The 72089-nt window shown below is 42.3% G+C and overlaps 1 protein-coding gene across 1 annotated transcript; it reads left to right on the forward strand.

The window, feature by feature from the left end:
* The first annotated feature begins 431 nt into the window (after positions 1–431).
* ATP5IF1 (ATP synthase inhibitory factor subunit 1) lies at positions 432–52642 on the forward strand. The gene is made up of 3 exons (XM_069225121.1): positions 432–589; positions 46726–46838; positions 52402–52642. Exons 1-3 carry the CDS (start codon positions 512–514, stop codon positions 52544–52546), a joined length of 336 nt encoding a protein of 111 aa, XP_069081222.1. The 5' UTR covers positions 432–511; the 3' UTR covers positions 52547–52642.
* Positions 52643–72089: the final 19447 nt, after the last annotated feature.

The raw sequence follows: 72089 nt of genomic DNA on the forward strand, positions 1-72089 counted from the left end.
CTGCACTTCAAAAGCCTTCCTTGACTGCCATTTTACGTTTCGCCATTAACCTGGATAATTTTTAATTCCTCCAAAAGCGTGACTTGTGTCCAAAGCTCAACATAAACTAGCAACTACCACTTTAATGTGGGTGTAGATCAGCACTTTGCATTTTGGAAGCTGCATATTAAAACAACTTCGCCATTGGCGGTGAATGCTCGTCCGCAAGACTATTTCAAACTTTAAATCCACGATGACCATGCCCTCTTTTTTTAGCACCCTACTTTCCACTAAGATTGGTCATACCACATTACGCAGCCATTACTTTTTTGCACGTCTATGAATCCACGGTCCCACCCCTAAGAGCTCAACCCCATCCCTCCGCACCCTAGAGCCGCTCCCACAAATGTAATCACTTCCTGGACGCCTGTGCAGCACCGCCCCTTATTTCACTTCCAGGAGTCCAGCCCTTCCCGGAAACCCGCCCCCCCTGCTGAAGGTCACCGACATTCACGGCAGCAGCGATCGCAGCATGGCGGCGGCAGGGAGGCTGACGAGGACAGCGCTGCGCTCAGTCATGGCCATGCAGAGTCGAGCCTACTCAGACCAGGTGCGGACCCACGAGGATGTCAGTTTCTTAGCGCTGCGGCGACGTCAGTGTGAGAGGAGTGATGTGAGGGGGGAAGGGTCAGTGTTAGCGTTTTTGGGATCCGAATAGCAATCAAATAGCCTCAGGATTAATCCGTTACCCTTGAACTCTGGGGTACCTTGTTGCCCGGCGTAAAACGCGTCGACGCCTCGCGAAGTGTAATAAGCGCGATATAAATGCAATTTGCATTTAATTTTGCGCTATATAAATGTATATTACATTTACTTTTCTGATGTACGTAAGAATGTGAATGAGGAGTGCAGAAATCGTACACGTCAACGTTTTAAAGCAGAAAAGGCGAGGTTTAGAAAATTATCTGGGAATATTTTCTCAACTAGAAAGTAGTGTAACTATTCTATAAAAAGAAAATTGAATGTCTTTCCCAATAAACCACTGTGTGAGACAATCACAGATGTGTGATGGAGAAAAGCAAGGATTCGTACTTTTTTTTGCTGTTGTGTGTCCTTTATAGGACTGATGCAAGGTTCCCTAGATTCATATTGTGCCCTTGAACCAATAGATGGCTAGCCATTTAAAACTGGTCCCCTCGGGCTGATCAGTTAAGATTGCATAATCGAAAGGATAGCGCTGCTGTCTAGGCCCAAACATGTAATCTTTATGTGAGACTTGAGGTCTCTAAGGTAGGTATACCGTTTCATGACATTGACGGCCCTGCAAAGTAATGCCTGTAAAGTGGCCGTTCTCTTTTTAATATTTCAGTTATTATACAACATTCTACAACAAATAAACCACAATCAGTTCTAAAGCACAGCAATAAAATATGAATACCTTTTTTTTTCAACAAAATCTAAAGAATTGTTAATTGCCTTTTGCAACACCTTTTACATGAATAAAATGTAATTAGATTCATGATATCATATCATAAACGGGGCAGTGGGTCTTTTTAGTCACTGTCTGCGATCACAGGGTTTACCTCAAACCACATCGCCCTTTTTCACTCTTGGTGGTCCCATGCGTTTTCTCTGTTTTAACTGTTCTAACGCACACTCTAGGATAGGTCTCCTGGAAATGAGGGTGTTAATTTCTGCTCTGTGTAATCCACCAGGTAGCTAAATGATCAAAATATTAGAAACACGGCCCATTCTGTGAGGCAGTGTCTGCATCAGAGTAGTCTGGCTTTGTTGACCATGCCCAGACACCCATTGGAATGAAGGGAGGAACCTGGGGTGGTTGACACACGCCACAAGCCAGACCCTCAAAGAGATGCACACAGATGAAGATAGGTAATCAGCTTGAAAGTGTGATGTGCAGAATAGATAGGCAGGTTTCTTGGTATGAAAAGAAAATTGATATATGGAGACATACTTGTATGTGAGCGACAGAGAAATGCTGCAGCTTATGGACCCATTGACACAGACACACACTGATAAACACATAGCAGAACATAAAAGTAGAAGCTAAGGCGCACAGGCAGATATTGATAAACAAATGGGCAGAGACACTGAAACAAGCATCAGAAAACAGAGAAGTGCTCGATAAGGCAACACGAACAGCACCAATACTACCTAAATCACAGCTTGAACAGTGAAAGGACATTAACCAAAATAAATCAATCAGTACTTGATCCATGAGAAAGAAGTGTCATTGGCAAGCGCTGGCCAATTATGAGGTAGCAAACATGAGTGGCAATGAAGCCAGCGAATAGTAAGCAATGGGCAGACTGCAAGCCCCTTAATGTAAACAGTACCCCTCGCTGCCCATTCGCTGTCGGCAGGGGAGCTCTAAAAAGTAGTCGGTAATCTCCTGATAAGGCTCAGTGGGCCGTGACCAAAGACTGCTGCTGACATACATTCCTTATAGTAGTGAAGATATTTCAAATTAATTCTTAAGGAGGTCTTGACTTTGTTAAAGACTCATAGGTGGATGTTAGGCTTTCTTTACGTATTTATTAATATAGCATCAAGAAACTACACTTCCTGGTCTCATCTGGGAAGAAAGGAAACAAAACTAAGGAAATGCAGCATTTAGTGTTAATTTACATTCACTATAACTAGTCAGTGCCTCTTCTGCTTTTTTTCTTTGGTACTATATATATATATATATATATATATATATACATACACACACACTGATCTCTAAAAATAACGTTGGCTCTGGCCATCCTAATTAGGGAGAGGGGGGAAATCACCATGCTCCCCTGTCTGGCAGCAGGCCAAAGGTGCTGTTGAGTTCTCTTGTCTACTTTCTGAAGTTGTTGATGGATGAACACTACATTAAAGGAACAGTCGCATAAATAGGTAGTTGGGGCGTACAAAACTGAGTAGAAATATGATATTTGGATTTGCACTTTCTTTTAATAAAATCGTCTCTTTCCTTCGGAAAGGCAAACTATCTAATGATACACACACACTTATTTGACTGAATAAAATACTCTTTTGAATTAAAATACGGACTAATGCTGGAGTAACTTTATTAATGAAGCCACCCAGGATAGTATAACTTGATCTGTAATATTTCAGCTGGATCTGATGCCAAGAAAGCCCAAACCTTATGCCATTGGTTATAGGGACATCAGAAACGGTGTCCTAAGTTGACCCGCCTGGGAGGCTAAATATAATACTAGACTGCAGTGATACATGTTCCTACGTACCAAACTAGGGAAACCTACACATGAAAACACACAGAATAACATCCAAATGTAAGAAAGTGCAGAATATTGAAACATAAGGCCGACACTCCATGTCTGTTGAAGGACTTCACTTGCCACTGAATTTCTTACCATAACCGCACCAGTTATAGCTTCTACATTACAAGGAAAATAACTACTACTGAAAGAATATACAGGCAACACATACCACATCCTTCTTAAAAAGTATTGCCCGCAGAATTGGCACCGCAAGAGAACTGTTTACTAGAGATTTTGAAAGCTTATGTAGAAATACAAAAACAAATAGGCATCAGTGTTCCTGAACCCAAACCATAGTCTGAAGTAGCAATCCACAGTGGCTGAAAAAACACTTTCTCCGTCAAGATGATGTGCTCCATTACGTACATTGGAAACCAATGTTGTTCCAGGTTAGTAACAGAAAGGAGTACATTATTCTGAGGCAGTTGGTAATGACGTGAGAACCAAGGAGAGATTCACTATAGAAATTGGGATTATTAAGGCCAAAATTGTTTTGCTAGTCTTCAGGGCAAAATATGCAACTGGAGGAAGATAAACAAATCGAAAACCCAGGCTCACAAGGAATAATCTTGGGTAATGTTCAGTCAGGAAAGGAGGAAGTCAGTGTTTAAAGTATTTTAACTCTTGAAAATTGGAGACAAGGCATCCCAAACTGACAAGCACCAGTAGCCCTCTTTTGATGCACCCTGCCCAAGGTCCAAAACTTATTAAAGAATAGGGATATTTGTGGTGATCCTGTAAAAATATATTATTATAATTGTAATTAGGATTGGATCAGCCTCATTGAATTTAATAAAAACCTCTGTCCTTGAGGAAAGCTAGGGTTAAGATTAACAAACATATTTTTAGTAGTGGAAAAACAAGACTGTTCAGTGGTGCTTTAAGGCAGTTGCCCACCAGTCACATCCCAGTGTCCATGATAAACCCATTTTCAAATTCCTCTTTCTTAGTGTGAGGCCATCACATCCCTCACTAGTGTCACTGTTCATTTTTCCTCTGTGAACCGTAGAGAGGGGTAAAACCGTTGCGTCTTATATCAACCAATAAGTTAGTCTAATTCAAAACCATGAAAATCAACGACCCCCTGCCCCACCCCCACCCCAAAACCGGGTTGACGACCTATGTATTAACTAACCCAAAACTTGTCTGTAAAGCTAGGTTGTCCTATCTTCAGCTTTGCAGGCTCTTGGGTCTCATCGCAGAAAACTTGAGAATGCATAGGTGTTTAGGGCATATAACCTCTCATTGGGGCTCGTTGGCAGAGAGGAAGAGCTTTCAATTAAACCTTCTCCTTCCCTAACTTTTCCCAATCACAGTATAGACAGTTTCTGTAAGTAGGTCGGTATTCTTTACTCCAATGGGTTAGGTTAGCCAGCTTGGCTGCACCCAACAAAAGGGAGAAGTTATATATAGAATTTATACCATTGACTATATCACAAGTGGCAAAATGCCGCATGAAATCTAAATGCAGCTTTCCCTTAGATTCATGGCCACCAACATGTTTGAAATTAGCAACAGAAATGATAGCAGCCTTCACAGAGTTTTGAAATATATCTTTTAGAAATGATTATGCCTTCTAAATGGAAAAGGCAATCATGAAACCTTTGTTAAAATATAATAATAAAACCAAACACCTAAAGAGACATAGCAGCACACTAGAATGCACCTGAACACCCTGCGATGTCGAGGTGGAGGCAAGGGGTCGATTGGTGCACCCAGATGGAATGGCCAGTGTACAGGGCACGAGGATGCCCCTGAAAACATACTTAGATCTGATCCGGATGTTTAGATGACGCGGGATTGGACAGTGAAATGTGATATTACAGGAATTACTTATCTGACTATGGAGGTACTACCTAGGCTTTGCACAAGATATATGTATTATATAGGGGTCTGTTAGAACTGGGATGGGCAGGGTTACCCCGTTAAGTGTGGGCATCGGCCACTGGCCGACGCCCGCACTACCTCCCTGGTGCGGATCACGACCAGTGGCTGACACCAGGGAGGGGATTACACACGCAAGGTTTTTTTTTGTTTTCCTTCTTTTTTTTTTTATTTTTATATTTTTTCTTTTTTTTAATTTCCTGGGAGACCCGGACGTCACATTGTTGTTTTTCCCCATCTGAGCAGGAAGCGGCCCCAAACGGCCTTCCCCATGTTCGGGAAGACCTTGTATGAAAGGGGAGACTCTCATACGAGGCCTTCCTGAACGCTTTTCCTGGGCCTGGACCAGGGTTTTCACTGGGGTTGGGGGACGGAGAGAGAGAGAGATCAGCCCCCTTGGAACTCCCCCCCCCCCCCCCCCCCCCCGGGCATATTTCTTTTATATTGAGATAGGTGTCCCTAGGGAGGGGCGCGATAGCCGCAATTATGTTTCTGCTACAAAAGGATCAGCCTTCTGTCTAGTGGCAGTTTTAGTGCCATAAGGAAGCGCCAAAGGTTTATATGCCTACTGCAAAGTGCAAATCTGTATTTTAAGTAAATAGCTGAGTGCATTAGTAAAGTCAGCCATTACCTGCGCTATAATACAAATGAAATGTATGTGCGGGATGGGGGGGGTGTGTGGCTATGGAGAGATGAAAGGCACTTTTGCTGGATGGTAATGAGGGAATCCGAGGAGGAGGACCTGGGAGTGGGAGCACCAATAATGATTGTTGGACTTGGCGCAGGAGGTGCTAAAGACTGTGACGAATGGTATGTGACAAGGTGTTTTCTGAGTGTCTTGAAAGAACATGCTGATTGAGGGAAGAAGCTCAGGTAAGGTGGCCTGTTGCACATATCACACACACACACACACCAGCAATTTTGTGACTGTCTACATAGGCTAGTGTTCTAGAGCAACAGTTTAGCTAATAGCAGAGATGGCATCTTGATGGATTACTGCTGCTGACGCCGTCACTCGGGTTCTAGAAGACAGCTCTGACATAGGATCAGAGACTGAGACAGCATCTGAGGGATAGGACAATGGCACAGACTCTGGGAGTGATTTTTCAGTTGGAGAAGTCCCATTGGATAACTCCTCTTCCAGTAAATTATGAGGGAGGTGATGAGGACAGTTCTGCTGTCCCTTTGCAAGCAGTCTGTGCAACGGGGCAATAGTGGGTTAGTCCAACCCAGAGAGCAGGTAAATGCGGCGCAGAAGAAAGTGCTCTCTTGGGAGCTCCCCAATTTAGTTCAGCCCCAAATTCCACCGCCCAAATCGTATTATGGAGTCATCAGAATTATCTATCACAAAACAAACTGGTTTTGTAAGGGGGGCACCTGTGTTTTTGGTCCTGGGTTCGGTGGCCATATAGGGAAACATACTAAACGCAAACATTTATGGAAACTAGACATCTGGGGGAGTCCACAGAGGTGTGACTAGTTCAGATTCCCCAAAGGTTTCATACCCAGAATACCTTGCAAAGCTGAAATGATGAATAAAAACTCAATTTTTCTTGCACTTCTGTCACACAAACTACAGGAATGTGCTGGGATCCACAAAATTCCTACCACCCAGTGATTCTTCACCTGTCGTGATAAAAACACTACCCCACTTGAGTGCCTATACCTAGTGCCTGCGTCAGGAATGGATCACCCCAGGGTCAACAGTTGCCTCATGTAAGGACCAACATTGACCGTTGTGTGATCTATTCCTGTTGCAGGCACTAGGCCTATCCACACAAGTGAGGTACCATTTTTTTATCGGGAGACTTGGGGGAATGCTGGGTGGAAGGAAATTTGTGGCTCCTCTCAGATTCCAGAACTTTCTGTCACCGAAATGTGAGGGGAAAAGTGTTTCTTTGGCCACATTTTGAGGTTTGCAAAGGATTCTGGGTAACAGACCCTGGTGAGAGCCCCACAAGTCAGCCCATACTGGATTCCCCTAGGTGTCTAGTTTTCAAAAATGCGCAGGTTTGGTAGGGTTTCCTAAGTGCTGGCTGAGCTAGAGGCCAAATCTACAGCTAGGCACTTTGCAAAAAAACACGTCGGATTTCAGTGTAAAATTGCGATGTGTCCATATTGCCTTTCCTGTAACAAGCATTAGGCCTACCCACGCAAGTGAGGTACCATTTTTATCGGGAGACTTGGGGGAACACCGAATAGCACAAGAAGTGTTCTTGCCCCTTGTCTTTCTCTACATTTTTTCCATCCAATTGTAAGACAGATTTTTTTTTTTTTTACACACTATTTGAGAAATGGCCTGTAATTCACATGCTACTATGGGCACCCCGAAATTCAGAGATGTGCAAATAACCACTGCTTCTCAACACCTTATCTTGTGGCCATTTTGGAAATACAAAGGTTTTCTTGATACCTATTTTTCACTATTTATATTTCAGCAAATGAATTGCTGTATACCCGGAATAGAATTAAAACCCATTGCAAGGTGGGGAAGGCCCAGCAGCGAAGAGGTTAATTTATACCAGATCTTTAATATGTTATCATTAATACAAAACAATAACAAATTTGTTATATGAAAAAAAAACACCCACCCTCTTGTACTATCTAACTGTAGGCCAGTCTCCAGATTCCCATTACCGGCAAAAAGCCTAGGAAGAAATGTGAAAGTTCAGCTCTTCAAATGTTTGGAAGGCAGCTTCTCATTAAATGATTATCAACCTATCGATATAGCCAATTATAGCTCAGAAACATACTTAGAGGAAGTAATTGAACTTTGAGGAATCCTGGAGTAGGTAGGTGCTGCCGCCCTGGTCTTTTGAGGTTTCTCTGCTGCCTTTGACACTGATTTCCCATTTCACACCCCTCAAAAGCTTCAGGCAATTGTCATGACAGGTACAGTGTTAAAATGGTGTTTTCTGGAGAACATTATTCTAATTTTGGAATGTTGGCCAATACACCATCGACTCTTCTTCTGTTCTCTCCCCCCCCCCCCTCTCCCTACCCCCTCCCAGGGGTGTTGAATTCCTAAAGCCCGACAACCAGGACATATTGTTTGGGCACTTTAATGTTTATTTTGTCCTTGGGACAAGTTGTCCCAGTCCCCTGCAGAACAAACCCTTCGCCGGCCAGTTTGCAGGGAAGGGAATTGTCTGCAGTTGAGGTATTATCTGCATTCATGTGATAATGCTGTTTGAACTTGTATTTATGGTTCATTAATGCAAAGCATTTATTATTATGGTGAGTGCTCTAGATAAATGTTGCAAACTCGACCTGCATTAATGACAGTGGTTCCAGTAAAAAAAACATGAGTGCACAATAAAGTTTAACAATATGAGGCTAGGTATAATGGTCTCAGAAAGCTCTTTGATTAGACTTGTAGGGTGAGCTCCGGCGAACCCACAGGAACTTAGGGTTCTGTGAGGACCTAGACCAAGATTCAACAGTCAGACTTTTGTTACCTTGCCCAGGGAGTCCGGTTGCAGAGGTGACTTGGCTGTCCTTGGTGCTGAACAGTCTGCAGCGGCTGGTGCGTTTTGCACTCTATTGCAAAACTGGACTTGAGGGTGGGCTCGCACACTACCCTTCGGCTGTAGAGGTCTCTTGGGGGGGGGGGGGGGGGGGGTTCAGGACTTGACACTTGGATCTTCACCACCCCATCCAGTGGCTTCGGTTGCAGAGGTAGCTCCTAAGTCAGTCATTTTCTTCAGGCTGCAAACCCACAGGAGGGAGGGGGCACTGGTGATGTCTGCCCCTATGCTGGGGGGGGGGGGGTGCTCTGTAGTCTGTGAACGCCGTGTGGCCGTTGGTTTCGTGCAGGTGTCAGACAAGCCTTGGTAGCTGCAAGCGTGGCCCACGGGTTTTCTGGTGACTGAAGGTTGTTTGGTGTGGAGTTGAGGCTTGAAACTTGGCATGGGGCTTTCTCCCACTCCTTAAGATACTGGACGCCGAGTTTCTTTGGGCTCAGGCAGTCAGAGCCCAAAGTCTGGTCAGTTGGGTCGTAGTTATTCGACTTGAGCTCTTTACTCCTACAATTTACAGGGGACTGGTGCCACCACTCAGGGAATTCTTCCTTGGGGTTCCGTTGTCTACGGGGGTCCCTCTGGTCGGGACCAACGAGTTTTCACCTCTAGCACACATCTGGCACTCAGTTCCAGTACTGGTATCCAGAGAGTCACTCTGTGCCCTCTTCTTTGCACTGGAGCTGGAGTCCAGGTCCCGTTGTTGGTGCAGACGTCTTTCTGCTGTTTTTTCTTCTTGTCCAGGTAATATCTAAGTTCTGGGGGTGAGGGACAGTGGCCAATGGGCTACTGTCCCTGCGACTACTCCGCCCCTGCAGTGACGACTTCCTGTGTGGAGTACGTCACTTTATACCCAGAGCCCACTATTCTTGGGGTCTTCCAAGGTGGCAGAACCCTTCTTGGCCAGGCAGACCTCCTAGCATACCCTCAAAGGTGTGTCCAATTTGAGGGAGGTGCACAACTTCTGCATAGCTAATTTTCCACGTGCAGGGCAGGAAGGTATTTGTTCTCTGCTGGGAGGACAGCTGTTGGCACATCAAAGGCTGGGGACCCTTTGAGACTCACCACCATGATGCTAATCGCACTAGCCAACGTGTGAGGGCGGAGGTGTGTCCTCCTTCCTGCCCAGGTCCCTTTTGTCTTATGTCCTGCCAAAGTGCTGGCACCACTGTCAGGAGGTCAGACTCTTGTCTGTGGTGGCAGCGGCTCAGGAGAGCCCGCCAAAACAGTACAGGACTGGGTAACTTGGTGGGCACCCTCTGAGGGTGCCACTTGGGCATCTGATTTTTATTCCTAAGCATGGACATCATGTTCAGGGTCAAAAACCTGTGTTTGATACCTAACACAACGGGATTCAGCTGGGCCATTGCAGAGCTGGGCATCTGAGCAGTGGTCGGATGCCAGCCCATGTTATCCAATGGACCGCTGGTTACTTGTGGGGGCTGGCATCGCATTTAAGATACCAGCACAGGGCCATATGTGATCCTGCATATATGCCACCACTTATAGAACAGTGTACCTTGCCTCCTGGGCTAGAGGGAGTCTGCTTTAGGGGTAACTGACCTGTCCATGGGCAGTAACAGGGATTCTGCTAGCACCTGGTGTCGGCAGAGTCTGTCGAGTCGCAGCTGCTCGTGCAGGCTGACATGGCAGCTTTGCAGTCTCTCTTTTACATGGGGCACTCTGAGTGGCACAATCAGTGCTGCAACCCTGGTACCCCCTTTACCACCCTTGCCCTAGGTATCATTTACTGGGGACTTAGAGGGGTGGTAATGTGCTTGCAATTGGCCTATGCAATTTGACATATACTTTAAGGGAAAGAGCATTTGTACTGGGGCCTGGTTAGCAGGCCTCGGTACACTAACAGGTCAAAAACCACAGAATCTGACAGCAAAAAGTGGGGGTGGGGGGGGGGGGGGGACATCCAAAAAGTGATACTTTACACCACAAAAATATTCATAATGGAAAATCAGTGTAACGAGTTTCAACAAGATTATGGGAAACATGAAAATAAACAAGCATTGGCAAAGCTAATAGGTCTGACATTTGTGGTCAGTCTTTTGGTACTGTCAGTGCATGTCTTGTTTTGATACAGCTTTTATAAACCTTTATTGTTGTGGGAGCTGCCAGGCCCTCACCAGTGTAACAAACCATGGCAAAAATCTCTATACAGCAGACATCTCTTAGGCATTAAGACACGCTAACTTGATTCCACCGAAAATCAGAAACATTACAATTACCTTCCTACAATACGCGGATGCTACTTTGTTGCTTGACCACTCAAGAACTGGGCTTCAGAAAGCACTAACCGCCCTTCATGGTTACAACATGGAAAATAATCTTATAGAAAGTCCTAAAGCAAGGCTGATCCTTCAAGTACTCAGAGCCTCTCTTCTTCCAGCCTGAGATTATGGTCATGCCGCTTTCCAGGTCAACTCACCACACTGGTGGAAAAGCTCCAAGTCAAAGCATACAAAAGAGTGTTTAAACTACCGAAACACACAAGGAGCTGCTTGATAAGGCTAGAATTTGGCCTGGAAAGCCAGAACTGGGCCCACATGGGTGCCTACCTAAAATACTATCACAGGTCTGTTATGACCCCACCAAACACCCTGAAATCAGCTCTTCCGCTCTCTCTCTGATGCAAAAATGAGCCCCTGGTCACAATATTTAACCACAGCTTTAGCCTCTCTTCATATAGACCAAGCTGAACTAATCAAACTGGCACAATCTCGTATCACCATCAAGTCGGTGATGAAGAGACAGATTAAAAAACGCTCTCTCAGGCAACTGACCTGGAAAAACCGAGCAGTTCCCCTGTACAAAAGGCAGTGGCAGCATCATATATGAATAGCTCACAACTCTTGCAACCTCAACCATACTTGGCCTGTACAATTAGGAAAGTCTATGTGACACAGATCCTGGTTGCAAGGCTGCTAGCACTGAAGATGGAGACAAACCCAAAATGGCACTCCCTCTCCAAGATAGTAAATTGCAGCGCTGTGGCTACAAATCTGAGTCTCTTAACCACATGTTATGCTGTTGCCCGGCGCGGACGAATGTACGTTCACTTTATTAAAACCTCTCTTTCTCCGATATGGCACAAGAACTTGCAACAAGGCCAGATCACTCGTGTTTACCTTGAAGAAGCCATCTGAACTGGGCAAATTTAGGACGTTTTTCTTCCAGCTACAAAAGAAGCTGAATGAATGCATCAAGCCCACTTAGACTTCCTTGATCTACAACAGACGAAATTGGGACCCATTTAATCTTGCCAAATCTGGGAAGCCTGTATCTCATGCTCCAAAAGAAGTTGATTAGTGCACTGTGCCTATCCAGACTTCCTTAACCCAAATCAGATAAATGTGGCAAAGGACCTTGACTCTGAGATATGTAGTTTTGCTTGACCAATTCTTACGACTAAAAGGAGCCCAGGCAGGATGGCTCCTGCTTTAGATTAAAAATGAAATATGCTGCAATTGCACTTGATAGCATAAACTGTGTTTTTTTTAACTTTTATTTCTTATACTAAAATTTGCCTATTTTAAAGTTGTAATTGTATATGCTAAGGTTTTAATTAATCGTGCATAATAATAAAACTACTTCTTTCCTTCCTTACTTACAGTGGCATAATATGTTTTGGTCTCAAAATTACACATTTCCACAGTAGTTTGTGGCACTCAACAAAAGTACTTTGTGTGTCAATATGCTCCTTGTGAAAGAACAGAATGCTGTCACTCTCAGTAAAGCCTGCAAATAGAGAGAGAATATTTTAATAAAAACAAAAGGTCTTTGTTAACACTGGACCTAATTATGGGCCAAGTTACTAAAAAAAAAAAGTCACAAAAGTGCACTCAGCTAAATGTCTTGTCATTAGTGCAGGTTTACGTATTTCATGAATCCCTAGAAAATATCTGAACTGTATTTTATCACCAGCAAAAATGCATGTGTAGATTAGCTCATGGGGAAAATCTGTTTAGCGTTTACAAGATAACTTTCCCTCCAACCGCTTATTTTCCAACCCTGGAAGAAATTTGGCCCCTGCCCTTGTTGGGAGTAAATTTCCAACCTTTCTCAGTATGGGAAAAGAATAAAGAAGAGCTGGTGAAACCCTTCAAACATGCAGGTTAGTAGCTTTGCCCCGACTCAAAAGGGCATTCCAACCCTGTACATATTGCTTACTGCTACTTCCAGGCCCTGAATGTAGATCTGGGGAAAGGTGGCAAAATAAAGAAATTGCTAGTATTCAAGCCCTACTATAGTATTAGCCCTGGCATAATCAGAGAGTTTATCAGAACTCTTATATATTGAGATTGCTGCCATAATTTGTCGCCGCACTACATTGCACCAAAGGGACAAGTAGATGTTTTTTTTTTTTTTTTAAAAGAAGTAGGTGTATGAGGCAGTTTGTCATGTGAAAAAGTAGAGGTTTTGTTAAATTCCACACCTCGATCTCACTCCAGTCTTCTCTATACCCTATTGGGTATGGCATCCCAGTGGATTCATTGCTGACCCCTGCACTGTTTAATGTTTTATATGGCCCCTCTAGAAAAAATTGTCAGGGCACGTAGGCTAAGTTTGATGTCCTATGTGGTCGACACCCACATTTTTGTGTCAATTGCACAGAATGCCGAGCCAGCTAGGAGAAACTTCTCTGCCTTCATGATAGAACTCGGAAGCTAGATGCAAGACAGCTGTTTAGAACTGAATGGAGAAAAAAACTGAGGTACTTCTGTTCAGCAGGTATCGTCTCCTTCCAGGTTGCCTGAAGACTTCGTAATCCCACACCTGGGATTAGTGCTAGAAATCTGGAGATCCTCCAGGACAAGTAGTTCCTCTTTTCCACAGATATAAAGAAGGCTACCTCTTTGTTTTGTCATCTTCCACATGTTGTATAAAGTCTTTCCTTTGTTGCATACCACTGTTAAAAAAAAAAAAAAAAAAGGGTTATCCCCGCGTTAATTGGATTGCGATTGAATTATGGAAATGCTCCTTATTTGGGCCTTCTGCAGTATCTACTACAAAGGCTCCAGATTGTCCCGAATGCGTCAGTCCGATTAATTCTTGGATTCCCAAGATCCACATTGGCATCTGTATGTTTGCAGAAATTGCACAGGCTGCCAGTAAAGAAGAGACTCCAGTTCAAAATTCTGTGCCTTGCAGATAAAGCCTACTATTGTTTGGGCCCTCCTACCTGACAAACAGTATGCAGAGATATACCCTTAGTATGTGCCTGTTCAGCAGATAAAGGGCAGGCAGTGGTACAAAAACTAATTTTGCCAGAAAAGGAGGCAGAGAATTATTTTGTTTGGCTCCCACTGTGTAGAATAAATGTTCTTTAGAATTGAGATTAAATAACAATGTTTTATCGTTTTCAAAACTTATGAAGACTTTGTTCTTCTGCAACTTGATTAGTTTTTCCTTTTCCCCTGAAGTAACTGTTGTAATTTGCTATGGCAATTTATGCTTGAGGCCTCTTAGGTAGTGCATTAAACATATATATCAATCATTCTCCTTGATCTCACGGCTGACAATTGGTGGATGTACTTTACTGTGGATTCATTTTCCATCTTCAGGAGCACAGAGCAGTAGCCTCTATCTTTTGTGGGTTTGATTGCAAACTATCCTGCCAGTAACTCCAAACCGTTGGTGTGAGGCTTTAGCTGCCAGGGCCTCCCAGCATCCCACCCAACCCACCCCTCTAATGGAAATATTGTTCACACTGCTGGCACATGTCTATCACTGTGTTTGATGCTAAAGTGAAGATTCTTCTTCCATTCTAACCGTCAATATGAGTCATCCACTACTCAATCACAGGTTTCTGGCTCTTGCAACAGTTGTATCAACTCAAGATACCGAATGCCCCTTCTGAGATGAGCTGCTTTCAACCTCTGAAGGGCCCTATATTGAAGAAGGCCCATAAGGGCCTTGAATGGAAGATGCCAGAAGCCCAGCTATCCTGGGCAATGTCTTAGGGAAACGCTCTCTCTCATGACAACCTGCCTCAACCCCTTAATTCTGGCTAACATCTTCACATGTAATCGGAGGCTGGCTGCTACCACTGAGCCTATTGCAAAACCCAGAAAATGTATGGATTGCCTCAGGGTGAGATCTGACATCTGATTTATTACAAACCTCATGTCTTGAAGTAATGCAGTAGTTGTGTTCAGATTGACCTTCAGTTATTGTAGGAAGCAATCGAGGAAAAGGATGTAATTCAAGTAAATAGTCTACTTGATGCCTCTCTTCCTATGGTATTCCATCTCCGTTCATTGGAGCTTAGTGAGTCACCACAGGGCCAGAAATTTGTTTCTCTGATCGCTGTGCTTGAATTCAAGATAATGTATGTGGGCAGTAAAGCTGGGAGCTAGTAAGAAGATGTCTTGCTTGGCCACCAATGGTCTGAATACTTTGGCCCCAGTTATGAGTAGCATGGCACTAGTGTGGATTTAACAACAGTAAATTTACATGCAAATACGTACTATTGCTGTAAATCTGTACAGTGCAATTAGGAGTTAAACCCCATTGAATATGGAATTGCTTTCCTTGAGCTGTTTTTCCAGTGTTAAAACCACATGCTCTGAGCAGGTGGTAAATGCATGGTGCATGCTCTGTTTAGGGAGGGTGATGAGGGAGGGTTTGGGTCGGGTGTACAGGGGTGAAGCTCAAACATTCTGGACCTTGTCTAGGGCTGAGAAGGTTGTCGTGTTCTCCCCAACCCCTTCTTAAAGGGAGCTTCAATAAGGGTACCTTGTGCTTCTGGTCCAGCCTGTGATGTAGCTGCATTTCCTAAAATTTGGACTGCTGTGATTAGGAGGGGTTATTTTCTCTCTCCCTGAAGAGCCCATTTAGTGATCCCCGGCATGCAAATTGGTGTATGGGCTCATCCTGACATTATGTTCGCATGCATGGGTTCTGCCTTCTCTCTTTAGGTAGTTTTAGGAACTTCTGTGACATGACCAACTACAACCAGGAATTTGATCTAGCAGGCCTTCTTTATCAGTTGGCCTTCTTTGGATGTGTCCCGTTTCTTGTCTGAGAAGTGCACATTTTGGTGGCAATATCTGGTGTCCGTTTCACTTTTTCCTTCAAGGATGGTCTGTGGCCCGAAGTTGTGCTCGGACATCTCTATTAAGTAGTTTTCAAATCTTTTTTTGCCACGTAATCTGTGACTTTTGAAATCTGTATCCTTGCTGAGGATCTTGGGCCATACAGTTGATCTGGTTCAGGCAGAACCAGATTTATTATTATTATTATTATTATTATTATTATTATTATTATTATTATTATTATTATTATTATATTTTATTTTTTACTGTCCCCCAGCCCCTCCATCTGTTTGAGGTCTTGGACAGCAAGGTAAACTGCAACCTGTTCCTAGTCGAACATCACGTCCTCGTGCGTCCCGCTCTGCCCTATTATGAGGGGCAACTTTGCAAAATAGGTGTTTGAACTATTATTCTGGTCATGCTGGGTGTTTTCTTTTGGGGGGTGGGGGGGCAGCATTAGGAGTTTATCATTGATCAGCTTTAGAGCCTCTGAACCTGCTTGTCATAGGGACAATTGTCAGTTTTCTGAGAGGGATTGTCCTAATAGGACTTATCTCGCCTTCCCCCTCCTTTTGTTTTTCCCCCGGCCGGGACTAGAAAATTGGAAATGTAAGTGGTCTCAAAGATGCCTTCTTACCTCAATAGGAAGTTCACTTTGTATGTACTGGTTCTCTAAAGAAGATATGTTGAGGACAAGTTCACCATCTGTTATTAAAATGTTCTTGGCTTTCTAATTCAGTGGACAGCCACTGGTGCACAAATCCAGAAATTACGCATGAGCATTGCTGCTAGGAGTAGAATTGGTTGAATTAAACATTTTTGAAAGCCAGGCTTTTGCTTCTGAAGACCACTTTTCTCCGTGTCTGAGCACACTGCTCCGGTGAGCACGGGTTGTCTGAAGGTATTGGTACTGTCCCTTGTACCGACATGGTCAGCAGTGGTTTGGTGGGCACCAACAGAGTGAGAAAAGTGCCAACCCACTGCCATGCAGCGTTTGTTACCTAGGGATGGGTGGCGAACTCCGCTCCACTTGCGTAGTTTGCAAAGTTTTTCCAACTCCACCCTCCACTTAGAGCACAGAGTTCCATAAAACTCCGCAGAGCAGAGATTTTTTTTCTCATTCGCGCTTGTCAACTTAATGTTGGCGAGCGTGGAAAATCTTACTCAGGCCACCTTCCGGCGAGATTTCTCAACAGGGATGGTTGCTACTGCTCGTGTTGAGAACCCTTCCATTGAGGAAGGTGCTACTTGAGTAGAAAATCTACTTGAGTGGCAGAAAAGAAGCAGCACCCGATGGTGCAGTTATCGCTGTTTTTCAGTGCAGCACAAACACCTGTCGCTTAAAATCAGCACGAATGGCATTACCTAACGCACTCCGCCACTTGCGGAACTCCGTGTAGCACAACAGAGTTTTTTGTTCACTTTGCGGGACTCCGCCCAGACCTACTCCTACCACTTTGCCCTTGCTGTGGGACCCTGACCTAGAGCGTTCACGCTTTCCTGCATCGAGAGCCTGTTGCGCTTGCTGCATGTCTCGATCGGGTGGTTTCACTATTTTTTTTATTGTTAACAATGAACAGTCAATTGAGCAAACAATAGTATATGTAAAAACCAGTAATAAGGCACAGCACATAGAGAGAAAAACAACTGTTATCTTGAACGAGCAGTGATTAAAAAGAAGTTTGAACAGGGGTTTATTATGATCAGTGAACATGATTGGTGGACTTTTTTTTTTTTTTTTTACTTTTCTCTGTTACTTGGGAAATGTAGTACGGTTATATTAGAAGAGTAATTTTGGAAATGAATGTTGTTGAATAAAGTGAAAGAAGAGAATTAATGATCTTCACTTCCAGTTCTGATTTAGGATCATTTTTTTAAGAATAACAAACTGCATAGGTAGTTTTAAGAAAAAGTAGCGCTCATTAGTATCCAGGTGAAGGACTAAAAGAGCTTTAACCTCTTAAGTGCCGCCCACACACCCTCCCTGGTGCGGGTCACGACCAGTGGCCGACACCAGGAAGGGCATTAATAAATCCTCGGGTGCGTCGCACCAGAGGATTTTTTTATTTTTCTTTCCCCCCCCCCCCGGGAGACACGGAAGCTACCGTGTCTCCCCCGCCCCCCTCCCGCCCCTTTGTGACGTCAGCGCGCCGCGAGGCGCGCTGACGTTGCAAAGGTGTTTTCCCCCTGAAAGCAGGAAGCAGCCTTGCGGCCGCTTCCTGCTTTCATGGGGAAAACGGCCTTTTACACGTTCGGGAAAGCCTCGTAAGAAAGGGGAGACACTCCCCTTTCTTACGAGGCCTTCCTGAAAGTGTTTCCTGGCCCCCGGTCGCAGCTGTGCTGCGATCGGGGGCCAGGAAACACTTTCAGGTTTCCTGGCTCCCCCGATCGCAGCACAGCTGCGATCGGGGGGGTCAGGAAACATTTTGAAAAGGCCTCGTAAGAAAGGGGAGACTCTCCCCTTTCTTACGAGGCCTTCTGAAACTGTTTCTGGCCCCCGATCGCAGCACAGCTGCGATCGGGGGCCAGGAAACCCCACTAGACGCCAGGGATTTCACTTTTGGGGGGCGGCCCCCCCCGGAAAACGGGCCCCCCCGGGATTTAAAAAAAAAAATAAAAAAAAAAAAAATAATGAAATGACAGGGGGTCGCCCGTGGGCAGGGTGACCCCCTGTGGGGGCAATTTTTTTTTTAGATGTTGTAGGGTTTCCCTGGGGGCCATTTTGGCCCCCAAGGAAACCATACAACAACAAAAAAAAAAATATATGTATATATATATATTCTATGTAGATAGATATATCTAGGTACATGGATATATCTATAGATATATCTATGTATGTATATATATATGTATATATATATATATATATATATATATATATATATATATATAGATCTGTATCAAAGAGATTTATAAAGCGCGCTACTCACCTGTGACCCAGCACCTCTCAAGGCGCTGGGGGGGACGGGGGGAGGGAAAGGGGCTAGGAGGTTCACTGTTCAAAAAGCCAGGTTTTGAGGCCCTTCCTGAAAAGAAGTAGGTTTTGGGTCTTGCGAATGTGGTTTGTGAGTGCGTTCCATGTTTTGGGTGCAATGTAGGAGAAGGATCTGCCCCCGGTGGTGGTGTGTTTGATGCGGGGGACAGAGGCGAGAGAGAGGTCAGCTGAACGGACGTTTCGTGTGGGGGTGTGGAAGGTGACTCTCGTTGAGGTAGGCAGGGCCTGTGTTGTGGAGTGATTTGTGTGTGAGGATGAGGATCTTGAAGGTGATCCTTTTGTCAATGGGGAGCCAGTGGAGGGATTTGAGGTGTGGAGAGATGTGTTCGTGTCGGTGGAGGTCGAGGATGAGTCGTGCTGTTGAGTTCTGGATGCGTGTAGTTTGCACTTGAGTTTTAGAGTGGTGCCGGCGTAGAGGGCGTTTCTGTAATCAAGCCTGCTGCTGATGAGTGCGTGAGTGACCGTTTTTCTGGTCTCTGTGGGGATCCATTTGAATGTTTTTCAGTATACGGAGTTTGTTGAAGCATGAGGAGGTAAGAGCGTTGATTTGTTGGGTCATAGAGAGGGAGGAGTCTAGGATGATGCTGAGGTTGCGTGCGTAGTTGGCGGGGGTGGGTGCAGGGCCTAGCGTGGTGGGCCACCATGGGGGGTCCCAGGTTTTTTTGGTGAGGGCCAAAGAGGATTATTTCGGTTTTGCTTGAGTTGAGTTTCAGGTGGTTGGCTGTCATATATACATCACTTTTGTCAATATGTGTGTGGTTTCCGTGGGGGGAAAAGGGTCCGACTTGTCTAGTGGCAGTTTTAGTGCCATAAAGAAGCGCAGAAGGTTTATATGCCTACTGCAAAGAGCACATCTGTATTTTATGTAAATAGCTGAGTACATTAGTAAAGTCTATGGAGAGATGAAGGGCACTTTTGCTGGGTGGTAATGAGGGAATCCGAGGAGGAGGGAGTGGGAGCACCAATAATGATTGTTGGACTGGGCGCAGGAGGTGCTAAAGACTGTGACGAATGGTATGTGACAAGGTGTTTTTTGAGTGTCTTGAAAGTACGTGCTGATTGAGGGAAGAAGCGCAGGTAAGGTGGCCTCTACTGTTGCACGTATCTCTCACACACCATCGATTTTGTGACTGTCTACGTACGCTAGTCTTTTAGAGCAACAGTTTAGCCAATAGCAGAGATGGCATCTTGATGGATGACTGCTGCCTGCACTCGGGTTATAGAGGACCGCTCTGACATAGGATCAGAGACTGAGACATCAGATACTGAGACAGCATCTGAGGGATAGGACAATGGCGCAGACTCTGGGAGTGATTTTTCAGTCAGAGGAGTCCCATTCGAAAACTCCTCTTCCAGTACATTATGAGGGAGGTGATGAGGACAGTCCTGCTGTCCCTTCGCAAGCTGTTCGTGCAACTGGGTAATAGTGGGTTAGGCCAACCCAGAGAGCAGGTGAATGCGGCGGCAAGCAGAGAGAGAGTGCTCTCTTGGGAGCTCACCAATTTAGTTCAGCCCCAAATTCCACCACCCAAATCATATTGTGGAGACATCAAAATTGTCTATGGCAAAACAAACTGGTTTTGTAAGGCAGGCACCTGTGTTTTTGGTCCTGGATTCGGCGGCCATATAGAGAAACACACTAAACCCAAACATTTCTGGAAACTAGACATTCGGGGGAGTCCACAGAGGTGTGACTTGTGTGGATTCCCCAAAGTTTTCTTACCCAGAATACCCTGCAAAGCTGAAATGTTGAAAAAAACCTCTATTTTTCTCGCATTTCTGTCACACAAACTACAGGAATATGCTGGGATCCACAACATTCCTACCACCCAGTGACTCCTCACCTGTCCTGATAAAAACACTACCCCACTTGAGTGCCTACACCTAGTGCCTGTGTCAGGAATGGATCACCCCAGGGTCAACAGCTGCCTCACGTAAGGACCAACATTGACCGTTGTGTGATCTATTCCTGTCGCAGGCACCAGGCCTAACCACACAAGTGAGGTATCATATTTATCGGGAGACTTGGGGGAACGCTGGGTGGAAGGAAATTTGTGGCTCCTCTCAGATTCCAGAACTTTCTGTCACCGAAATGTGAGGAAAACGTGGTATTTTAGCCACATTTTGAGGTTTGCAAAGGATTCTGGGTAACAGAACCTGGTCCGAGCCCCACAAGTCACCTCATCTTGGATTCCCCTGGGTTTCTAGTTTTCAAAAATGTGCTGGTTTGCTAGGTTTCCCCAGGTGCCGGCTGAGCTAGAGGCCAAAATCCACAGGTAGGCACTGTTTTCTATGAAAAAATGTGATGTGTCCACGTTCTGTTTTGGGGCATTTCCTGTCGCGGGCGCTAGGCCTACCCACCCAAGTGAGGTATCATTTTTATCGGGAGACTTGGGGGAACGCCGGGTGGAAGGAAATTTGTGGCTCCTCTCAGATTCCAGAACTTTCTGTCACCGAAATGTGAGGAAAACTTGTTTTTTTAGCCACTTTTTGAGGTTTGCAAAGGATTCTGGGTAACAGAACCTGGTCCGAGCCCCGTGAGTCACCCCATCTTGGATTCCCCTAGGTCTCTAGTTTTCAGAAATCCACAGGTTTGGTAGGTTTCCCTAGGTGCCGGCTGAGCTAGAGGCCAAAATCTACAGGTAGGCACTTCTCAAAAAACACCTCTGTTTTCTTCCAAAAACTTGCATGTGTCCACGTTGCGCTTTGGGGTGTTTCCTGTCGCGGGCGCTAGGCCTACCCACACAAGTGAGGTATCATTTTTATCGGGAGACTTGGGGGAACGCCAGGTGGAAGGAAATTTGTGGCTCCTCTCAGATTCCAGAACTTTCTGTCACCGAAATGTGAGGAAAACTTGTTTTTTTAGCCACTTTTTGAGGTTTGCAAAGGATTCTGGGTAACAGAACCTGGTCCGAGCCCCGCAAGTCACCCCTCCTTGGATTCCCCTAGGTCTCTAGTTTTCAGAAATGCACAGGTGTCGTAGGTTTCCCTATGTGCCGGCTGAGCTAGAGGCCAAAATCTACAGGTAGGCACTTTGGAAAAAACAGCTGTGTTTTCTATAAAAAAAAAATAGGATGTGTCCATGTTGTGTTTTGGGGCATTTCCTGTCGCGGGCACTAGGCCTACCCACACAAGTGAGGTATCATTTTTATCGGGAGACTTGGGGGAACACAGAATAGCAAAACAAGTGTTATTGCCCCTTATCTTTCTCTACATTTTTTCCTTCCAAATATAAGAGAGTGTGTAAAAAAGACGTCTATTTGAGAAATGCCCTGCAATTCACATGCTAGTATGGGCACCTCGGAATTCAGCGATGTGCAAATAACCACTGCTCCTCAAAACCTTATCTTGATCCCATTTTGGAAATGCAAAGGTTTTCTTGATACCTCTTTTTCACTCTTCATATTTCAGCAAATGAATTGCTGTATACCCAGTATAGAATGAAAACCAACTGCAGGGTGCAGCTCATTTATTGGCTCTGGGTACCTAGGGTTCTTGATGAACCTACAAGCCCTTTATATCCCCGCAACCAGAAGAGTCCAGCAGACAAAACGGTATATAGCTTTCAGAAATCTGACATCGCAGGAAAAAGTTACAGAGTAAAACATAAAGAAAAATGGCTGTTGTTTTCAGTTCAATTTCAATATTTTTTTATTTCAGCTGTTATTTTCTGTAGGAAAACCTTGTAGGATCTACACAAATGACCCCTTGCTGAATTCAGAATTTTGTCTAGTTTTCAGAAATGTTTAGCATTCCGGGATCCAGCATTGGTTTCACACCCATTCCTGTCACTAACTGGAAGGAGGCTGAAAGCACCAAATATAGTAGAAATGGGGTATGTCCCAGTAAAATGCCAAATTTGTGTTGAAAAATTTGGTTTTCTGATTCAAGTCTGCCCGTTCCTGAAAGGTGGGAAGATAGTGATTTCAGCACCAGAAACCCTTTGTTGATGGCATTTTCAGGGAAAAAACCACAAGCCTTCTTCGGCAGCCCTTTTTTCCCATTTTTTTGGAAAAAACTACATTTTCACTGTATTTTGGCTATTTTCTTGGTCTCCTCCAGGGGAAACCACCAACTCTGGGTACCATTAGAATCCCTAGGATGTTGGAAAAAAAGGACGCAAATTTGGCGTGGTTAGCTTATGTGGACAAAAAGTTATGAAGCCCTAAGCACGAACTACCCCAAATAGCCAAAAAAGGGCTCAGCACTGGGGGGGGGGGGGGAAAGGCCCAGCAGCTAAGGGGTTAATATAATACATTAGCAGTAGAAGGGAGAGCTAGGTTTTCTGCTGAGATTTCTCCAGTGGAATCAATAACACGGGACCAGAGTGGATTGAGCTTCCGTATGACTGGACATAAAGCAGGCCCTCAGTATAGCACCAGAGCTTCCCCAGGTCTGGCTCAGTTATTTTCTCAGTATGATTTAATGTATTATCTCAAGGCCCATTCAGAGGGAGAGAGGGAGAGACAGAGAGAGAGAAAAAAAAAAAGTGTAATCACCGCAATTGATATCTCGACAAACAATGAACAGTGTAATGTGCACATTCGTAGTTCTGCTTTCCCTCTACAGCAGTCTTGAGTCCCAAGCTTTGAGTATCTGTTAGTCTTGGAAAAAATGTCTACTGCAAACAAGCCACTGTAAACTACGGTGATAATATCATGGTCAAAAGGATCTCTTCATACTTATAAATAATTTGGAAATTAGACTGCTCCTTCTGTATATACCTATATAAACATTTTCAGCCTTTGACCTGATCTGTGTATTATCCAGTTCAGAGATTCTTATCATGTCTAATGATCTGAATAGCGAAATGCGTGAATGTACATACTGGAGAATGCCACTCACCTTGAAGATCAATTTTGCAGTCTGTACATAATTGCATTTACATTCACAGAACCTTTTGTTTGATCTGTTTTATGGACTCTACTTGAAATGGCCTTGGAACGTCAACTGCTCCAACCAAGTTGGTTATAGTTCCATCAGAGGTAAAAACTGCAAGTGGTGCTGCACATAGTATGTTTTATGTACTTGCCTACCAAAACTGCATTTTCTGACTATAGGGTGACCTTGAACACTTGTACAAGTTTGTAAAGCATAAACAAGACAACAGAGCAAGCTGTACGAGAGGCGTTTTTGCTTCTCTATGAAACCCTGGAGGTGCTTCTTGCTGTATTACTGATACATGCATGCAGCATCTAATCCCACAGTGGTGATCTTCAAGGGATGGCATAGCACCATCATTAATACTCAAACTAATATTTCCCGTAGTTGCGTTTAGCCGGATGAAAGGATGTCATCCTGACTGGACTTTGAACTCTGCCTACTGGTAATACCCAGTGGCATTGGTGAGTGTTGCTCTCGCTGATTCATTTGTGAGTGCATACTGAGCCTGCCTGTGCAAAAGAACAAGTCCCTCTAGATTAAGTGGGCATATTTGAGAGTTCATTGGAATTAATGCATGTGAGTGTATGCAACAGGAGAGGAAACACTTTCTGGTTGTGATACCGTATCGCAAATGCCACACTTCTAACCATAATGCAGTTTTTGAGGCTTGTGGGTGCCTTATTCCATTTGTTCCATTAAAAGCTTTTGTTACGTATTTATAAATTGTTTCCTTACAGGGGTCCGAATGAGCATTTGAAGTAGGGGTATCTTACAACCGTACTTCTTCAGGAGTAAAAAAAAAGTATTTCAAAACCCTGATCAGAAGTATTTTTGTAAAAGTTATTTTTATTCAGTCTTATTACATTGTCATTAAAAGGCATCCATTTGAAAAGATTGATGTAAGCAATCATCACTTAGCATTTATTGTGAGAAATCAACTGTAAACCTTTTTCTCCCCTTCTCCAGCCAGGTATTTGGGCTAGAGTTTCAAAGTTTTTAACTGAAATATTTTGTCATACATTTTCTGGGATTAGCATGACATTGTAGTGCCATCCCCTGGATGGACTTCTGTGCAGTATTTTCCTTTTGCAACTTATAACTGGGAGCCATCTATAAACCAATTTTATTGTACTTTCCAAATTACAAACAAGATGAACAAAAATGTGCAATGGAGGCCGATCCTTCTCCCAGCCGTAAACCATAGGATCAAATGTAATGGACTGATATATGTGGCGGTATGGAGGCTACATCAGCAAAGGTAAAGTGGTCTGGGCCTAATCTTTTCTAACGATCACTATCAAACAGTGTAGAAACAAGGGGGGGTGGGTGATGTTATCCGTCTATTACAATGATGTTCACTTAGTCCCCTTAGTGCTGGGATGCTCTCTCGAGTAGCCATACGCTTTATAAATCCTTAAACCATAGGGCAGAGAACCAGGTGGTGGAGGGACTGTGGGAGCTGGTAGCCATGTCAATATGAAATCATACCGGTCTATAGTTAGGTGGTTTGACAACTGTTCCAGGGCCATTGTGTCCCATATCTTATGATACCACTATTACAGTGGGTGTTGTGGATTTTAGTTTTTTTCCACCAGACCCACAGTTCCTTGCTGTTATAATCACTGATGCAAAGAGTAATGGAAACGCTTCCATTCCTGTATACCTTCCCATCTTTCTGGTACTGACCTCAGCATTGCAAACCTTGGGTCATCTGGCACGGGAATAACATACTAGTCTTTAATATCTGTCAGTGCTTCCTTCCAAAATGAAGTAACTCTAGTGTATCCCTACTTGGCATTGATAGGAGTGCCTTCCGTTCCACACCCTCTCCAACTATTCAGTGGAATTAGGAAAAATTTTCTTAATTCTTTCCGGTATAAACAGAAAATCATTACTGTAGAGTATGACTGTTTATAGGTTGATTCTTGGTTGAGATGTCCCTCCAAAGAGTTTCTCCCCTGTCTCTCAGACACAGCCCTATCTAGAGTGTCATCGCTTCATATATTTCCATTTTGCCTGATTTATCAGCTTTGACAGCGTTGGCTCTCATTTATATCGTCCAAAGTTTCGGAGGTACTTTGTCTTACTGCAGTCTGAGAACAAGGCTACAGCTGAAACGTTGGGTGAGGAAAATCTGTGTGAAATTGAATCCTGCTCATTCTGCAACCGAGTGTCTGGGGAGTTCTTTGCTAACGATAAGGACCATTAGTGGAGATTAGATAGATATCGAGCTTTTTGCTAAATATTAAGCATTGTGCTTATTTGGCTGCAAAATTGTTTATTTGTTCTTGTCTTCCTGTGGAGCCATATTATATATCCAAAATGCCCATCATGCCACTGTCGTATCCATGTGCTCCCAGTGTTAACTTTACACCCTCTTGGACATTTCACCTATGATATGAATACATGTTAACATCTGTGAAACCTAGTCTTCCCTTACCTTTAGGGCTTGTAATACTTTCTGTGATATACTTGGTATAATTGCGCTCAAGATTGTATTGGGTACGAGACTGGGTGCAAGATTGCAGACTCAATATTTAGTGGGAGCTCTTGGAAAAAAAAATCAGCAACCACAGGAATATAACTATTTTTATTGCAGATATTCTCCTAAACCATTAAACCCACTTGACTTCCATTCAATGGAATTTTGATTTTATGTTGGTTACCCCAGGTATTTCAAGGCATTATTGTTACTTATAATGCATGTTGGGGCTTTAAGTTCTCCTTTCGTGTCTTGAGAGAGGTGCATTGGCTTTTTATTTATTTTATATTATAAAACCCTACCAAATATGTCTAATAATTGTAGTAAGAGCGGTGTCTAGTTATTTTGGTCAATTGGAGCTGTAAAGACATGTGATAAGCCTGCAGAAAGGGATATTGTATGCACATCCATACCTCTGCCTTCCTTGCATTATCGGACTGCCAGAGGTTCAATAGCTTTAGCAAAAACCTTTGCCAATGTTTTTTAATCATGATGTACAGTAGTGCAGCTGTTGTACAGCATAGCTAAAAGTTTGGAAAAAAGAGCTATAGCGTGACCATCTCTGGCCATGTCATACCATATTTTTTTTTTTTTCTTATTGAGGGTGGGTGTGGAAGCACAGTGAGAGGGAGGGTAGAGGGAAACGGGCAACACAGACAACTGGAGCAAGGGAATTGGCAACTGGGACAGGTGAGGGGGCAACACCGACAACAGGGGTAAATTGGGAAGAAGCAACAGACATTTTTAATAGCAACATGGACAATTGTGTTGGAGGGCTAGAAGAAAGAAGGGAAACTGGGACGGGAGAGTTAGTCAACACAGACAACAGGGAGGTGGGATTGAAGAAGCAATATGGATGAGATGAGGGTGGGAGGGAAGAAGCAATACAGACAACAAGAGGGTGAGAGGGAAGAAACAACAAGGGCGTAGCAGGGAAAAGGCAGCATGGATAACTGGTGAGCGGGTGGGAGAAAAGCAGCAACACAGACCAGTTGTTAGGAGGGAAGAAGTAGCATGATGGGAAGAAACAACAAAGAAAAATAGTGCCTCAATCACAGTGCAAGCAGCGAAAGCACACTAATGAAAATGAAGCAGTCCGTTCTTGAGCCATGCTCCTCACAAAATGAGGAAGTGAAAATGGCACATGCCAGCCAATTGGGAGGCAGTAAATCTGGGTGACAACGAAGACAACAAATTGTAAGCAGTAGGTGGGCTACAAACCCCTTGTGGTGAACAGTGTGTCTCACAAGTGACAGCGCAGGCACGCTGTCATAGTTGAGCCCTAAAAAAGGAGTGGTAACATGGAGCATTCCTGTTGCATCAATCGCTGGATCTCACTTGACTTAGAAAATGTTTAATAATTAACCAAGATCCTTACACTTGGACTAACAAAGGGTGCAATACCATTTTTTGCTCATGCATCTTGCTTAACAAATCCTTCTTGGCAACAGTCTGTGCTCAAAAACGTTGGAGGTTTCAGAAATGGTAATTAGCATAATAATGGTATTATTGGAGTATATATGAACTTTTAACTAGTTAATTTAAAGCTTCAGGTAACCACTATGTTACGTGTCTTACTTACTTTCTTACAAGCAGTGACACATGACCAGAATTGGGTTTATGTTCCTACTGCAACAACCTGTGTCAGCCCAATTAGTTCAACTGCCCGAATGCATTGGCTTGGTAAATAAGCCTCCAAGGCTGGACACAGTGTTCCAGTAACACTGAACACTTGGCCATCCTATTTTCTGCTTCTCTTGCTCCTTATCTCCCTTCAGTCATCTCTTGCCATGATCACCAGTCCCTTCTACTGCCTGGTACCGTGCGGCAGGCAAGGATTCTTTTAACCCTTCATTTGTAGTTTGGGAATGAAAAATGCAAACTTCGCAATACGAATATTGGTGCATTAGCATTTAGCAGTAATACATTATCTCAACATACACCGTGCCTTATTCCAAGCCCAGTATCAGATCATGTTTCTCAGCTGTAACTTGAGGATGTTTGCGGAAAACATTTGTGAATACTGAGCATAGATCACATTATGTTATCTAAATATCCTTACACAATTGTTAGTTTAGCAGTGGTTTATCTCCTTAGTTTCCGATTAGTTCATTAATCTGGATCAGCCCAAGTAGCAATGTCTTCTGCTGCTTTCTCACCCTTTCTGCAGTTTGCATTCATAGTTATTCAACCAAGGCCCATCCTATCGTGCCCTTTTCCCACGCCTTTTTTAGAGGGATCTCTATGATGAAGCCAGCATATGACTATACAGCGTTTTCCTAATACTCAGTACCAGTATCTCATTTTTTCTGGTTTTGGCATTATACTTAACAGACCGTAGTGCCGTTATAGGGACAAGTCTCAACACCAAGGATGTGGAATTTAATAACATATCTACTTGTCCATGGGACAAAATGCTTATTAAATCTACTGGTTCTGTAAACAAAACTACTTGTCCCTTTGGTGCCATATAGTGCAGCGAGAAATTATGGCAGCAGTCATATTATGTAAGAGCTCTGATAATAGCTTCTCTGACTATGCCAGGGCTAATGCTATAGTAGGGCTTGAATACTTTCAATTTCAGTCCCTGCTATAGCAGTTTCTTTATTTTGCCACATTTCTGCAGATCTACATACTGGGGCTGGAGGAAGCAGCAAGCAATAGTACCAGGGCTGAAAGCTTTTATGAGTCTGCAAACCTACTAACTTGCATGTTTTAAGGATTTTCCCTAGCTCTTCTCTCATTTTTCCCCATAATGAGAAAGGGTAGAAAATTACTCCTGACAATGGCACAAGTAGAAGTTCTTCCAAGGTTGGGGGGAAAAAAGTGGTTGGAGGGAAAATAAACTTGTATATGGTTAACAGATTTTCACATGAGCAAATCTACAGATGCATATTTGCTCGTGCTAAAATACAGTTCTCAAATATTCTCTAGGAGTACGATTTCCTGGTCTGCTTCTGTAAGTTCTTGTGAATTCATGAAAACCACTAATCCAAAGACCTATACCATGAGTGCACTTTTGTGACTTTTTTTTTAGAAATTGGGTCTTTAATTAATTAAATCTGGCGTTACCAAAGACATTTAGTTTTTAAGAAACTTCTGTTTCTCTATCAGCTAGCTGGTTTTACTGTGAGTGATGGCATTCTGCCCTTCCACAAGGAGCATATTAGCACACAAAGTAGTTTTGTTCAGCACCAGGAATTACCGTAGCAATCATTGGTGTAACAAAACTGGAGGGGGCTCCCCTGCAAAGAACATGGATCCCCCGCCTCCAGATTCACTCATGGCATGTTCTGTGCTGAGGGGCTCCTTGGAGTGAGGCTACGTGGCCTTTGTTACACAACTGGTGGCAGTGTGTTTTATTGAGACCAAAAGCTTATTTTTTGTTGTTGTTTTTTTTGTCCAAGTTTGTTAGAATGGTATGTGCCTGGAAGCTTCTGCAACAATAGTGGTAAAAAGGCCATGTCAAAACAAGACACACATTGACGAAACCAAAGGACTCTCAGAAAATGTTGCATCGGGTGGCTTTACCAGTGCTTGTTCTTTCATAGTCTTGTTGAAAATGTCTACACTGGTTTACCATTAGGAATGTATTTTTGGAAATACTAGCCTGCACCAACACATTTTACTAAATGACGCTTCAAAGAAATAGCACCTACAATTTCATAGTAGTGAAACTTTTTTTTTTTTTCCCCCTCTACTTCTATTTTTTTCTGAACATTTTATTTTGAAAGCAAAGAATCTGGGAGCATTATACTTATCCTCATATTAAACTTTTCAAACGCTTGTACACTTTTTTTGTTTTCTTTTTACTGGAACCACTGACATTAGTGCAGTGTGACCTCAAAATGTTTATTTACAGCGCTCACCCTAATAATGAAAGCTTTTCAATAATGAGCCATATTAACAAGCTCGAACAGCATAAACATACGGACTCCCATATTACCTCAACTGCAGACAGTTGTGTTCTCTGGTGTAAACTGCCAGCCAAAGGGTTTGTGCTGCAGAAGGTTGGGCCTATTTGTCCCAAGGACAAAATAAACATGAAAACATGTTGCCCTTGGCCCCAAACAATATGACCTGGGTCGATAGGAGTTCCACATCCCTGCAACACTATTCTTCTTTCTTTCCCAATACTTTTAGTTAGTGCACTTCATGGCCATATCAGATATAAATGAACGACCTGTCTGTTTTGCCACACTTGGGACAGGATGATGTTTCTGGATAAATTTTTTAAAAAAATTAAACGGGTCTTAAGTGTGAAGCAGGATATTAAAATAGTTGAATTTAATTGTGTATTATTTGAGACCTCCCTCCCGTGTGATCATGCCTTTTTCCATTCAGAATTTGTAATTGATTCTTCTATCGTTTTACCAGTGATGTTCTACAGTTAGGACTGCCTTTGTCATGTCCTAGTTTATGGCTTTCTGGATATGTGGGACCTAATGGGGTCTCCAGTGATATTTGGAAAATCGTCCAGATTTCTCTGGCAATCCATGCCAATCTAGCGTATTGAAAGAACTAGGTAGGCCTTTCCCCCAAAAAATCCTGGTCCTTGTAAAATGTAATAAAAGACTGCTGCATCTAAGAGTAGGAAAACCATTATAGCTGCCCAGTATACCCCATAATTGACAAGTGCAGTGAGTTTCAGAAGTGAACAGATGAAATTGGGCCTCAGTTTACCCTGACTATATAATGGGTATATAGACTTTCCTCTGAGTGGTCTGCTTGCATTCCTAAGTATCTAAATTGTGCCATCTCTGTAGCCATATTTCAGCAAGGGTCTCTATACACAGACCCACAGGCTACCCAGAGGGAAGATGATACATTTTTTCCAATTGACTTGTAGTCCTACCTCTCCTAAAGATCTATATAACTCCTGTAGTTTAACAGTTGTACAAGAGTGCCTATCGTAGATGGGGTCATCAGCATACATTGAAACTAGATTACCAGTTGAACCCACCTTTATCTACCAGTCTTGTCGCTTCTTTCTAACTGTTGTCTGCAATCGAGGGTTGACACCTCTTTGCTTCAGAATAAGAAAGGGAGACTGGAAATTGGTATGCAAACATGTGGCAGCATATAGTTTTATTTTAATTAGCTACTTAAGGACATTTGATGTATGTACAAATAGTAAACATCTCCACATAATTGAATTAAAAGAAGCTTTTTAAAGTCATTAGTAGCTAGGGTGTTTTTTTTTTTTCTTGGTCCTCATTCACCTCGGACTCCAGGCTTTCACCGAGCCATATCATTTCACACCCTCTTGCTTATGGGGCAGACCATGACCGGGGGAGGGGGCAGAATCAAACACTTAGCCCCGTTAGGGGAGCTACATTACTACTGCAGCTAAAAAGCAGAAGTAAAGTGTAATCATTGGACCGAATATAGTCTCTGGTCCTAATTACCTCTACTGCCCTGTGTATATAGTGATGATCCCCCACCCACTCCACCAAAGGTTGCAAACCTTTCGTCCTTTTAGAAATGCCAGCAGCCGTATCCATGTTCAGACTGTAAAAGAGTGCATCAAGCCAATCTGCATGCATAGGAGAGGTCTCATAACCATTTTCAGCAAATTTCCCTTCTGGCCAAAATTTATAGAATAAAGAAGCAAGTTCCGCAAATCCCTACTCCACCCTTCCAGTATCCCAAACATTATCTGAGAAAGGCTTACCTTAATATCTAGCCCCAGTATACTCAAAACACTTCTTCCCAAAATGAGTGAATTGCTGGACTCTTCATAAACATTTGGATATCCATTGCACTCTGTAGACCACATTTTGTGCATTTAATTAACCACACCCCCTTTAATCATTTTCTAGAGTTTATATGGTGACAGGTAGGCTCTGTGAATGGGGGAAAAAAAGAAAATTTTTCCTTAATGGGGCAGGTTTCACCACATCAAATAAAGTGCACATTGATACTTCCCACAAATTTTGTAGCTGCTCCCTTGGCATGTATGTTTCCCCAAATGTCTTCTGCGAAACTTAGTCAACTTCCAGCATGTCTAAAATTTCCCAGTACCAAATCAACACTTCTTTGGCACTTGGGGGTCTCTAAGTAATTTCTCCTCCAGAAGATTCATTGATCCCAGATTCGCATGAATGCTCTGTGCCCATCTTTCGACTGATTGTATTTTAATCTGGAACATTCCTTCACAGTTTTTTCTCGTTTAGCTCATCCCATGGGAGTAGGATTCCATCCCTAAAGAGATCTCCCCAGTGTTCCATACCTGCCCTCCTAATTGGTATGGCTAACATATCTTCAAGGCACTTGTGATTACCGGAAGAATCACAAATGGGGGCCCAATGACTCTAATATTCTGCCTTCATTTCTCGTCTTATTCGTTACCAAACCTTTGCCATATCCTGCAATGCTTTCAGTTTAGCCTTTTTTAAATATGTGGGTCCCCAACTTTAAATAGAAAATATTTTGTTGCCCCTTTTACACTGCCTACTATAGCCTTAAACGTACACCTGATCTCTGGAGAGGAGAAAAGCATCCTGGAGTTCTTAAGTTGGAATGCCCATGTGTAATATTGCAGGTCTGGGAGGGCAGTTTTTTCCACGAGATCCTAGGGCCTTAATACGCCCATATGAATGAATTTATAGATTATTGAATCTTCTCTACATGCGCTTTATTCATTTGCAATGGGATAGAGTTATAAACAAAGTTGAACTTGTGCAGGATCACTATTTTCACCAAACTGATTTTCACCAGTATCGTCAGACGATGACCCCTGCTTAACTTGCTGCACTTCCCCAGGACCTTTTGTAAATTCACCACCGGCTTCTGCTCGATATCCTGCACAATCTTTAGACCTGGTATTCTCATTTCAGATTTAATTTGCAAGTGATCTCTCTTCTGATTCCAAGCCATTATATTCGTTCTCCCAGCATTGACATGGTAACCAGACACTTTACCAAAATTTGTCACTATGCCCAGCACTGCAGGAAATGCTGTCAACAGATCAGTAGGGTAAACCATAAGATCGTCCGCAGAGATCGCAACTCCCCCCTACACACACACACACACACACACACACACACACACACACACACACACACTGCAGAATCCTGTCTAATCTTCTGGCAAGGTGTTCAATATAAAGATTGAACAATAAGGAGGTAAAGGCCAACCTTGCCTAGTACCCCTAGTTACCTTAAAAGAGAATATGAGATTCCCATTCACCAGTACCCTTGTAGAGGGGACTTGGTAAAACTGACCAATGGTCCTACAAAATTTCCCTCCTAAGTTATAATACTTGAGGATCATGCTGAAATGCCTTCATTGTGTCCAAAGTCATAACCACCATAGGGACGTCCTAGGTAATAGCCAAATCTATAGCCCCAATCAAATGAAAGGTTAATTCATGTAGAAATCTGCCTCTGATAAACCCTTTCTGATATGGATGTATCAATCCCGTCACCACCCCACTTAACCTATTCGCCAGTACCTTAGCAAATAACTTATAGTCACTACTTAAAAGTGATATTTGGCCTATAGGATTCACAACGAGCCGGGCTCTTTCCTGGCTTCAAAATTCAGTGTAATGATTGCATCATTCCAAGAAGTTGGTAATGGCACCCCCATCCTTGAAAATCTCTACGAACAGTTCTAAGATAACAGGCACTATAGAGTCCCCTAAAACTTTATATAGCTCCACCGGAATGCCATCTGGTCCTGCTTCTTTACCTCCCTTACTTGCTTTTAATGCTGCCCTTATTTCTCCCTGGGAGATATGTTTATTCAATAGACCCTGCTCCTCGAGTGTGAGGCTAGGCAGACCAGTCTCTCACCTTTTCCTCACTCACTGCCAAGGTATTACATTTTATAATGTTGGAAAACACTATCTCCTGTTGAGTCCAATAAAAATAGCAATTACCGACCAAAGATCTAGCATGAGAGGCAGTAGGAAACTGTAACCCTTTCAGTACCATGCTCTCAAAATGAAAGCTAATGGAGACAAGTTGTCGGGCCCACAGTGTGTTATCAGCTTTAAAAGTTGTCTCTGCTGCAAATCATCTACACTTAGTTTGTCGGCAGTAGATCCATTGGACTTCTGTTATCTCAGTTTTCAAATCCTGTGTCCCAGTGCATGTGGTGTTATCCATAAATCATAATTTGATTGATCAAATCATTGTATGTATTGGTAATCAGTCTTGCGGCTGTGAGTTCATGAATAGTTCAGGGAGTAACTCCCATTCTGTTGATTCCTCTGGGGGTGACTGGTAGGGTGCCCTGGTTGAGTGCCACAGTCAAAAAAATAATCCTGAAATTATAAATATTGCTCAGTAAACCGCTCTCTCATCGTATCTAAACTTATCTGTTGCAGCAGTGGCTTTACCATGGATTCCTACACAGGTAGTCATTGTAAATTATGAATGATCAAGATGTGTGGTAATACACCTGCATTCCACAGATTTCCACTAATCTTGACCATGGCCATATTGTCATTTTCCCTGTGTGACTCTCACGAGGGTCTAGTCACCTTTTCAGCGGGTTAGAGTGGTTTAAAGTGAATTTAAAATAAATGTAATGTGGAGGTAGGAAGTGAAACGCTTTGACAAAAACAAAGGTCGGTGCAGTTATTTGTGCATTTATTTTTAAAGTTTTAACTCCAGTGCTTATTTTTTTTATTTGGCAGTATGTTTAACCCAATTCAGGGAATCGAAGACCTTCATATTGATTGTTACTACAGCTGGGATTTCATTTTTAGTGAGGCAGCCTTGCATTGTATTTAGAAGCCTTTGAAAATGTTGTGCTGTGCATCTTTTTCGGTATAAGGCTGCTCTGGTCTGAATCCACCAACCAATTCTTTTGAGCAAGGCCATATTCCAATTTGGTAGGATTTTTGGCAAGTACCTTACCATCTGTGTTAAGAATTTAAAGTTGACAGAGTGCCACATCTAGTGGTGTTAGTCTCAGTAGAGGGACCCATAAGGCTTCCCTTGTCATGTGGGGACCTTCCTTTCATTTTGGCGTCACTGTGCAGTCTTGACAGCTAAACCAGTGAATACTTGAATATTGTGTGAGTAGCTAATATTTTTCAACAGAAACTGGACAGTATGTCAGGTAGGGTATTGAAACTAAAGTGAGAGACAACTTCCCACAAAAGGCAAATATTTGGGAAGCTGGGAGTGTGAGATTGAAATTGAGATTTTCCTAGCCTTGGTGTCAGAAAGGCTAGATTTTATTAAAGACAAGGAGGCGAGTATTATGCTATTCTTTTCATGCTTTATTTTAAACAGCAGCCAAGAAACTACAAATCCCAGAATCCCTGGGAAAACTACAAAACTGCGTCACAATGGGATCCACCAATCACACGACGATCCCTATAATAACTATCTTGACTGAGAGCAACAAGCCCTCTTTTCTTGCGAAAGTCAGTCAATAGAACGATTCGAGAAAAACAACAATAGACCATAAAGAGTCAAAAGTGCTGAAAGGACGTCCATACAGAAGGCCTTGAAAGAAGCTGATCAGACGTTAGCGCTGTTATTGGTTGCGGTGGAGGCAACTAGAATAAAAGAACAGGGAGGGTTAGAAGAGGCGGGATGCCTCCTTGTCTTTAATAAAATTTAGCCTTTCTGACACCAAGGCTAGGAAAATCTCAATTTTATTACAAGACAGGAGGGTCATATTATGCTTGTTCAAAGCAATGAAACAACATTCTGCAGAGGATGATCAACAGGTTTACAATAGAACGTTCTAAACGTATTGACGTTAGACCAATCTGCAGATCTAAGGATATCCTGTAAACTAGCCCCAGTAAAAAAGGCCTTAGAAGCTGTAGCTCCTCTAAAAGAATGTGCACCGTAAATGTTAATAGGGACACCAGCCAAATCCATCAGCCACTTTAGCCAACAGGCTAAAGTGGGAGATGATACAGGTTTGTGGGGTTTTTGGTAGGAAATCAATAACTGAGAAGAAGATGCTGTCCTGAGATCTGCAGTTCGTGAAACGTACGTTTTCAAGCAATTAGCCACACACAACTTAGGTTGGGAGGGAAAGAAGGGGTAAATCACAGAAGACAAATTGGTCTTAGTGCGTCTAGCCACATTAAAAGACACACCGAAGGCAGAGAACTGAAAGGAGGAAACATCCAGAGCTTTGACATCAGAAACTCGTTTGATAGAGACCAAACAGAGGAGCATAGTGATTTTAGCAGACAGATATTTTAACGAGAGGTCCGAATTATCGGGCCAGGAAAGGAGAAGACGGAGGATGGAGTTCACATCCCACATAGAATTATATTTGGGGGTTGGAGGTTTGGAAAAGCGTATTCCTTTTAGTAGGCGGCAAATTAAGGGATGCTCTCCCACTGGTCTACCATCCACCCTGACATGTTCTGAAGATATTGCTGATCTATAAGTATTAACGGTACGGTATGCTTTGCCCTGAGAGGCTAAGGAAGCTAAAAAAATTACAATTAAGGTAACGCTAGCTGAAACGGGATTGGAATCCCTGTCCATACACCAGCTGCACCATACTGACCAAGCCGCTCTGTAGACCTTTGAGGTACCCGGCGCCCAAGATTGTTGGATGAATTGGACAGCCTGTTGCGAAATTCCTGGGGTTCTCCAGGAAGCCCCGAAACTCTCCAAGCTATGAGGAATAGAGAACCTTGTAAAATGAGGTTGTGAGGATGTCCCTGGGGATTCAAAAGAAGGTCTGGGAAGGGGGAGATCAGGACTGGAAGATCTGACGAGAGCTCTAATAGGGTCGGAAACCAGGGTTGAGACTGCCAGAATGGGGTGATTAGAACTAGGGAGGAGCCCTGACGGCGCACATGTGCTATGACTCGGGCAATAAAGAGAAAGGGAGGGAAGGCGTAAAGAAGGGAAGGAGGTCACGGCTGGAGAAAAGCATCGGAAGCCAAGGCTAAGGGATCTGGTCTCCAGCTGAAGAATTTGGGAAGATGGGAGTTGAGTCTTGAGGCAAAGAGGTCTATGGACATTATACTGAAGATAGAAGAAAGACGCTTGAATATAGAAGGGTGAAGACGCCAATCGCTCAAGTCGTGGGAGTGTCTTGAGAACCAATCGGCCACCACATTGAGATTGCCTGGTAGGTATTCCGCTCTGACTGAAATATTTTTGTGAAGACAAAACTCCCAAAGACTCTTGGCCAGAAGGGCTAAAGGTTTGGATCGTGTCCCGCCCAGACGGTTTATACAAGATACTGCAGATAGATTGTCCATTCGGAGAAGAATGGAACATTTTACTCTGTCTTTGGTAAAGGACTGGATGGCAAAGGAACCTGCAAGCATCTCTAAACAGTTTATGTGCATTGACGACTCCTGAACGGACCATGGCCCGCCAGTCGAGTGTGGACCACATCTTGCGCCCCATCCTGTCAGACTTGCATCTGATTCTAAGACAAGATCTGGGGCAGCAGAGAAAATCGTTCTCCCGTTCCAGGCGTCTAAATGACTCATCCACCATGTGAGTTCTTCCCTTGAGTCCGCGTCGAGAACAACCTGATCCGAATATGATAGTCCCTGTTGAAGATGGCGGATCTTGAGCCTCTGAAGGGCTCTGTAGTGAAGAGGGCCAGGAAATATGGCCTGGATGGAAGAAGAAAGGAGGCCTACTAGACGAGCCAGTGCCCTGAGGGAAGTATAAGGGAGAGACAAGGCATGACGAATTTCTTTCTTTATCAAAGAAACTTTGTCCTGAGGAAGCTGGAGAATCGACTCGGCGGTGTTGACGAGGAATCCAAGGAACTCGAGAGTTTGGGAAGGAACAAGAGATGACTTTTGGAAGTTTATAAGGAACCCCAACTAAGAAAGGAGGTCCTGACAAATGTTTAGATGGGATGTTAGGGAAGACCTGTCTTGGGCCATAAGTAGGAAATCGTCGAGATAGACGATAAGGCGTGTTCCTTGAACCCTGAGAAAGGCCACCACTGGTTTGAGTATCTTGGTGAAGCACCAAGGGGCAGAAGAAAGGCCGAATGGAAGAGTTTTGAAACGAAAGAAAGAATTTTCCCACCGGAACTGGAGGAATTTTCTGAATGAAGGATGCACCGGTACTGAAAGGTAGGCGTCCTGGAGATCTATGCGAACTAGCCAGTCGTTGTGAAGAAGGATATCCCTGAGATGGAGAATAGTCTCCATCTTGAAGTGGTGATACACTACGAAGTTGTTGAACTCCTTTAAGTTTATGACCGGTCGATGTTTTTTGTTTTTCTTTTGAACTAGAAAGATATTGCTGAGAAAACCCGAAGGGTCGAACACCACTTCTTCTATAGCTTGCTTTGACAATAAACCTTGTATCTCGTCTTGAATGAGGCAAGATTGATCGTGAGAAAAATGAAGGGGGCGAGGAAGGAAGGGTTGAAAAGGGGTCTGATAAAGTTCTATGCTATAGCCTTGGACAGTCTGGATTATCCAAGGGTCGGAAGTTATTGACCGCCAAATGTTTAAACACAAAGCTAGTCTGCCTCCTACTGGAGGAAGGCCAGAACTGAAAGTTCTTACCTGCAAGTTGTTCTCCTTTGGCTCTGTAACCCCTGTTGAGGAATTTGAGGAATGCCGTTAGTTGAGGCGCGGCTGTCAGAACGTTGAGAGAACGTTCTGACAGTCGGCCTGCCAGCGCAGAATGTGCAACGGAGCGCGCGAGCGCTAGAAATTAAAATTAAATTACGGAGGACATACTATCCAAGAGAAGGAAAACCCCCACAAGAACAGTGACAGAATAAAAGATATAAACACATGACATATCATATAATTAATTATACAGTCATATAAAAAACAAGAATGCGAGCAGTGTACTTATCTTGACTGCGAGCAGCAAGAAAAGAGGGCTTGTTGCTCCCAGTCAAGATAGTTATTATAGGGATCGTCGTGTGATGGGTGGATCCCATTGTGACGCAGTTTTGTAGTTTTCCCAGGGATTCTGGGATTTGTAGTTTCTTGGCTGCTGGTGAAAATAAAGCATGAAAAGAATAGCATAATATGAGCCTCCTGTCTTGTAATAAAATCTTGATTAAACTGGCGTGTTTGAAAGGATCCCAGACTTTATGTAAGGGTTGAACCTCTTGATGATCTGTGCAGGGCAGTACACCTCTGCATTTGGGTGTTCACTGGTCCCTGCTGAATCAGTTGTCGTTGAAACAGACAAGCTGGCCTAGTGGGATAAAGTCTTCACTGCGCCATTTTTTTAAACAAACCTAGAGGTGACCCCCAATGATTTATTTATTATTTTGTTTATCTTACTTTCCCCTCTTCCCTCTTGGTACCATCTATGGGAATTTGTGGCTTATCAACTGAGGCACTTAGAGTGTAAGATTGATTATTAAGTACATATTCCCTTGCATTTCTTGTTAAAAGGAAAATGAAGGAAACTGAGATGCTGCTGTTGTGTTCTGTGGATAGGTTTCTCAACGTGTTCTGAAATGTTATTTATGACCCTCAAGCTCCTTTCCTCAGTAGAAGAACCAGGAATGGTTGTTGATTATTGAATATTGTGACACTTTTTATTGTGATTTTTCTCCCGCTTGAATACACAATATAAATTATGCTTAATGTTTGCCCTTGCTCACATTCAGCAGTATTATGTGAAAGCCAGTAGTGTGCTTTGTCACAGCACAGCCTGTGCACCATTTTTAGGTTTTGCATGCTTGCGCTTGCACGTTGTGCTTGTGAAATCTTTTGTGGATTAAAAAAATCTCAAAAAGGGCTTGGAACCTGCCCCTTACTTACCTGAACTTACTATTTATTTAGTCCAATGTTGCTCCCAATTACGTAGTTCTGATTGGCCAGCAAGTTGTCCACTTTCACTTCTGCGTGCTATTGTTTTGCTGTCCTTGACGACTAGGTACAGGTTCTGGTCAATGGCCAGTAGGTACTGGTCAGTGTCCTTCCACTGGTGAACATGCTAAAGGTACCATTTGTTCTGATCATTACCTATCAAGCACTCCATAGTGCATCTGTAGGCCGTCTTCTGTCCTCTGCTCGGTTTCGCTACTCCACTTCACCTGATTGTCCACCTCCCCCTGTAACTGCTCGCCCATACGTTGTGCGTCTCATGTGGATTTACAATGCAAAGCCAAACCTACTGTTTTTGTCAGTGTTTGTTTGGAAGAGTTGCTGTCAAGAGGAAGATGTAGTAACTACTAAAAAGTGGAATAAAAAAACAAAAGAAATCTGATGGTATTTCACTAGCGCTGCAACTCCAGGATAATTACAGTTTGTGCGCTATACAGAGGCGGCCGGCCATACGTTGGATTCAGTAAATTTATATGCAGTGTTACCAGAATTATGCAGCAGGGAAGGGCCAACTGATATACAGCAGTGTTAAGTAAATTAAGCAGCAAGGAAAGGCAAATTATGCAGCATTTAGCTTCACATTTCGTGATAGTATTTCATTATTTTGTCATTTTGAAACTTAACACTGTCTAGGTATTAGTGGCACTTCATTAGTACCAGCTGAACCCCCGAATACAGCAATAAGCAACAGAAAGGGGACCAGCCAACCTTTACAAAGGGCTTTCCACTGCACAACAGTACATCTTGCTGCATTTTTAGCAACTTTTAAACCCTTTGAGCGAGAAACATTTTTTTTTTTTTCTTAAAATCCCCATATTATTTGGCGGATTATGAATTAGGTGGCAAATCTGCAATTATGCGAAAATCATCAAAGCCTCCCAATTCCAGTGGACCTGATTAAATGGTAGATGATCTCAGAATAACATATGAACTCTATTAACGAAAAAGCTCAAACTTCAAACGAAGCTCGCATGAGTCGTATGTTTAAACAGTTTTCTGAGATACCAGGAATCGGAACATGCCATTTTTATATCCTAAAAGCATGCGTCGTTAAATTGCAGAGATACTGCATTTTTCCTGAAGAGAAGCTTGGGTCTGCAGGGACACAGAGATGATGTGCCACCTTTTGCTGAAGAGTGCAACCTTCCTTGGTGATACATTCCTTGCCTCAAAATGCTTTGGAAAATACCATATAATCTGCATCTTTGAAAATGAATTTGGGCAACAGCAAGGGAGAGGAGACGAACAGAGAGATCGCAGGAGCGACTAACACTTCTTTCCTTACTGCACGATGTATTAATGTATCACGGATTGCTATTTTAATTTTTTTAAATACATTAATCAGTGCAATAATCTCTCATGTAGTTTATGTATTCTATAATATACTGCACATTTTCAACATACTTCGCTCCCCTCCTGGACAGTGAAAATATGGGAAGGCACTCCATCTAATATGCCTTGACTCCCTCATAGGCATTGCCAACCTGCCTCCAAAGCAGAAAGAAAACAAGCATTGGGAAAGCCAGTAAATTGCGCCTATGCGAATTCTATTAACTTTCAACTTTTTTTTTTTTTTAACATATTGCAGAGCAGTTGAGCTGATGTGCAGTATAACTTAAAATTTTAAAAAATAAACAAAAAAACACAATGACAAAGCCAATAGATGTTGCATAGGTGAAACCTATTGGCTTTGCCAATGCCTGTCCTACTTGCTTCTGTCAAATATAACTTGACACCGACCTGTTCAAGGTGGGACGTGACCATTTTAATTCCTCCTGGGGAGGACTTTTCGATTTCTGGGTACACTCTTTGGGTCAGCCGACTCCCTTGACCAAAAACTCTAGCACATGCTTAATTAGTGCCCTCCTCTTTTTCTATTCTAAGGCGAGGTATAAAAAAGTTGGTTTGTTTTACGTTTCTTGCAGGTCGCCAGAAAATCAAATGCGGACTATTGGCTCATAATAAAAATGTAAGGTACCTACTTGTCATCATACATTTCTAATATTAGCCTCTGTTAATGCCCTGCTCCTTTTTTAGTATTATTGTCTTACATCTTTTAATGTTTGTTTTTTAATGTTAAAGACTGTTAAAATATATAATTGTGCTTGTCTTTGACTTGTACGCAAGCGGAGGAGCCCACAGGCATAATTGGCCTCGGAGTCTCTGGCAGACCAGAAGTGCACTCCATAGACCCTCGTCCACGGACTTGAGTACAGAGATTTAATGGCTTAGTGAAATCTAATCGGGCCAGGATTGGGTGGTGCGCCTTGCGTCACTTGAGGTTATTGTGTGAAAATTTAAATTTGGCGTTTTTCATTTAGGTAGGATGTGTTCTGGACAGGCTTGGTGTGGTATTCTAGGTTAGAATGGGGTTTAGAATGTGAAGGTCTCCCAGGAGACAACGACAGTTGGTGGACTAGAGAAGGAGAAAGAGAACAGGGAGAGAAACTGTCTGTGGGCTGTGGTGTTTCTGTATTACGAATATCTTCTAAAATAAACGTACTTTACCTTAAGAAAGATCCGTGTACTGACGAATCTTTCACTGGCGACGACGTGGGATCAATTCGTTTTGAGACGTGCTCGAAGAAACACCTCAACCAGGACTACGTAATCGCTTGCGTCTTTGGCTTCATTGCTTTTGGGCACTTGGAGCGGCTCAGCGCACCTCCGGAGCTGCTGTATTTGAAGTCCCTGGGTACTTTTGTTGTTTTCTGTTGTGGGTGTGCCGCGAGCGTGTGGAGCAGACGAACAGACTCTCGTGCCATGCTCAGGTAACGAGCGCACGCGCTGTTTTTTTTCTCTCCCTTCTACTTCCTGTTTTAACGCACAAAGCGTGTCAAGCCTCGCTTTCACCCAGACATTGTGGCAGCCATCTGTTTCGAGTGGTTTCAAAGCTTACAATTGCATTTAAGTAATCATCCTGGCAGACATATTAGAACGATTTTTTTTAGGATCAGTTTCACAATTACTGTGACTGTTTCTTCTATTTTATAGAGTTTTTTACATCTAACTCTGTAAAGATTTTACAAAATGCAGAATGTTACCTGCCCACCGTTTTTTTTGTCTTCACCTGGTGAACCACTGATTCCATGGAGAAAATGGAAAAGTGTTTTTGCACACTATGCTCGAGTTTGTGGCACATCCTTAAGTGCAAAAAGAAAAATGTTCAAGAAATAACTTTGGAAGATGAAGATTCTCCAAAAGAGTTTGTTTTACAAATAAAAAATGGAATTAGTGGGCCAGTAGAAGTTGTGTATATTGAGGGAGTTTCTATACCTATGATGTTTGATTCTGGAGCTAAGATCACTCTAATTCCTTTGAGTATTTTTGAAAAACATTTGAGAACTGGTGTTAAGTTGTTCAGACCAGATATTTCTCCAAAAGGATATGGGGGTGAACCCATTAAGCTGTTGGGTTATTTCATAGGTTCCATTCAGTACATGGATAGATTCACAGCTGGTAAAATTTACATCTCAGTAAGAGGAGATTCTCTTATTAGTTGGTCTCATCAGAGAGATTTAAGGGTTTATCTTGATCCAAATGAGTCTCCTTCAGTTAGGTTGAAAGATTTAAACTGCATTAATACTGTGGATAAAGGTAGACCATTTTATGAACAAGAATTCTCTGGTCTTTTTCATCCTGAACTAGGCTGTTTGAAGGGATATGTTCATGAGATCAAGTTGAGAAAGGGTGTAATTCCAGTTGTTAGCAAAGTGAGAGGTGTTCCCTTGATGGTGAGAGAGAAGATGAAAAAAGAATTAGAAAAACTGGAACAAGTGGGAATAATTGAAAAAGTGGAAGCCACTGAGTGGTTGGCTCCAGTGGTGATGGCAGTAAAGGCTAATGGTGAGCCAAGACTATGTATTGACTTGAGGGAGCTGAATAAATGTGTGATAACAGATCACTATCCCTTACCTAATATTAACGAAATGTTAGCTCTTCTTAGTAGTGCTAAATGTTTTTCATCCATTGACTTGACCTCAGCGTACCATCAGATTAAACTTCATCAGGATTCTCAAGACTTGACTGCTTTCATAACGCCTTTTGGTACTTACAAGTTTCTTCGGATGCCTTTTGGTTTAGTTTCTGCGGCTGCAGTTTTTCAACGAGCTATGGAGAAAGTTCTTGAAGGAATCCAAGGAGTCAAAATATATCAAGATGACATATTAGTGTATGGTGAGAACATTTCTGAACACAACATGCGAGTTCGCCAAGTTCTTCTGCGATTAAGGGAAAGTGGCCTAACGTTGAAAGCAGAGAAATGCAAGTTTAATCTGGAAGAAATTGATTATTTAGGTCACAAGATCTCTGCTCTTGGTATTGAACCAAGAAAGGGCTTAGTGGATACAATTGAGAATCTTGCAAGTCCTACGTCAAAAGAGGAAGTAATGAAGTTCTTAGGGATGGCCGAATTCTACAGTAAATTTGTAGACAACTTTGCGGAAAAGACCAAAACCATTAGGGAATTAGTAAGGAAGGGTGTTACGTTTCAGTGGGATAAAACATGTGAAGATGAATTTAAGAATGTGAAACATCTCTTGAGGTGTGCTCCGTGCTTGCAAAGCTTTGATCCAAGTCATCAAACCATCATCATGGCTGATGCTAGTGCAAAAGGTCTTGGTGCTGTGTTACTTCAAACCCATAATGGTGTAGAAAAAACCATATTGTTCATCTCAAGGTGTTTAAGGGGAGCAGAATCAAATTATTCGGTAATTGAGAGGGAAGCGCTGGCTGTATTTTGGGCTGTGAACAAACTAAGGAAGTTTGTTTGGGGTAACAAATTTCTTGTGAAAACGGACCACAAACCACTGAAGGAAATTTTTGAGAAAAAAGGGCTAGATATCATTTCGGGTAGGATCAGGAAATGGGTAGTGGCTCTTCAGGAATTTTCTTTTGAGGTACAATATATACCAGGTGCGCAGAATCTTGTTGCTGATTGTTTTTCTAGACTTGTGAATGAAGTCTCAGAATCGGAGGATCAATATGTTGAGAATCTTGATGAATTTGATGTTTGTCTGATTAGGGAAGGAATAATTAGAGAGAGTGAATGGAGGAGTAATTTATGTAATGATGCAGTGGTACAAAAGGTTCTTAAAAAAATCTAATCTGGTTGGGATGGCACTGAAAAACAAGATCAGCATTTATGCGGTTTTTGGAGGGTCAAAGACGAGTTGTCCTCTCAAGAAGGTTTATTACTGAGAGGTACTAAACTTATTCCTTCAGGGAAATTAAGGGATGAGCTAATATCCTTAGCACATGAGAGTCATCCAGGGATCTCGAAGACAAAGGAAAGATTGAGACTTGCATATTGGTGGCCGGGTATGGATGTTCAAATTGAGCGGTGTGTTAGGAAGTGTGTGGAATGTTCCAAGGCTGACAAAACCTTGATGTGTAGAGTTCAACCCATGGTGGTGAGGGAGCTACCCAGTAAACCGTGGCAGGAGGTTTCTTTAGACATCCTGGGACCTATTAGATATTCCAGCGTTGACAAGTATGTTTTGGTGTTGATAGACATGTATTCTAGATGGCCTGAGATTGGGATCACCTCTTCAGTAGAAACTCAGGTTGTCATAGACTTTCTTAATCAGATCTTTGATAGGGAGGGGATTCCTTCTTCCATTCTCACTGACAATGGTGTGCAACTTGTTTCTCAAAACATGGAGAGATTCCTTAGTAACAAGGGAATTATACATAAGAAGGCTTCTCTCTATCATCCTGAGACTAATGGCATGGTGGAGAGATTTAACAGGGTGTTAAAGGAAACCATTCAATTGGCAATGGCTAATAACAAATGTTGGAGAGAGGAGATTTTAAACAAAATCAAGAATTACAGACTAACTCCACATACAAGTACAGGTCTTACACCTTTTGAATTGTTTAGACACAGAAAACCTAATACGCAGATGTGTCCATCTTGGGTTAACGACAAGGTGGGGTTAGAGCAAAACCTGGGGTGTAGCATAGAACATAAAATAGACAGGGAAATTAGGAAAACTCTTGAAAGAAAGGCGGACTTTGACAGACGGAAGGCGGTAAAGAAAATTGTGATTTCAGTGGGTGATGTTGTTAAAGTGAGAAGTCCGCGATTTGGTTTATCTAACACTCATTCTAAATTCTCTTCTCCTCTCAAAGTGATAAAAGTCATGAAGAATGCTGTAAAGACAGAGGATCATAGGATTTGGAACATTGGGAGAATTGTAAAAATCTCTGGGGATGGTGATGGAAAATCTGGGAAAGTGAATGAAGAGAAATGTGAGCAAGGGGATAGCCATACTGCACTAAGAAGAAGCTCAAGGGTCTCTAGACATCCTAAAGCTCTAGATGATTTTGTTTTCTCAATGTAAAGAATATGTGCAACAGAGTTATTTCATTACTCTAGGGAGAGTTGCATTTATTCTTTTCTTACTTTATATGTGTTCTAATGAATGCACTGTATTTAGTATTATTTAATGTTTCTATTTTCAATTTCAATTTCTATAATTGTACTGTATGTTGCGGGTTTTTGTAGCATTGTGTTAAGAATACATATTTGATTTTTTTTTTTAATTTTGTTAATGAGGGGAAGATGTGTGGTATTCTAGGTTAGAATGGGGTTTAGAATGTGAAGGTCTCCCAGGAGACAACGACAGTTGGTGGACTAGAGAAGGAGAAAGAGAACAGGGAGAGAAACTGTCTGTGGGCTGTGGTGTTTCTGTATTACGAATATCTTCTAAAATAAACGTACTTTACCTTAAGAAAGATCCGTGTACTGACAAATCTTTCACTTGGCAGAACATTGATCACATTGAAGCACACCTGAAGTGATCAAATATTAAAAACAACAGTTTCGCAAGACTTTACAGTGCATGTTTTTTATTCTTTCAGTTGGGAGAGCTTGGCAAAGGTGCTGGTAAGGGAGGAGGCGGTGGTGGAACCATTCGGGAGGCCGGTGGTGCTTTTGGGAAAAAACAAGCTGCAGAAGAAGAAAGATATTTCAGGTAATCAATTTTACATGTAATTTATGAAAAAAACGAGTTTTCGAAGCCAATCGGACCTCTCTTTTTAATGATACAATGGAATTCACATTTACATACCCTTCAGGGGCCACTCGGTGATTGTGCCACTGTCTTGCCCCCTATTACCCTGCAATGACACGCCTCTGGGTTATTCAGTTAACAATGCTGAAAGAGAAGTGTTCCCTTACACTGTAGCAGCTATGGAGCCTTCACACTGTTCTTCTGACCTTTTCAGATGCTTGCCAGCTGCATCGATAAATCTGTAGGTGAATTTGCCTGCTACAGAAGGATACACGGAAGCAACTTTCTACTCATAAGTAGTTTTTCCCACATGACCTTTTCCAGCCAAGTACCTTTGCAACATAACCGGGCGAAGAACATGCACAGCATACCTTATCTTTTGTAATGTAGTAAAATTGCAAACCACTGTCTGAATTATCGCCTGGTGCCCTTAAAAGTTAATTACACAACAGAACAACCCATTTGTTCAACAAAGCTGAGCCTGCATCAGCCAGAATGTCCATATCTACTGTCAGAAAATCCTGTTTTGGCTAGGGTACCCTTCTTCAGACCACCCTTTACATGATACATCAATACAAACACACCTTGCAACCTCAACCAAGACACACTGCCACACCAGAAAACTACAGCAGGACCGCAAGGGACTACAACTTCAGTGTCGACTGAATGCTTCCCAAGCCCAGGATGTCCTGCTGCAACAAAAACTGGCCCCAACACCTTGAGCATAGCCCTGCTGCAGCTCACATACTCACCTTCAGCACGTCTGTAGCACCCCACCTGCAAACCAGCCCTCCGGTTATCCAGGATAGATCTATGCTAACCTCCCCATAACCATCTATAACCCACTCATAGTCCTACACATGTACCGTGCAACCCACACACACTGCAAGGATAGGTCACCCAGCAATACTTCTGGAGCCCTCCACAAACCTAAGCATCTACGCCCAGTCCTCTTCCACCTGCGTATACAGATCACATCACTTAATCTACAGGGATTTCAACTGCTTTGTATGCCCTACAGAGCATACATAATCTATCTCACAAAGTCTATATCCTACCCCACTATATCACTCTCAGTAAATTAGGATACAATTGCATAAACTCTTCCTGCTCCTCCTGCATGCGAGGGATATTCCAGCTCTACCCTGCTTGTTCTGTACACCCCAAGTCCCTTGGGCAGCCTAGGGCATCCCAGCTATATGCCCAGGACACTCCCCACTGTGACTAGAACACGTGTCTCTTCTCCACCTGCTCATGATACCAGGACCTGCCTTGCAACCCACAAGAAAACCCACATTGCATTGATGTATAGTGTCAGTATTTCACTACAGCTGAGAATAAGACAGTTCACTGCCTTCTTAGATATATTTCTGAACAAGCAACTAACAGAATAGTACACTGCATTATTTTGTATTTTTAACAATAATGTACAAGGCCTGTTCATCGATTTCCTGAAGAATGAGAGGCCGACCCGACCCAAAACTACTGACTGATTTTTGCAGTATGTGTGTGTAAACTCCTCAAGTTTCACCAACTCGCTTATCTTCATCTTAAGTAATTAAACCTGTTTCTTGGCTGCTACAGGCCTAGAAGATCGGATTATTGGATTCAATAGAGGGTATCCAACTGAAAAGATGAGAAGGGGATGAGATGGAAATACTTAAGAACCGAGAGTATTTCCGACAGGAGGCATTTTCAGGCGGGAACTCAGGCAGGGATTCTTCTCTCTTACACGAGACTTGATGCAGCAGTCATATTGAACTTGTGAATAAACAGTAATGGGTGAAAGTGAAGAGAATTCATAGAAGCTCAGTAGATCAAGATCATGATGACAAGAGGGGCCAAGGTATGTGCACTCCTACTCTAATGCCTGAAAACCAAAGAACACTGAGATCTGAAGTTTTACTTATTCCAGTGTCCCAAGTGGGAAGCCGTGTGTGATCCTTGATAAGTGATGGATCTGTAAGCAGGCACCGGTAAGTGGATTAAACAGAGCACATGGATGAGAGCGTTCCACTGCCAGAGCTGAAACACCCGTCAATCATGGTAATTTCAGATCATTGGTTATGCAGGACCCGACTTCTAGGTGTAAAACCTTTCTTTCTATTAAACATTTTATTTATATTTTCCATAAAAATATTAAAAACACGTGCCATCTTTAATTAAAATAATGTTCATTGTAGTATTTCATCACATTGTTCGAGTAAGTACGCAACTGAAATAAGAATCTGAAGGTTATTGCATAGCCCATGATGTAGATGAGTACACAAAGGAAAGGGGCAATAGAATAAAAACGCAGAGAAGCTTTTGTGGCTTAACAAGATGTGCAAGTAATTTTATTTATTTATATATATATATATATATATATCTTCAAGAAGCTCTATCCTTATGTTCTCAGAGATATATACTTGCGTCTGTGGTGAGAGAAAAGCGTTATAACCCAAGCTGTATAGTTCATTATTCTTGATGCCTCTTGGCACAGGAGACTGCGGAGCAGAGCATCGAGCAGAGGTGAGTAGAAGGGTGTGTCTTCTTAGATGAGTTGCTCATGGCAGTCCAGCTCGGAGTGGTGCAGGCTGCCCAGTGAAGCAGTGGGAGCAAATCCCAGGCTGCCCTCCAGAGGAGAAGCTGTTAGTGTGGTGCTGCATGTGCCTCGATGGTTCTCCTGGAACCGTGCACAGTCCATCAAGGAGCGATGCCCCGGGCTCTTACATCAAGAAAAGGAGATTCGGCCTAATTAGGAGACTACCACTAAGCCTCCTGGTCCTGCCTGTTTGAGAGTGTTTGACCTGGAACTAGACTCGCACTTGCGTTGAACAGTGCAGAAGCATCCTACCTACCTACCTCTCTCCCCCAGCACTCTGTTGGAGGTGACTGCCAGGGAGCCTACTTCATTAGGCTGTGTGCCTGCAGCATGCCACGCCCATGACTTGTCCTTGAAACCAGCCTCCTTCACTGAAATTGGCCTAGGAAAAGGTACCTCAGGGGCCCATCACCCAGTCTGCTGCTGTCCCTAACCCCCCTTTAGTTGAGAGCAGTTGAATTCCATATTGCTTACCCCTGCAAGCCGGGGTCGGGGGAAGGGGTTGGGCTTGGAGACTCACTTACCCTGCTTCTCTGGTGTGGCCCTGGCGGAGGGGTGTGGGGGGCCTGGTGGGCACCAACAACTGCTCTTCTGCAACTCAGGGACACAAAAATTGATGATGGCCGGTGTCAGCATTTTTCCTGGTTGTGCATAGTTGCACTGGCCAGCTGCTACGGGGAAGTGTTGGAAGGTGAGTGCCGCGATCAAGCATAGATGAGGCCTGCCGTTAGAAGGGTTGATGGGGTATTTTTATCCCTTCCTCCCAACAGTTGAGCCTTTCCTGACTGAATCTGCGGTTAATCATACTAAAGGCTATTAACAACACTAGAACCTCAGTGGAGCTGAAAATAGACACTCTGGCCCTAGAACTGGTAATCCTCTGTGAAGACCACACAAGATGTGGAAAGGGTAGGCTAATGAAGTGGAATCGCAGAATTTGAGTAGAATTCCTACCCTGGATGAGTGTGGTGAGGGCACAGAGGGTTGTGCTCAACTGAATAACTTTCGCAATAACTTAAACAATGATGCTTTCTCACGGAAGGTAAAGATTGGGACGGACGCGACTAGCTTCACAGGAAGCGTGGAGTATTTGAACAGGACCCAGTTTTAATAAAAGTTTTTAAATTTAGCTACTTATACCTTAACCTTCCTTGCTGCTTCATCGCACCTTTTATATTATTTAGCCACTTTTAATAAGTGAAATCAGATGAGAAAAGCCTGCACTACTGTTGTCTTTGTTATTGTTTTGTCTGAACAGATTCTTGTACTTCTGTCTGTTGAATATATGCAAGGGATGCTTGAAATTCTGCAGCCGGTCTGTGCACTTTGTTTGTGTGAGGAAAGCCTTTCACCTTTTGGGTGTGCTGTACCTGTATGTTTTTTTTTTTTTTTTTTAACCCATTTTATTTACTTTGCACAAAGAGCGAGGCATATTAGGCCAATACACAACCATACTATAATTATTAACAATATAAGGGAAAAAGTGAAGGCCTGCACGTATACACCCTACACCTCTCCCACCCCCTGGAATAAAACACAGAAATATTCCATATGAGACTACCCGCTTCCCACACTCACCCAGTCTACACTCACCCAGTCTACACTCATCCAGCGAAAGTCTATCTTGAGCCAATTGAACCCCAGCACGGACAGTTCCGACTCACTTCCCTGGCACTCCTCCCTGCTCTGCCATATTTCAGGGTGTTTCTAGGGGCAACCCCTTGTCTTATTAACTATAAACTCTTATTTCCAACCGCATAAATTGATCCATTCCCTTCTTCCATACTGCCGGGGATGTAGGAGACTGGGCCTCCACTCCCACGCTGTGTTGTACTTGGTTAGAGTCTGGCCCAAATACATTAGAGATAATAAATATCTGTTACCACCCAAGCAGTCTGGGAGATGGAGAAGGGTGAATTTAGGGTCCATCGGGCTCGACCAAGAGAGAACCCTACCAAATAGGCTGTCTCTCCGAACCACAATCTGAAACACGGACAGCTCCACACTGTGAATAAAGGTTCCTTCACCGATGCTACACCGAAGACAGGGCAAGAAGTCGATCACACCCACGTATCAAAGTCTATAACACGTAAAATATTCTGTGGAGGTATTTAAATTGGATCAGCCTGAATCGGGCTGCAGTGGCAGCCGTACGAGGTGCCGCCGCCGCCATTGCCTCAGTAAAAAAAACCTCGGTTTTGAGAGTCCCCAAATCTGCCTCCCACACAGCCCTAAAGGCTGAAAATGCGTACGAGTGATTTGAAACACCTGTTTGGTATATCTTGGCGACTTTATGATCACCCACGAGGAGTTTGTCCTCTAACGGGTTAAATTTGGGAAGGTCAGTCAGAGCAGTAATGTAGGGTGTCCGTGCATGCCAAAGCTGAATGTACCTGTGAAACTGGATAATATGGAGCGGATATTCCGTCTGTAGAGACTGTAAAGACTTCAGTAATGTTCCATGCATGACATCTCCCAGGGTACAGTTCACAATTAAGTCCCACCTACGGAAACCCTCTAGTGTCGCCACCTGGGAGAACATGCAACACCTCCACATCAGTGTCCACTCCGTCCAGAGAGGCATAGTTGGAAAGTCATTCGAAAACACAAAATTATTGGCTTTGTTAATGCTTGCGTTCTGATGGACATCAACATTTTACATGTTACGCTTTTGTAATGTAATCGTTGAAGGGGAATGAGTGTAGCAGGGCGTCACTTCGCAGTTGTTTCTTGCTGAGTTAGGTGTGATTTGGGTCAAGCTTGGAATTCAGTTATCAATGCTTAGAATGGACAAGTCAGAGTAAATTTGAAGAAGCTGCTGAAGCGAAGTGAATTGATCTCTGTTGTCGGTAATTGTTTGGAGTATCTAAAGTATTGCTTTTAGGGATGAGGCATGAAAGGAACTCATAAAAAGCTTTACTTGACTGTCTTTGTTCACAGGGAAAAAGAAAAACAGCAGCTGGCTTTTTTGAAGAAACATCACCACGAAGAAATAGATCATCACAAGAAAGAGATTGAACGACTGCAGAAAGAAATTGAACGCCATAAGTCCAAGTTGAAGAAGCTGGATGATGATGATGACTAAGTAGTTTAAAAACAGTATTGAAGGCCTGGATTAAGTACGCTTGTACTGCTGTACTTTATTAAAGCAGGCATATATTAAAATACTCTTCTAATTATGCATATTTGAGACTGCTTATTTTTTTTATTAGTGTTTCTGCAGTCCATTGGTGTCTTATTTACAGAAACACAGTAGGAACTAGTCAGTGTATTTTTGTCACATCAAAAGCACATTGCATCCCTTTCAGCCTGTCTCTTTAGGCCATCCTGTACAAACCATCACAACTCTGTCTAGACAGATAAAGTTATGTCCGTGTCACTTTTTTTTTTTTTGTTTGCCCTCGATATAGATATCTGAAGTCAAGGTACCCATTCATATTTTGTCAGAATCCGGCAAGATGGGAGGAAATGCTCTTGCTCTGTATGAATGACTGGTAGTTGGAATTACTATGGCAGTGGCCAGGCTTTTGCGATCTGCTTGTTCGTCTCGAGGTCTCTTTACTTTTGCAGGACTGAAGAGTGGACCCACGCCTTCCAAAGCAGGGCTCTTATAAATGTTTTCATAATCTGCCTTCCCAGGCCCGGGGTTAAATGCACTAAATCTTTATTCCAAATTGGGCGTGCAAGTTGGTTTTCATCTGTTTTAAGGGAGATAAATGAATCAATCAAGCAGCCATAAGATCATTGTGCTCCAAGTTTATTTAGAGCTAATGGGACTGTTATTGCATGTTTTGTTTAGGTTTGGAACAAGTGTTGGATGAGCGTCAGACCTTTTCGATATTAAAATATAATTAAACAGAAATATACATAGAGGGGCTTGGTGTCTGTTCTTTTCAGCCCGTACCTTGCTGGCAGGCTAATTCACATTTTAGAGAAGCTACTTTCGATTATTGAAGTGTCCTTGGCGGCCAGCCCCTGCCACCTCACGATCAGTGTGGGAGGTGGGTGAAACTCTCCTCGTCCAAAAAAAACAAAGGTTAAAGTGATATTATAGTTTGTTATAGTAATAGGGTCTTAGTTCACATTTAAAAAAAAAATAAAAAAAAACTTACGGTTATATTATAGTTAGGTAAGGTAATGGGGGGGGGGGAGGGGGGAACTGCTGCCCATGGGCAGTTGGGCACCGGACCTGGCCAGCCCCACCCCATGCTGCCCAGGTCCTAAAGTTATGTCCTCACTGAGTGAGTGAATTGAATATGGTAACCTCCTCTTCTTTTGATGTTTAAAAAAAAAAAACTGGAAATTTACTGGGGAAAAAAAACAAAGGTTAAAGTGATGATGATCTAGTTGGGTATAGTAATAAGACTCTTGAAGAAAAGTTCAAAAACTGACTGGAAAAAAAACCCCAAAGGTTAAAGTGTTATAGTTAGGTGTTGACTAATGTAATAATATTTAACATCCCAAAAAACCTGAAAGTCGCCAATTATAACTAAAATATAACTTTGACCCATCCATGGACTGCTTATGACCTTGCATATTACTTCACTCATAACACATTAAATGACGTCATTAATGACCACTCCAGTGACGACATTGGTCTCATCACTGATGGCCTCTTCCTGTGGATAAGTCAGTTATATGCTTTTCGTACTGGAAGGTATTCAGCAAGGTAAATGTATACGCAGTTTTCTATAACAGCTGTTGTAGTAACGGGTGTATCCTTTCGCAACAACCAGAATATGAAGCATATCTGTGTAATCACCCACATTAAGTAGGTATTATTATTTTCTTCTTTGCAAGTGAAATCCATACGAAATATGGCTCAGTACACAATGAGATTAGCAACATATTTAAACCTTGACAACCATTCAAAAACAGTGTTTGGCTATTTACCTTCAAGTGATGTGCCTGATAATGCCTCATTTAACATAGAATTTTAAGAGAATGGCTTCACTTCTAAGTATCATCTGCTTTTATAAGGCATGCTCTACAAGGCCCTTTGGCCAACCTTCTGTGGTATGTAAATCTACCCTAAGCAGAAAAAGTATGTGCCACTTTCACAGTGGTTGCACTCATACAGAGCATTGAACAGTCTGAGTAACCCATAGATTATACATTCTACAAGTGTATGTCTGAGAAGTTTGACTGAAAATTTGGAAATATATCTGCAGTTTATAAATCTCCAGTTTGAATAGAAATTGTGCATAGCACTAGATGACAACACTTTCATGTCCACGTATAAACAGAAATCCACAGGTGATTAATGTAAGAGGCTTTGGTTTTTAGAGATCCTCTTTCCAACTGTAACACTTAAGATTACATTTCATGGAACAACCCTTTATAAATTCAGTTTCACTTTTAATAATGCCAGTGCACCATCCAAATAAAGCAACATTAGCAATTCCAGTAAGTGTGACTCTCGAACGAAATTGCTTCTTGTGTCACTGATGGCTTTAAGCACTCAGTATGTTATTATACATGTACTCTGTCACTCACTTTGCGCGCCTGCATCCATTCGCTGACTCATTCTTGCATTTACCCTCTGGTACAATCTCAAAGGCATACAATCACCAACCTATGCACAGAAAGTTAGCAGTACAGCAGAAAATTTACTCTGTAAACATGGCTAGCATATGCTCCCAAAAACAAAACTAAATATAGCAGCAGTTTCTGTCTTGAAGAGGTGTTGTAAATAGAGGCTCATTGGTTTGAAATTTCAGCAGGGCTGCCACATTTAGAACCAACATTTTGCCCATCATAGAAAGGTAAAACTGATGCTCTCAGGGCAACAGCATTCCATCATTGTTGTCTGGTTTAAAGGAAATGGTCACATGGAATGCGGCGAATTGCAAATGAAATGATCGGCAAGCAGGTGAGGTGTTAGCACTGCCTGGAGAGCTGCAGTTTTATCTTGAATATTAAAATAAAAAGAGAAGGAAGAAATTAAAGGAGAACTGTAAAAGGAACCAAAGGGCTGGCCAACCAGCTTTTACACTGAAGCACACCCTTTTTCAGGTGACTGTATATGTGATCAGAAAATACCAATTCACAGTGCAAGGGAGCCAGTGACTGATGTGGACTGAACCTTTACCCCTTGCAGGACGCTGTCCTGGATGACCACTTAACAAAATACCTGCCTCCTGGCTTTAGCACAGTGTAATAAAAATTTGATATTAAAAGCATGCTCTTTACAATAAGTAAAGCTTACCTGCTTTGGCATAATTTTTCCTTCTAAACAGATCCCACCTGAGGAATCTGACACTTTTTCCAGTAAACCAGTAAGGCCTCTAGCAGTGGCTTGACACACTAAAAGAACACAATCTTACTGAAGTGTGTGTAAACTGGCAATCCCCAAGCATATAGTTGTAAAATTACTAACATACAAAATTATACTTGGCAAAATAATATACACACCCTCTCAATAGGGCCCAGCAAAAATCCGCACAGTGAAATTCTGCTCCATTGGTTAGACTTGGTGTGTGCCCAGCACCAAAGCCCTTGTCATTTTACGGTAATCTGTGAGATTACATGTAACCAAATATTTTTGTACGGACTGTGACATAATGTTCCAACGATCTGTTGGATTTACAGTATGCTTTTCACATTCAATGAGCCAGGCCGACTGCTTTCAGTAGTAATTTTTCATAATATGCAGGCAAGACCTACGGAGTCTAACACAACCTTTCCCTGCACATCAATTGAACCTGTTGCAATTGTGAATTTTGTCAATATAACCAGTTTGGCCTTACTGTACTGAGCATAGCTTTTCCACAAGGCAACCATCAGGCATACAATCATAAAAAATTGCAAATGTGTACAAAACTACAGTTGTCAAACCAAAATGCTATCTTTCCTAACAGGGTTAACCAAGGAGTCTTGCAGTGCGAATTTTCTAAACCCATAATTTGTCAGAGGGGGTAAGCAATGCCCAAACTCTTGCCTAGTAAGACAATCTGTAGGCTTTAATTCAGAGTAATAAAAATCCAACCTTAATTGCTTATTGATTTTAACATATGCTTTTCACAGTCAATTTGCCACGTCTACTGTCTTTATCATAACTTTTCATAATAATCAATCGGATCTATATCCTTTATCGTTGCCATGGCACCATAGCCAATTCATGCCCATCCAGCAAGCATGCATCATAGTACAAATGTCCACAAAATTATAGTGGACAAAATACTAGCTTTCCAAAGAGCCTAAAAAGGATTATTGTAATGCATTTCTTCTATCCCCACAGTTTGTTCAGGTGAATCACAAACACCAAAACCTGTGCGTAGTACTGTAATTTAAGGAATAACGTGTAACCATATACCTGACTACAGGCTTTAGCATAGTGGAATAACAATCCATCCTTAAAAGCCTATTGTCTTTGGCTCATGCTTTTCACAATAAGTAGGTCAGGCATACTGTCTTTGTTCTAAAGTTTTCATGATAAACAGATCAAACCTGTAAAATCTGCCATGATTTTTATAGATATTGGGCATAACGTTTTCTACTCCATCAATCAGGCCTATAGCTTGTCATCATAACCAACAGTTTTTAGCATAAGCTTTTCCACACGGTAGCCGTCGGATACAGTCCACATTAGAGAAGAATACAAAATTACAGAAGTACTGTCCCTTCTAAGATTACCTAAAAAGGATTCTCAGAGTGCAAACCTTCTGTATCCATGGTTTGTCACACAGAGTAACCAATGGTAACACGTCCCTTTTGATAATTTATTACACCTCAGGACTCGTTTTGGGCCAATGAATCTTTTGACCCAGTTGAGAGACACCTTAGGACGAGATAGCTAATCAGTATGTCAATCAATACGTCAATAATGTCAATATTTATTACCACAATGCATTTTACTTTAGTCAAAGACATTAATCAACTCAAGACACCACCATAACCTTGCAGTCATGAATAACCACACCAGTTTAGTAGAATTTTATGAGCTTTATTCCCTATTAATTACAATTCTGAAAGCAAGTGTATTAATCTTAAAACCAAGAAACAAAACAGCATAGTCACAATATGGCAACTCTGATAAGATTTCATTAAAGCAAGAATCACAAACATCAGAACATAACACGGCGTGAACATAGATCAACTTTAACAGAGTATCATTAATGCGTCATACAAACAACTGAAACTATGCTTTGTTGAACTATTTGCGTCAGCTTAGTGAGCACCTGTCCTAACCACTGATTAGCATTGGCATGTTGGGCTTCATGCAAAACAATTTAGAACATCAATTTGGAAAACATCTAGCTATGGTCTCTGTCAAAAGTAAGCAGTTGATACCTAGAAAGGAAAAGCAAACAGACAAATCACAATTTCATTGTCATAGTTACCCTCCAAGGTTTAGGTCAGCACTCAGGATCAGTCTTCGTCTTCAGGACATCAGTTGATTCGCCATCAGTCAAAGCTCAGCTCTGGGGTAAAAGGGGCACTTCCCTCATAAGGAAGCAAAGTGTAAAATGGGTAATCTAAAGAAGAGGGTGGTTTGAAGTAAACCAATAAGTCACCAAACAGAGTGACAAAGTTTCTGGATAAAATCAATAGCATTCCCTAACCCACCTTAATGGCTCCCGTTTCATGGGTTTTTATCCCTTTTTTTTGTTGTACATTCTCCTAAAATCCACTTGGCTAAGGGGTTGCACCCCACTATCTCTACCCAATTAGAAAACAGATTGTCATTAATCTTACACCCCATATTAGTTTACAGACATCTTATTGGTGCACATGATAAACGTCTTCAGAGGTAACATGTCCGGTATGATTTCATCCTTCTGTAATTCTTTGCACATCTTTGGTCAGTAGCTCTATTGTCCATACCGGTTTGAACGACCTTGTATATTATACTAATCTACACTGTTGCCTTTTAACTAAAACATTTCTACAAGCAATATGAATTTCATGAGAACAGATCCACTATAGTTACATTCAGCTTCTAGTTGAAGAAAACAAGAGGTCATGTCCTTTTGCGAGTCAGCACATTAGAAAAACACATTTAATATGAGCGCCAGGCAGCTAAGCTTCGGCTCATGCTAATTTAAGGCCTACAAGATTTATTTAGCATAACTTTAATAATTAGTATAAAACCATTCTTTAATACAAGAATTCATAAGCATAAGCCATTTTCATTAGTCCCCGTATACATTGGCGGCCACTCCCCGTGGTCACATTTCAAGTACCCGTTTAAGCAAAACACATTAATATAGTTTCTATGTGGCATTATCACACATTAGTTCATAAACATTTCTCGTTAATATAGATTATATAAACTACACTCTCTCACCAACACCAAAACCATTGCTTGCTAGTCCTCAGAAAACGTAGATTGTGGTAATCCCATACTGATCTCAAGCAAAAATCTGACCTTTAAATTCTAATGTTAATAATGAAAGGGGCGTGTGCTAGGCCTAGAATGCATTCCCCGTGGCTGCCTTCTGCCGATCTGTGCTGAGAGAGAGAAAATAAATTATTTAGTTATCTAAGACTCATTCACAGTATTGCAAATGTACGTGTCTGCCTGTATATTCAAGTTCTGCAAAATAAAATGGTCACTGCTGCGAACAGCAAATCCTGCCTAATCAAAACATGTATTCTTTACCCCCCCAACGTGCGGATTGAGCGAAAACCACTCTCTAGTGATGCTTACAAAGTAGTCTGGTGACGGCTGTACTGTCAAGCCAGATCATGAAATAAATGCTTCGGGCTACAGCATAAGTAATTCTGTTAACCTACTATGTGAAGGGATAGGGTTGAAGCAGCCTAGTTATAAAAAAACAATTTTTAATACAAGGAATTCTTAAATTTCTACAAACATTGTTGAGGAAATATCCAGCACGTTAGTACTTAGTTTTTTTTTTCGTTTTTCTTAATGTTAATCTACACAATGTGTTCGGTTTGGTGTCCGAAATGGTAACTAGGCACTGGATAAATAGAAATTTAGTTAAGTAAGGAGATCCTTGTCTTTGTTCAAGTAAGGATGGAAGTTTTTCTTAAAAGCGGTGGTTCTTAAACTTTTGATTTCTGTGGAACCACCCCACCCCAGCATTTAATTATTAGTGGAATCCGGGGACACCCACTGAGTTACTCCTGGAAGCCAGAGGCACTATTCTAAGCAATATTTGATTTAAACCTCGAAACAATACAGAAGCACTCAGACACAAGCATTCATGGAACAAATATACAAATGCTTAAATATTTTATTCAAACAAATGTAAAATATCAAAACTTTAATTTCAGTGGAAAAGTTAGCGCTTCTCCAATTTCAGTTGAGGCAACCGTGGTCCATATTATATTCTGTTTGATGCTCTTGCATTGCTTAATTTTTTAACCTTAACATTTACAGAATATTTTTTAAGATTTTCAACTTTGCTTTTTGCTGCTTTTATTTATATACATTTTACTCATCTGTCTTATATATATATATATATATATATATATATATATATATATATATATTTTTTTTTTTTTAGCCGTTTTTGACCTCCTGAGTAGGCGTTGAGGCTCCAGACCACAGTTTAAGAACGTATGCTTTAAAGGATTCTGAAAAGTAGGCATTGACAAATTGCTTAAGCCTACGTTTAGGCAACTTTAATAAGTTGTGTTTTTATGTAGTCCTTCATATAGCACTACTTTATTTAAGCACTATAAAAAATACATATTACTATTACACTCAATTTAATGGCAATCCATTTCTCAACCTCGAAAGGATCGAAGAGTGTTTTGCTTGCCGAGATTTAAAATTATGACTGATGTTTGCGGTGAGTGTTTAACTCTGAGCTTTTTGCTACACTGGAATGGTCTTTGAGAAGTGGTCACTGGCGTTAAGAAACTGTATCGCAGCCAGTATAGTGGCTGAAAAACAATGGTGTGGAATATAACTATAGGGGTTACTAGTGGCTCATATTAATTCAAGCATTCCTTACATCATTTTTGTTCTTACAGTAGACTTCCTGCTTGCAGTGGGTATGTCTAGATGTAGGTCCCCTGCGCGTGAACCTCAAGCCATACATAATTGATGTTACCTAGTAGGTCGAAGTGGTCTGGATTTGCTGGTGTTCATGTCTGGAAGGGACCTGACCTGGCAAGTTGGTCTGGACTGTTCCTATTAGAGCAGGACCAAAACTGATGGGCGTTATTCGGGTCTCTTTTTAGATTGGCATAATGGGAGAAAAATGATAATCTGAAATATAGCCCGAGCATTTGCCAGTGGCTTAAATTAATTATAGCATTCCTTACATGACCTTGCTGTTTTTATTCAGAATGTTAGATTAAGTTTTCCTCCCAGCCTGTTCTCTTTGAACTTGCTTGGCTCCTGAATACCTGCAATGTGACCATTTGAATCCACTTATTATTTTCACACCTTCAATTGAAAAAAGTTTTTTGCAGTGTGACTTCAAAGAGAAACTTGCAGTGAAGAGATGTTATTACCTTATCTTCTTTACTTAGCAAAATCTTGCCTTCAGTTTCTTTCTACAAAAGTGCATTTGGATCTCTGTTTCCTTCTACAAAAGTGCATTTGGATCTCACTGTATATGAAGGGTGCCTCTCGGGCATCTTTTTTTTTTTTTTTTTTACCTCTTACAATTCCTGTTTAGTAAGGATTCTGTTTGATCTGAGGGAACTTTTGTGTTGTCAGGAGGCCTTCACCTTATTGGAGTTTTAATATTGTCCTTTCCAAACAAATGCTGTCCTGTTGACAGCATGTTGTATGATCTGATATGGGAGAAAGATAAAGCGCCTATACAGGATTGGGAGCAGTGTTATTCTCAAGAATGTATTAGGTAATGTATCTCTAACAGTATCAACATTGTCATTAGAACAAGAAGCATAGCCAGTTAAATAAACCTTCTTGAGTCAAATATATTAGAAACCATGTAGGTTTACTAATAGTTCTAAAATCATTTTAGAAAGCAGGGAGGAGCCAAGATGGCTGCTGATGGATCATTGATATTGGGAACTCCCCTTGGTCCGATCTATCTCCCTCAAGGGGTGACAAAGCAACCAGCAAAAGCAGGGTGTACTGTGGCAGTATGATGCAGATGCAGTGAGCAGCTCACAAGATGACTGGATGGTGTGCAGCTGCAAGATGCACCTGGAACAGCAGTGGATGGAAGAGGTGAGTCGTTATGCCACGGGTCTGTGCAGCAGGTAGCTACCACATCCTGATCGGAGCATTGCCTTGGGTCAGCCGGCCTGGGAGGAGTGCTCTGAGAACAGCACTTGGCATGTTCGGAGCCAGGGAGTGACCATTCAGGGGGCCAGAGGTGAGATGAGCTGCCTAGCGGCTTATTGGTAACTGGAGAAGGCCATGTGTGCAGTGCCTGGTGATCAAGTGCAACTTCCAACAGGGGGAAGTGATTGTGCCCTGCCCTCTCCCAAACACAGGAAAACAGCATGCGGGGGCTCCCCCCTTAAACTGGAGAGGACTCCATATGAGGAGCCTGATGGCCAAGGCCCTGGAGTGCACATTTTAGGGTGGGGTGACTGTGCATGACCCTCCTCTTAGGCCGCCCCCTCCCCCCGGAGTGAAATAAAAGAGAGGAGGTAGATTTAGATTCCCCTAGAGGGGACATTGTAAAAGAAGTCTGGGGCCCATGTAGGGATACTCGTAGGGGTAGTTGCTTGCACCCCCACCCCTCTGTTCATAGCAAACTCGGTACAAAGGAGCTGCCCAACAGACATTAGGAGACCGGACTGGCAGCCGGTACCACAATTTAACCGATATTACCTTTTTGCTCATGGTGTGCCCCTGGGCCTGCGGTGCAGATCGAAGGGGCTTGATAGCCCTGCATTTGATACAGTGTGTTGTGATGGGGTGAACTCTGACTTCGTGGGCCCCAGAACTTATAGTGCCACGTCACTGGGCACGAATACCACCTAAACCCAAGGTGGGCCCGAGAACGGCCTGCAAAAGTCGCCATATTAGTGAGAAGGGATTGGCCTGGATGGCTAAGGGTGCAACTCTTGGTGAGGAGCCTGTGATGGGGGAGGCTGCACCTCCACCTAATCTGGATATTAAAAGTTTGATTCTGGAGGGCAACAAGGCCATCACAGGAAAGATCAATGGAGTGGCCATTATGGTGGCTTTGTTGTGCCAAGATATGGACAAGGTGAGAGAGCGCGTGTGAAAGACTTGGCCACTAGATGCTGATGGAGCAGATCGGATCTTAAGGGTTCATACTAGCCAACTGGCGGACTAAGAGAGAAGTTTACAGATGCAGGAGGCCAAATTAGTGGACTTGGAAGTCTGGTCTTAACGCAATAACATGCCCATACTAGGATTGCCAGAAGGGGCAGAATTCTCACCTGTGGAACAAATTCTGGAATCATGGCTGCCTACTGTCCTGGTGGGGCTAGAGGGTGAGCGGTGTTTGCAGATGGACAGAGCCCACAGAATGCTGAGTGGCAGACAAAAACTGGCGCACCACCATGCATGCTGATTGCTAGGGTGCTGAGATATAATGACAAAATGGGTATACTGGCAATGGCTCGTTAGATGTGAAATTTAATGGGAACAGGATTTATTTTTACCCTATGAAAAGGCAACCCAAAGAAGCGAGAAGCGTGTGTTAGATAGTCTGGATAGCTCAGCTGCTGGGCAGGTCTTCTAGGATGTTATTGGAGGGTATGTACTTTCAATTTACTGGATCTATGGAGGCCACAGCATGGTCAGACAAGGGGTTATTTCTTCTATTTCCTACCACATGGGGCCTTTTCAGAATTGACTACATTTTTATACATCCAGAACAGGTTGCGCATTTTGGGGAAGTCTTGTAGTTGTCCCAAACTGTCAAACCAGGATCAACTTGCGGTTGAGCCACAAGACCAGCCCTTTTTGGTGCTGGTGGTGCTTCCAACCCTGGGTGCTGCATGATCCAGCATTCAGGAAACACATTACAGAGGCAGTGCGGGAGTTCTTTACTGTTAACACAGGGTTGGTCCAGTCAGCTGGAGTGGTATAAGAAGCATTTATTATGAGCATGTGGAAATCACTGGGGCACACAGTCACAAGACCGGAACAATGGGTAGTGGACATAGACTGGCAAGCTCCACGCAATTCTGTGACCTGGGTTGTGTGACACAGGTTACAAAATGAGTTGAATGTGGCCCTGGACATCTTAAGGAAGCATGACTAGAACATGGGGAAATAAAGGATATGCAGGGTGATACACCTGGTCGATCACTGGCATGGCTGGTTAATGAGGAGAAAGGGGCAGAATGCAGTTGTCCCTCACGGACATTATGGGCGACCCTAACAGCTCAGGATGATATTCTGGGCCAGTTTGCAAAGTTTTACTCAGCACTGTATGTGCAACAGGGTTGGAGCGATAAGTCCGGCATAGCTGCAATTCTGGATGAGATGCAACTACCCAAGGTGAAAGAGGAAACAAGGGCTTTCTTAAACACGCCAGTTGATGAACCTGACATTACATGAGCTTTCAAACAAATGAGCACAGTAAAGGTGCCAGATAATGGGTTAGCAATTGAATTTTATCAAACATATGTAGATTGTCTCTGCACACCTTTGCTGGCCATGTATGAGGAGATCTTCAATTCTGGGGCGTTACCAGTGTCACTGAAGGAGGCAAACATAGTAGTCCTACCTACATCAGGGTGAGACCTCAGTGATTGTGAATCATATTGACCATTATTGATGATCAGTGTTGATGCGGAGATCCTGAGGAAAATACTGGCCCACGCTTGGCGGAGGGGTGGGCAAGTGGCTGCGGTTCACGATGTCCCTGATGGGGCGCATAGCTATCAGTAAGGTGATTATGCTGCCTAGAGTCCTATATGTGCTACAACACGTCAGTGCATATGCCAGTTGCTGTACTGGGGGCACTGAAGGGCACGGATCAGCTTGGAAGTTCTGAAGCTACCATGGGGTGAAGGAAGGATACAGGCACCGAAATTCAGGGGCTTACTACTGGGCTGCTCATTTACAATATATAGTTTTGTGGTTTCAAGAGTTGGGGGGCACTGACTCTGTGGCTGGGATTCTGGCTCATTTAATCTGTCTGTTGAAATGACTAGCGCTACTGCTGGTTCCCCGGAAGAGAAAAAAAAAAACCTTACCACTGCTGGTCAGGACCTTCATGGATATTTGGAGGCAGGCATCTAAAAGACTGAGATGAGTATGGATACTTGAAACAGCTGGTTCCTTGGAACACAGGGATCTGTCCTATGTTGCCTGTGTTCTTAAGGTGCAGAGAAGAGGGAGATATCCTGTGGAGCATAGGAGAGCTCTTTAAAGATGATCGGTTGGTCATTATGTGGACTTCTATGCCAGATGGGGGATAGCTGGCAGATGCTCACAGGTATATGCTGGTCTAGTGGAGGTGTGGAAGTATACTCCAATCAAAGGTCAAAGTAAAATAGTAATTTTATTTCCAAGAGAAAATGATCTCCATCCACTGTGTAAGCCTAACCAACTCCAGCTCTCCCTCTACCAGCAGCTCCTACATTTTAATACTAACATTCTAATGGAACTTAAAGGAACCATGCAAGAAGTAAGGGCGGGGATTGAGAGAAATACACTGAAAGATGTCAAAGACAAATAATGAATAAACCAATGTCGAATACCATACACCTTTCCTCTTAAAAAAAGAAAAAAAAAAAAAAAAAACAGAACGTAAGCACAAATATTTTGTGATCAATTTACTTTTACAATTCTGTTGAAATTCCATATGCAACCATCATTCAGCTTTCCTGCATTGCGAAATACTTTTATGACATATGTCTCACTGAAATGAGAATTTTGAGACTTTCTGGGTAATTTAATTTTCACTTTGTCCCCAACTTCCTCTTCTTTAGGCTTTACTGCTTTAGGATCATCATAATTCAATTTCCTTTTGAACTGTATATCTTTTTCTCTTTGACGCAATTTCTCTTGACACCCACTCCCATGGTCATTACCACCGAAATTACTTACCCCCGGAGGAATCAGAATGATGTTGATACATTTTTAAATCAAAAAAATGGAGTCACTCCTGTTGTGGTATGAGGAGTAAACATATAATCTACCACTCTTTCCTTTACAGCTTGAACCCAATTTTTCCCAGTCCCTTTAGCTATTTGAATCATTTCTTTCAACACGATTGAATCTCTCAATCTTGCCATATCTGTCAGGATGATATAGAGCACATTTCGTATGTAAGATACCTCTGTCCTTAACAAAACTTTCCATTTACCTGGATGTAAATTGTACCTCAATATCTGTAAGAATTAATTTTGGATTACCTTCCACAGCAAATAATTAGGAAAGAAAGCTGATCACATATTTAGCAGTGATCTCATTCACTATAGCGACTTCATGCCGTCTAGACAACTTATCCATGACTACTAATATATACCGATTAGATCCGCTAGAACAAATGTGACCAACTACACACCATGGGAGCAGATCTGACTTTCAAAGTTTTGTCACTCAGACGACATTCACCATAATCCATCATCATCATCATATTTACATCTGTGCCATTAATGTCAACTACATCAGAGGGATTTACACTGTATATGCACTTTACATCATTCATAATTTGCAAAAGGATGTTCTTTGTTCACATTCAATTTCACGAACTTTCTCTTTAGCAGACCCAGCCCTACATCATTTGGCAAAAATCTCCTTTTTTTCCCCACAGGACCTACACACCACTACTTGCCAAATGATTTGGACTCTCACAACAGTTTGTTTTTAGTTACTTAAATTTGTTTCTTCTTAGTCCCTGCATTAACTTGAACAGAAGATACTTCCTCTGTAGATTTTTTCAATTCTTGTATACAGTGCTGTGAATGTTCTACCTGTTTACCAATTCTAATGACCTCCTCAAGTTTAAGATAATGTTTGCCCTCCAGGTCTTCTCACACCTTATCACTCTTACGCTCTTAACATAAGCTGACCATGTATTCTTTCTTTGTTGTTAGCCCCAAAATTACATGTACTTCCTCAACACTGTCACAAAATTCTCCATAGATTCACCCTCCTCTTGTTTCCTTTTCCCAAAGTAATAACGTTGCAAAATCATGGAAGCCTTGGGAAGATAATGCATTTCGAGGTTGTAATCGCAATTTCAAATTCATTCATCTGGTCTCCATCTCCTTCAGTATAGGTACATTTTCATAAACCTCTTGTCCCTCAGCTCCTAATCAATGCATAAGCATGGGTGTTTTTTTTTTCTTCTGGAGACATGTTTGGCCGACACACTTTAATATAATTAATGAACCCTTTTCTCACTTTCACCACTTTCTGGTGAAGAAAGAAAAAACGGCGAGGGTGATATGTTCTGCATAATTTTATTTCTGTTTCTGAAAGAGAACTACTTTTTTCTACCCAAATAGATGTACCAAAAAAATGTGAAATGAACATTGTAAATTTGGCCAACTTGTTAAGTGTTAAACTCCGGTACCCGATCTCCTCCTGTAATAAAGATGAGGTTAGTAATATCAACATTAAAATAAGTAAAAATGAATTGTTGTATTAATAAACTATAGTATACTGGTTTAAGTTTCTGTGTTGTTAGCAGTCCGTTTTCACTGTTAGTGAAAATGGACTGATGCTTTCTTCAACTATTTGTTGAAGGAAGCAGCAGCCTGTTTTTACTGTTAATTGAAGATAGTAAGTGAAGTGTTTATTCATCAGGAGAATTGAGATCGGCACACACAGGACAGCGGGAGAATGATGCTGCCAGGGAGTCATGGTAATCCTTTATTTCAAAATTTGTCACGCGCTCGCACTAGAGCCAATTCAAGAAGATGCGGTACAACAGTTGGAGCATGCGACAGGGTGAGCAGGAATGTCTCACGAGCCTGTCTAGAGCATGAGCGTAGAGGCAGCCTGAGTGTAAAGGTTGCACGTGTAAAAACAATTAGCACGCCAGTACAAGGCTGCCGCTTAAGCCTGTGTGCAGCACAATGGATTTTTTTAATTATCAAAAACGTATAGGAGTAGGGAGAGCAAACTATGGCGTGGAAAACGATATTGCATACACAGCATAGCGTCTGAAAGGATTGGGAACACTCCACAAAGTTCTCCTTTAAACTAATGAAACTTGAATTAACAGAGTTTGAAGAGCTGTAAAACTACATACCGTTTCTGCGAGTAAGCGTTTTCAAGCAGATCAGTTCATGAAGATTGACGTATGAAAAATGTCCTTATAGACGTAGATCTTTAAAGCCTCTAATATATAGATTTTCCAAATGTACAAATCACAAGGTAACCTGTAGAATGGTTTTTGATAATTCAGTGTTAAATTTTCTCAAAGGGACATAGATTTTCCTCTTGTCGCCAATGTGGAAGTATACTCCAATCAAAGGTCAAAGTAAAATAGCAATTTACTTTCCAAGAGAAAAGGAACTCCATACAATACGTAAACATAACTGACTCCAGCTCCAACTCTCCTAACAGCAAATCCTACATTTCAAATACTAACATTGTAATGGAATCTAAAGGGAACAATGCAAGAAGTAAGGGTGGGGGGTGGGTGGGTAGGGGAAGTAGTGGCAGAAATACACTGGAAGCTACCAAAAGCAGAGGGAAACCATATTACTTATATATATATATGTATACACACACACACACACACACACACACACACACATGCATTATTGTTACTGCATATGGGTGCCCGCATGCCAACGTTGAAGCTACAGTGGAACGGTGATTTAGGTGTGGAGTTGAAGGAACGTGAATGGGTATTCATATTGGGCAATTGTAGAAAAGTTACATGGAGTGTGTGATTGAAACTGATTCATTATAAGTGTGTTTATAGGGATTTTGTCACACCGCAGTGGTTACACAGGTTAGACCCCTCCAAGTCAGAGCAGTGTCCCAAGTGCAGTATCACAGTGGGGACTTACATACACATGTGGTGACATGCCCAGGGAAGTGGGGGGAGTGGCTTTTGGGGCAAGGTGATCCAGGCACTGGGGGAACTGACCGGACTGCCATGACAGCCAACGATTCAGCTTTGTTTTACCTGGTGACCCGTGCCAAACACACTAAATACATAGAAAAGTTACTGGGACTGGCTGTGGCCAAGAAATGCATAGCTCTGAAGTGGTTGGCACCCCAACCTGGAAACAATGGATGTGAGAATTTGCAATATGGGTGCGAGCCGAGTGTGGGGTATGACACAGTTTGGTGTATAGTGGGAAAGGCCAAGGTGGGCAAAATGGAATGGGACATGGTAGACGTTCACCTACAGCAGGAAATGGAGGACCCTGCGGTGGAGCAGGACAAATGTTACTTTTACAACCCAGATGCTATATACGAACAGATGGTGAAATGTAATTGCTGTGGCATGCTCCTTTTCTTGGTTGGGAGGGGAATCAGGGGGTGGTTGTGACATTGTAATGTTGCATTACTGCTGAAATCTATGAAAGATATACGAGGAACAAAAAATCATTATAGAAGGCAAAGTATGGTTAAACGTTTATTGGCAAATAGAGACATAGCATAGAGCTCAGTTAAGTGTAGAAATCAATAGCAAAAAACTATGTCCCAGCAATATGCCAAAATATGCAGCATAAAATCTGTCAAATTGGGAGGCTGATCTGAAAGAATCTAGGTAGGTCTCTGGCTTGCCTCTAGAATGGGCCACTGTTGAGAGGACAGTACAGTAAAAATGCCGTCAGCATGAGTTGAGTGACATTTTACAGGAGGTCAGCAAAAAGTCACAATACAGAATAAAATACAATAATGCTAAACACCATCCCCTAAAGGAATTATACCCCTCTTGTCTTAATGTTATGAAATGTGACAGTACAAATCTAGCTGCACATAAAACAACGAGTCTTATAAAAATGAATAGGCTCACTGAGTTACAGCCTGGAACGGACTTTGAACATTTACATTTAGAAGGAAAGATTTGTGTATAGCTTCCCAAGAACAATAAATCATGTCAAAGCATTTCATGTGTGCACCTTTTGCAGTGTTGGAGAGAGAAGAAATTACAACATAGTTCAATTTGAATTTCAACTTGGAGTAGGGCCTAGCTGGGCATAGTTTAGTCAACCTGAGAAAACATAGTTTCAGAGAGTGCATTCTAAATCTTTTTGAATGCAAAGCATTCTTGACACTAAGACAACGTTATTTATTATTAAGAAACATCTTATAGTCACATTTTGAGCTCGTGATCAAGGTTGACTTACAGTGTCTCTCATGGCAAGTTGCTTTCCCTATTAACAATTACATTGGCTAGAATGGTGAGTGAACCTGAAGCTTACATTTGCAAGAACCATATTTTGTTTTCCACTGTGGCAAAGGTTTTTAAAAACTCATACATCTTTCCGCCCCACAGTCATTTTAGGTTCTCAGGTCAACCTATCTCCCTTCCTACTTTCTTGCTGATCCTACATCTCTGGCAGAAAGAGCTCTCCAAATTTTAGATGAGAAAGGGCTTTAAAATAATACTTGGGCAACACCAAGACCATTTGACAGACCAAGTTTCTAATTTGAGTTATAGAGCACCCCATACTGGATTAGCTCCCTCTAAACTACTCATTGCTAATTTGTATCTTGCATCATTACTCGTTACCAAAAGGCTAACACAGTCCTTCTAGGATATGCAAGGCGGCAACTTGCAAACCGGTACCTACACTTGTCAGGCAATACTGTCTTGACTAACTCCAGGGCAGATGTTCTGGGAGGACAGGCCTCCTTATTCTGTTTGTTTGCTTAGATATTGGCTGGTTCTCCTTTGACCATGGGACCTTGTAGCAGGGTTTTAAATCACATTAGGTTGCTAGTCTACTGATTATGAATACAAGAGAGAATCGCATCACAGAAGCAAAAGATACTGGAATCACAGCCCTCTCTAATGGATATTCCATCAGAATCCCTTTTTATAGGTGCTTTGGCTAAAAGACTTTAGCAATATTGTTAATTTAATTCTCAGCGCCTTCAAAACGAACTGCCTTACTGACCTTGCAATGTATGATTGTAAGGCTGGAAGCCTTCGAATTCTGTAACGGTGCAGTGTCTAATCAGCACACTATGTGCTCAGTTTATTGGAAGCTACATTTCCCCTTTACTTTGGAGTTTCAAAAAGGGTCTACTACAGTAGTGATTTCAAACAAATGTGTTGTATTTTCACTTTGGCTAAATGGATATACTTTCTACAACTAACAATTTAAAATGTAAAACATGTTGCCTCTTATAGGCACATTTATGTATAGAATATCTTTTAAAGCTGGTGTTACAGGAATCTCAACACAAGGCACAGAGATATATTCTACTATTTATGCATTTTTAGAGGATACTGATGACCAAGAACTAGGATTGCTGTAACTATAACAAAAAAGAGTGTCCCTGAAAATACAATGCTATCCAGGCAGCTACAACCAGGGGAAAACGTAGAGAAAAACTGCCTGATAATAGAAAAAGCTGAGCTTTTTTATATGTATAGGTTTATAATACAACTCATTGGAGCATTATTGATACAGTGTAGGCAAACACCAATAGTGCACTGTTGTATTAAGGGGTAAATCCAGCTCACCAATAATCAATATACAAAACTATACATAATTATACAGGGAGTGCAGAATTATTAGGCAAATGAGTATTTTTACCACATCATTCTCTTTATGCATGTTGTCTTACTCCAAGCTGTATAGGCTCGAAAGCCTACTACCAATTAAGCATATTAGGTGATGTGCATCTCTGTAATGAGAAGGGGTGTGGTCTAATGACATCAACACCCTATATCAGGTGTGCATAATTATTAGGCAACTTCCTTTCCTTTGGCAAAATGGGTCAAAAGAAGGACTTGACAGGCTCAGAAAAGTCAAAAATAGTGAGATATCTTGCAGAGGGATGCAGCACTCTTAAAATTGCAAAGCTTCTGAAGCGTGATCATCGAACAATCAAGAGTTTCATTCAAAATAGTCAACAGGGTCACAAGAAGCGTGTGGAAAAACCAAGGCGCAAAATAACTGCCCATGAACTGAGAAAAGTCAAGCGTGCAGCTGCCACAATGCCACTTGCCACCAGTTTGGCCATATTTCAGAGCTGCAACATCACTGGAGTGCCCAAAAGCACAAGGTGTGCAATACTCAGAGACATGGCCAAGGTAAGAAAGGCTGAAAGACGACCGCCACTGAACAAGACACACAAGCTGAAACGTCAAGACTGGGCCAAGAAATATCTCAAGACTGATTTTTCTAAGGTTTTATGGACTGATGAAATGAGAGTGAGTCTTGATGGGCCAGATGGATGGGCCCGTGGCTGGATTGGTAAAGGGCAGAGAGCTCCAGTCCGACTCAGACGCCAGCAAGGTGGAGGTGGAGTACTGGTTTGGGCTGGTATCATCAAAGATGAGCTTGTGGGGCCTTTTCGGGTTGAGGATGGAGTCAAGCTCAACTCCCAGTCCTACTGCCAGTTCCTGGAAGACACCTTCTTCAAGCAGTGGTACAGGAAGAAGTCTGCATCCTTCAAGAAAAACATGATTTTCATGCAGGACAATGCTCCATCACACGCGTCCAAGTACTCCACAGCGTGGCTGGCAAGAAAGGGTATAAAAGAAGGAAATCTAATGACATGGCCTCCTTGTTCACCTGATCTGAACCCCATTGAGAACCTGTGGTCCATCATCAAATGTGAGATTTACAAGGAGGGAAAACAGTAC

This window comes from Pleurodeles waltl, chromosome 3_1 (genome assembly GCF_031143425.1).
Source record: "Pleurodeles waltl isolate 20211129_DDA chromosome 3_1, aPleWal1.hap1.20221129, whole genome shotgun sequence".
Taxonomy (NCBI): domain Eukaryota; kingdom Metazoa; phylum Chordata; class Amphibia; order Caudata; family Salamandridae; genus Pleurodeles; species Pleurodeles waltl.

What these genes read in the sequence shown, in the direction of transcription:
- ATP5IF1 (XM_069225121.1), top strand. Translation starts at nt 512, where the DNA reads ATGGCGGCGGCAGGGAGGCTGACGAGGACAGCGCTGCGCTCAGTCATG. An exon ending in GTCGAGCCTACTCAGACCAG is followed by an intron (nt 590 to 46,725) that starts GTGCGGACCCAC and finishes TTATTCTTTCAG; the next exon opens with TTGGGAGAGCTTGGCAAAGG. An exon ending in GAAGAAGAAAGATATTTCAG is followed by an intron (nt 46,839 to 52,401) that starts GTAATCAATTTT and finishes CTTTGTTCACAG; the next exon opens with GGAAAAAGAAAAACAGCAGC.